This window comes from Staurois parvus, unplaced genomic scaffold (genome assembly GCF_062004578.1).
Source record: "Staurois parvus isolate SC_StPar_1 unplaced genomic scaffold, SC_StPar_1.0 ptg000362l, whole genome shotgun sequence".
Lineage (NCBI taxonomy): Eukaryota > Metazoa > Chordata > Amphibia > Anura > Ranidae > Staurois > Staurois parvus.
In genome coordinates this window covers 7069074-7131225 of record NW_028318158.1, presented here as the reverse complement: position 1 = coordinate 7131225, position 62152 = coordinate 7069074, and the positions used below count along the sequence as shown (strand labels likewise).

General features: G+C 42.8%; 1 protein-coding gene across 1 annotated transcript; it reads right to left on the bottom strand.

Moving 5' to 3' along the window:
• Positions 1 to 13843: 13843 nt before the first annotated feature.
• Positions 13844 to 42332, bottom strand: DEGS1 (delta 4-desaturase, sphingolipid 1). The gene is made up of 3 exons (XM_089685005.1): positions 42187 to 42332; positions 19919 to 20661; positions 13844 to 15537 (listed from the first exon to the last, which is right to left on the bottom strand). Exons 1-3 carry the CDS (start codon positions 42266 to 42268, stop codon positions 15391 to 15393), a joined length of 972 nt encoding a protein of 323 aa, XP_089541131.1. The 5' UTR covers positions 42269 to 42332; the 3' UTR covers positions 13844 to 15390.
• Positions 42333 to 62152: the final 19820 nt, after the last annotated feature.

Sequence of the window (62152 nt, the reverse complement as noted above, 5' to 3'; positions counted from 1 at the left end):
TACATCTGCAGGGTTCCTGACACATCTGCTGCTTATCCAATGTTCAATGAGCAACAAGGCAAAAACACTCACTGCCTTATCACTGAAGGTGACGTGTATATGAAAGTCAGGGGCTAATCAGACAACAAAGACATCAAAATGTGTATGGTCTACCAGTGATTGCCGAATTAAGAAAAAATTTAAAAAAAAGTATAGACAGAAAGTACTTTAGGACAGGAGATTTGTCTGCACTTCCTGTAAGCTCATTGGCACTGGAAGGGATGAGAATTCTTTCAAGGCGATGCCCAACGCATGGCCTATTATTGTTCAACTTGCTGCATTCCACACACCTTCGCTTCAGAGCAATTTAACCATGAACTGCAAGGGTTCAGCTTTATCTGCTTGTTTCTGGTTAAGGCAGCTTATGTGAACCTTTTTAACCCAGGAGAACCCCGAAAATTATTTTCAGGTCTTGCAGAACCCCTGTTAAAACCAATTTATTGGAAATTGGTAGGTAGCTAGTGGGAAGACAGCTAAAAGGGTGATTGTCCTCGGCACTATGCAAGTACCATCATATGGAAGGTCAATTAGCCACTGCTCAAGACACCCCAAGCAACCTCTGGAGGAATAGTGAATGTTTGAGTTTGTAAAGAATACAAACTTCTATTTTTTTGAACAGTCTAATATTCACTTTTTTTCAATTTGTTTTAGAAGAAAAACACAAATTTGATATATTTTTCTTCATGTTTTGATTTGGAATAGAATGTGTAGTGTTCCCAATTCATTTGTGTGTATGGAAATAAAAGCTATTAGAAGGATTTTGAGCTTTATTCACTTTTTTCAAAACACTATTATTTTGAACATAACTGTAATATATATATATATATATATATATATATATATATATAAATAAATAAAATGTCCGATATCCTGTGCTCTCTGCCCAGCACCATAGAGCTTGATTGGCATTTGCCACTGAACACCAGAATTGGCAGGTCCGCCACTGGCACGCCATGCTTTTCACAGATGACAGTAGGTTCACCCTGAGCACATGACAGATGGGAAAGGGTCTGGAGCAGCCGTGGAGAATGTTATGCTGCCTGTACCATCGTTCAGCATGACTGTTTTGGTGGTGGGTCAGTGATGGTCTGGGGAGGCATATCCATGGAGAGACGCACAGACCTCTGCAGGCTAGACAATGGCACCCTGACTGCCATTAGGTTTCGAGATGAAATCCTTGGACCCATTGTCAGACCCTACATTGGTGCAGTGGGTCCTGGGTTTCTCCTGGTGCACGACAATGCCCGACCTCATGTGGTGAGAGTATGCAGGCAGTTCCTGGAGGATGAAGGAATTGATACCCACACTCGCCTGACCTAAATCCAATAGAACACCTCTGCGATATCATGTTTCGGTCCATCCAGGGCCGCCAAGTTGCATCTCAGACTGTCCAGGAGCTCAGGGATGCCCTGGTCCAGATCTAGGAGGAAATACCCCAGGACACCATCCATCGTCTCATCAGGAGCATGCCCCAATGCTGTCAGGCACACATACAAGAACATGGGGGCCATACAAACTACTGAGTACCATTTTTAGCTGCTGCAATGAAATTTCAGCAAAATGGTCTAGCCTGCCAAATTATTTTTTCACTGATTTTCGGGGTGTCTTTGAATTCAGTCCTCTGTAGGTTAATCATTTTCATGAAACAATGGGGTATCCTTACATTCCCAACATATTACCCAGTATAGATATCCAGCATGATATTTTTCCTCATTGAGATCTGATGTGTTTTCAAAGTGTTAATTTAATTTTTTTGAGCAGTGTATAATCTCCCTTTTCAGATCCCCCTCCCCCACTTACCTGAGAGTCCACCCTTATCTGAGGACTAGGAGTCTGCAAAGCCCAGGAACTTGGCAGCACGGGGAAATCGAGCAGGTCCATATGAAGGAAGTGTCGTCCTCCCATGAGTGCTGGGGAAAGCACAGGACTGGTTGTTAAGACACTAGTGGTCCATGGGGGGGAATTGGGGAGGAAGAGATGTTCCAGTAAGAAAAAAACTAAAAATCTCAGAGAATCTTACTCTATCCACAGGTACACCTTAACCCACCGGTTGTACACATACATGCAGCTGCTGGACAATAATGATGAGCAAGTACGCTCACTGCACATTCCCAGCACAGTAACTAAAATGTCACAGGAAACTCCTGCTGCATACCTGTGATTGGAAGCTTCTAATTGTGTGACTGCTGTGATAGCCAATTACAGCGTTCAGAAAGCAGAATGCCCACCTCTGCCTCCTAGCATTTAGATTATCGTAAAGAGCCAGGGGGCAACGACAGGAAGGGGGTTATAGGAATCCTCTTACAAACTTAAAGTGTAGATAGTCACACAAAAACGTTAAGTATTTTAATGCCTACTTGACATTTTATTTCTCGTACATTTTTTAATCTTGTGCGTCTGAACTTGCTAGAAAATCTGACTCCAGAAGAGTGTTTCTTACCACAGCCCCCCCCCCCTTGCATATCCTAGTCCTCACTGTTTCTGGGCGTGTATAGTCTAGGCTGACCTAGCTCCTCCTCCCCTCTCTACACGACCATTTATGTGTAGCTGCCAGGGGAGGAGAGAATAGGAATACTATGGATTGTTTGAGTGACAGCTCTGAGGCGATCACAACCAAGATGGCAGTGCTCATTGGGAGGGCTTTTGGATGTCTACAAAAAGGAGACTATTGTTAAATTCTCCCATTATGCATAACATATATTAACTATATTAACTGCACTTATAATCTTAGGGGAACATTGTTGAACTGAATTGTCTGGCAACAGGGTCTCTTTAAACTGCCAAATAGCCAGTGTAATAATTCTATAGGACCAAGATGCTTCTGGATCCAAGGTTTAAACCATGGCATTCTTGTATACATTCAGATATTATACTGCACACAATATTAAGTACATTTTCTAGAACCTGTATCCAAAATATTTGATTGCCATCAGAGTGTCTTCCTTTTACTTACAACACAGGGGCAAGAGAGAGGGAACACAATATTGTAATATTAGCTGGCTGTACAGAATGTGGTCCTGTGATGTGAAAATCCCACATCTGTGTTATATTAACACTCCACCGGTAATAGGCTGAGCAGTCAGCCGTGTTCAACACTCTGTGGTCATCAAGGACTTGGTCTTGACTGCCGAGCAGCCAGCATGTCTTGAACACACAACTTGTGCACTTACATAGTTCAATTCTGTAAATTGATTTGCACACCCCATTACCAGAGCCGACAGCAATTTTAAAAGACAAATTTCCCTTCCGTAACATATTACACCCATATTCACGGTGTAAAGTCACTTTGCCCTTTCAGCTGATCGTCCACCTCCTCAGCAATGTAAGCTCACTGACCTACACGCTGGTGTCAGAGATTACCCAAGTGATTGGTGTAATTGCCATGCCCCACAGGACTGTGTTTGGGCCATGCGATTGGCTGCTCAGGCTTGAGCAATGGTCACATGCTCCCCATACGCAGAAGCCCTATACTGCTTGAGCAACAGAGGGATGGCTCTGAGGGAGCATAAATGGAAAAACTCAACTGGAGGGTTCTTTCTGAATGTGCAACGTGATAGCATCTCTATAAAGAGAAACTCCAGGCAAATTGCTAAATACCAAGTCAATTTCTTACATTTTGTAGGATTTAAATTTACAATTTTTTTTTCTTAAGGACTACATTCCTGCTTTCTTAGGCGTTTCTATATATGCCTGGCGGTCACCTTCAAAAGGACCTTCCCTCTCTGTTGAATAACATATGTTTAGCATACATTTTACAATATAATTGTGCAATATGCTTTAGAGTTACCAAACTATGTAATATGAGGACCTATATAAAACTACCCAATTAACCTATACCCAATCATGCAGACCCTTGCACTACATACAGCGTGGAAAAATAAGTATGGAACACGTCACCAATTCTCACCACCTGTCATTAACAACCCATGTAATCCATACATACAAGGAAACAAAAAGTACTGAACACGCTAATTTAGTACTTTATACAAAATCCTTTGTTGGTAATGACAGCTTCAAGACGCCTCCTGTATTGAGAAACTTGTCGCATGCATTGCTCAGGTGCGATTTTGGTCCATTGTTCCATACAAACTGTCTTAAATACCTGAAAGGTTCCATGGGCCCCTTTATGAACTCTGATCTTTAGTTCTTTCCATAGGTTTTCTATTGGATTCAAGTCAGGTGATTGGCTGGGCCATTCTAGCAGCTTTATTTTCTTTGAAACTAATTGATAAGTTTCCTTGGCTTTGTCTTGCTGAAATGTCCACCCTCATTTCATCTTCATCATCCTGGGAGATGGCAGCAGATATTTTATCGCATGTCTTGGTATATTCTTCCATTCATCCTTCCTTCAACGACATGAAGTTTGCCAGTACCATATGCTGAAAACCACCCCACAATTTTCCCACCTCCAAACATCACTGTTGATATGGTGTTTTTGAGGTGATGTGCAGGGCCATTTGACCTTCAAACATGGTGTGTATTATGACATCCAAGGAGTTCAATTTTGGTCTCATCTGACCAGACTATATTCTCCCAGCATTTCACAAGGTTGTCTAAAGGTTGTGCAGCGAACTTTAATACGAGCTTCAACATGCTTTTTCTTCAGCAGTGGAGTCTTGTGTGGTGAGCGTGCATACAGGCCATGGAGGTTCAGTGCATTATTTGTTTTCTTTGAAACAATTGTACCTGCTAATTCCAGGTCTTTCTGAAGCCAACCACAAATGGTACTTGGCTCTTGGACAACTCCTTAGAATTCTTTTTCCTAACACTGTCAGAAATCTTGCGATAAGCACCTGGGTCATGGACAGTTTATAGTGAAAGAAGTTAAAAAAAAAAAAAAAATCATTCTATAACCAATGCCAGCAGCAGATTTTGCAACACTAAGGTTGTGAAGGTCTTGAGAGAGCCGTTTGCTTTTACTAACAGAGATGTTTGTGTGACACCTTGGTAATAAGACACTTTCATCAGTTGAGACTGAACCAGCTGATAGAAAGCAATCCTGCCCCTTGTCAGTGCAAATTAAAAAGTACTGATAGATTTCAGGTGGTGTCTTGGCTTGCCATACCTTTTTACACCTTTCTTCATGTGTTCAATACTTTTTCCCTGTCATTCCATTTTATTACACATAACTTAAAATTTCTGCACTGGGGTTTTTTTTTTTTTTGATGTATGGATTGTCACCAACATGTGGTGAAATTTTCATGTCAATATTACCTTTAAATAGATTTACCTAGAACAATGGTGACGTGTTCAATACTTATTTTACCTGCTGTAGCTGTTGGTTGTCAGGCTTTGGCTTGTGTTGATGGCATCGAGTTTGAAATGCCTCTGTAATCATTCAGCATTCATTAAGAGGAGTATATAATCTGATTGTTATCTGCTCCTGACCTGTATCAAGCAGGTTTTGCATTACCAGACTCATATGCTTGTATGAGAATGCAAAACTAGTCTGAAGGGAACAAAAGCCCATCACCGCAGACCCTAAAGAAGGAGATCGTACTGATTTGTACTATGTGTGGTGGTATTACAGAGAAGGGGGGGGGGTCAATTATACATAAAGGTTTAACAAGCTCATTAAAAGAGAAAAAAAAAAACAAACAAAATGTACATATGTTTAATAATCTTTAATATGTCAACAAATAAACTTTAATACTGACAACGTTACAAAAAGCATCTTCGACAAGTGTGTCTTCGGTTTGGTTTAGATTGACAAGGAGTTGAAGACAGTAAAATGTATTAAAGCCGAGCAGTTTCAGGTGATGGGCTGCTAAAACAGAACACATCTGACCGGTCATATGCTCACCAATATACAGGTAGTTTGCTCTTACACAGACCACGAGCATTGAATATGACCTGAGACATTAAAGCGGAACTCTGGCTTGTATGGAATATATTTGTTTTTGTGCCCAATCTATTTTGTGACTTTACAAACCCAGATTTTCCCTTGTAAAAGCGGCTGTGACATCATCACTTTGCTGTAAATAGTCTGTGCAGAGAGCAGAGCTGCATCAGATTTTGCACTCAGCCCCCAGGTATCAGAGCTTACAAAGAGTGATGGCCTAACAACTGCCCCCTAGGCCCAAGCCCTGCATCCTTGAACAGGAAATCTTGCAGCAGCCACAATGGAAGCAGCAGTGCAGGGAGTGCTGTAAAGGTAATTGCAGCCAGCAGATGAGCTTTAGGCTCCGTTCACACCAACGTGTTTAGTACATTTCTGCAAAAAGCACTACAGTCCATGTAACATGGTTTCCCATGGAACATGGTTTCCTATGGAACATGGTCAAATCTATGCTTTTTTTTGAGCTGCTGTGTTTTTGGAAAGGGTCAGGGACTTTGCTGCTTTTTGCTGTAAAAAAAAAAAAAAAAAAAAAAAAAAAAAAAACCATTTTTGCTACAATAAAGGGAGAAGCTTCTGAAATGCATGGTAGTGTGGTTTTGCTGCATTTTGCATTTTTTTCTGCTCAGAAAAAAAAAATTCCACTAAGAGAAAAAAAAAAAAAAAGAAAAAAAAAAAAAGGGAGTTGAACAAAACATGGTAAAAAACGCATCAAAAATGTGTAGGAAAAAAAAAACAATTACACACTGCAAAAAGCACTGGAGAGAGCAAACGCAAAATGTATATATGTGAACCAAGTCTTAAAAAGACCCGGTCACTTTGCTCTGCATGGACAAAGGTGATAGGGTCTCTGAGAAGAGAGAGATGCAAGTATATCCTAACATGGACACCAAAGACAGGTTTGTCCATATGCAGGGATTAGGGTGGTGCAACTCTGGACTCCAAGCTCCATGTGGATTCCAACCATATGGGAATACTTTTATTATGGCTGCTCTAGAAGAACAAATAAAAAGAAAAATGGGTAGAGCACCAAAATTAAAAAAAAAACCAAAACACTGATTTTTTTTACATGTCACAAAAGAGCGATCATACTATGCCAATGCAGGAAAACTCAATGTATTAGTCCAAAATGGTGCCATTTATTTGAATGGTACCCCAACACACCTTGCCAGCAAGACATGCACCAGAATGCACTTCCCTCATAAAGGTGTGTTGAAGTGCCATTCAATTTTTTGGTACTGCATTAGATCCATCCATGTAACATGCATTGCACCAAAATGCACATTAATACAAATGGTCCCCAAAAGAATCGAGGCATTTTGGGGTATATGCAAAGGTGCCCGTTGTCACCAGGGCTTAGGTCTATAGTGCTGGAAAAGTCAGATCAATGTTGTTTCAGGTCACTATAGTCACTGGTACAACACCCACCTGGTAACATGCTAGCTGTTATAAAGACTTCTATTGTGACAAATTATACGTGGACCAACATTTTCACACCATTGTGTTCTCTTCCTTTTTATAGATACAAATTTCTAAGCTGCTGTTAAAGCCAATAATATATTGCAACATTCAAAGAATATGTAAACCCAACATTTCCTATTCCCGATATGTGCCCTTTTGTACATGTACTTGGATGAAAAAAATATCCTGTTCTTTGTATTGCTTCCTTTGTGTGAAACCCCTGATGTTCCTGCCAGTCCCTCTGCTTTCCTATTAAAAACTGACCACACTAGGCATGAGAGCACAGTGTGGTCAGTTCTCCAGCTATGCTGAGAACTGATCCTGTTCTCCAGCTATGCTGAGAACTGATCCTGTTCTCCAGCTATGCTGAGAACTGATCCTGTTCTCCAGCTATGCTGAGAACTGATCCTGTTCTCCAGCTATGCTGAGAACTGATCCTGTTCTCCAATGATCAGGCTTCTGCTGACAACCCCCCCCCCTTCCCCTCCCACACACAGGGAAGATCAGTGTACTGCTGTTTCTCTTCCCTGAGTTCCTTAGGTAGCTGAGAACAGAGGGTATGTGGTCACTTTAAAGAGAAAAAGAAACCCACATACACAATATAAAACACCTTTTTTTTTCACAGGTTTGTAAACATGTACTTCCTCATTTCTATTCTAAACTGAATGTTTTGGGGTTTTTTTTTTACAAGGTGGGGGTTTACAATTGAGTGGGCGTGAAGTTCAACAAGATGACGGCTTACATATACATTAATGGAATATTTTAGAGGTTTCAAAATTACTAAAGCTCTCATTAATAAACAAGCACATTGTTTAAATAAAAGAATACACACTGGCCCGTGACATGGAACAAAATATCCTCAGATCAGAACTGCACAGATTTTTGGGAGTTCAGCACCCAAGGGAGCAGAACTAGAGTTGCACAAGACCCCAGAGAGGACCAGACCAGAAAAATGCAGAGGAGAGAGGAGCATGAAAGTGTTGAAAAAATTAGATGAATGCAGACGGCTGAGCATTGCCATCGTGGGTACAAGAAGGCTTTGTGTGACCAGGGAGGAGGACCGAGCAGGGTGGAATGATCCCAGTAAAAAACACAAAGATGAGCCGTGCGATGGCAATGCAGGTCGCGGTAATTGAGCACGACGCAAAAAATGGCTAGGTTTTAAAACAGACATTAACAGGAAAAAAAAAAAAAGAAAAAAAAATTCTAAACCAGCTGAAAGTGGAGGCAAAAAAAAAAAAAAAAAAAAAAAAAAACCCTCAACCAAAATATAAACAAACAATTATAGCCATTTTCTTTTTTCTAACAGCTTGTCAACTAATATACAAATCAGAGCCGGATACCCTCACAAATTGGCGTGACAGCAGGAGGTCAACCTCTTCACTCCTTTCACAAACTGATAAATTATAGGGAAACCAAACTCTTAATGGTTTTCTTGAAAGATATATATGAATAGATTATATACAATCACCAGCCACTTTATTACGGTCAATTGCGTGGTAACACAAATTGCTAATTAGCCAATCACATGGCACAACTTGCTGAAGTTCAAGCTGAGCACCAGAATGGGGAAGAAAGGGGATTTAAGCAACTTTGAACATGGCATGGTTGTTGGTGCCAGACAGGCTGGTTTAAGTATTTGAAAAACTGCTGACCTACTGGGATTGTCACACACAACCATCTCTAGGGTTCACAAAGAAGAGAAAATATCCAGTAAGCAGCAGTTGTGTGGACAAAAATGCCTTGTTGATGTCAGAGGAGAATGGGCAGATGGGTTCAGGATGATAGAAAAGCACCAGTAACTCAAATAAACACTCGTTACAACCAAGGTAGGTAGAATGCCATCTCTGAACGCACAACACGTCAAACCTTGAAGCAGATGGGCTACAGCAGCAGAAGACCACACCGGGTGCCACTCCTATCAGCGAACAGGAAATGGAGGCTACAATTCACACAGGCTCCCAAAAAATTGGACAAAAGACTGAAAAACGTTGCCTGGTCTGAGGTGTCTCGATTTCCCTAGAGATGGTTGTGCGTGAAAATCCCAGTAGATCAGCAGTTTTTTTTTTTTAAAATACTAGGAGCAGCCAGTCTGGCACCAACAACCATGCCACGTTCAAAGTCACTTAAATCCCCTTTCTTTCCCATTCTGATGCCGTTTTAACCTCAAGTTGTCTTCACGTCTAGATGCCTAAATGCATCAAGTGATTGGCTGATTAGAAATTTGTGTTACCAAGCAATTGAAAGAGTGTACCTAATAAAGTGGCCGGTGAGCGGATATAGATTTCTTTAACACATTTTGCTGTGTATATCTTGTAACTAAATATGTACATGGAAGCCGTCATACTGGCTCATTACATATGCATGCGTACTGCAATGACTGTGCTTTATGCTCCTCTCTGTCTATGAGTTGGGTCTGACTGGTAGAGTAATGACTGCCATGTCTTGTATGGACAAAGCAAAAATGACATTTTCCTAGTACTTGTTCCTTTATATGTATTCCTGGTTTTCCATCCCATGCATGCGCAGACATGCCACAGCTCTCTGCCAGGTCTTTGGGATCTGGCACAGGTTTGCAGTACATCTGCACCAGGAATTCCACTCATGTGCAGACACAGCAGAATGTCTCTGCCAGGTCCTATAGACCTGCGGTGTGTATGTACATGCGTGCCATTATAATCACACAATACTTTGTCCCGCTGCTTCCTGGGATGTGCGATATGGACACGAGGGGTTATATACTAAAACTGAAGAGTGCACAATCTGGTGCAGCGCCACATAGAAACCAATCAGCTTCCAGGTTTTATTGTCAAAGCTTAATTGAATAAGGTAAAGTAAGAAGCTGATTGGCTACCATGCACAGCTGCACCAGTCTTAGTACATCTCCCCTCCCCCAAGTGGCAGCAGGTGGGCGATCCACATTATCCATACGTGGATCATGGTGACCGGTCCAGGACTGTCACATTGAGTGTTTAGCTGCTGGAAGTATGGATGGGGCATGTGGCTCAAACCTAGAGCAAAGGGGACACGAGTATGTGCAGCTGAGCCCTGCATAGACAAAGCATACATTTGCTTTAATCACTTCCTGTAAGTACATTCGTTTCCATTTACAGGTGTGAAAAATAGGAAGTTGTTAAGTGGTTAACCTCATACTAGTTACAGCAGTAGTAAACCCAAATCATTAGATGTGTGGCTGCATTAGTTTTCTATCTTTAGGCTCCCCCCCCCCCCCCCCCCCCCCCCCGTTTTCACCTGATCTGGCCAGTAACACCTCTTGTATTAGGGTGCTCCCACAGGATGAAAGAGCACAGGAGACACAGCAGTCAGCAGCACTGTCAAGTCTTGGGGGAGGGGAGTGTTAGATGTACCAGTATATTTAGGTACACTGACAATTGAAGCCAAACTGCAGTTCACACTTTGAAAGTAGGTACAGCAAACAGCGTTTTACCTTTTTGGATTAAGGTTTTACAAGCGGATTATAAGCACCCCTGTCCGTGGTAAATGGTTTGTCTCATGCCTGTATCTGCTTCATCTGCAGGACAGCTTATTTTGTTGAGAAAAGAAAAAAAAACCCCCACACAAAAACAGACTTACTGGGCAGATCACCAATGAAGCCTAAAAAAAGAAAACGGATGCAGCCGTCTAAAAACTGGTGATCTGCATTATAATAAATGCTTCCTTTTGGGTTTAACATCACGTTAAAACAGAAACCTTGTGTAATTGAGTCCAACAGAGTCTGCCCACAGCTCAGAGAGGGAACAGTACAGCTGATGGCGGAAGGCGCTCTATACCATGGCAGCCAATATATTTTCATCCTACAGGGACATGCTGAAGGGAAATTGTGGACACACACAGAAGCAAAAATGTAAAGGTCTACACAGTTCTTTGGAAACTAAAAAGGCATAAATAGGTTTTCACAGATAAATATTTTTTTCTGAAATGACAATGGGCTCTTAATACCATTTTGTTCATACAGACGTACAGCTCAATTCATTATGCTATAGGAATTATTTGCCATTAAAGAGCAACAAGGGAAAAAAAAAAACAAAAAAAAAAACCCACAATCATATAGCGGAAAATAATCTTTACGGCAATTAAAGTGTTACAGCTTAGTGAATTTATCCTAAAGATGAAGTTTGCTTTTAAAGCTCACAAGAAAAGAAAAAAAAAGTTTCCAAAATCATCTGAAAAAGAGAGAGGCCACATATGACCAGTAAATTTAGGGGGGAAACCCAATGCACCTCTTTGGATCAGTGAGGAATAAATACAGCCCCACCATCATATCACAGTGGACTTTTGTTCATTTGCCGCATGTTTAATTAGCAGGGCTAATCTCTCTGCAATGGCCGCAGCATCTTAACAACAAGATGAAGAATGAAACGTTCCATTGTTGGATCGGGAAGGGGTGAGGCGGGGGGTGGTAATACGCCTTGTAGACAAAGTCACAAGTCAGTCACCACATAGCTCAAAAGGAAAACTGCAAAGAGTTTTTTCTTTTCCGAAGCCTTTCTCCAGCCTACATCTAGGCTGAGAGATGGTAAAAGTATACAAAATAATCCTTTATGACACCAATCCAGCTTGTGAACGGAGTAGGTGCTGGGGCTAGCAGACATGTTATAAGATGTGGTCCATTATCAGCAGGACAACAAGTTGGAGGCACCTGGTCTAGACTATGGTACCAACTCTGCCTTGTGTAGCTTTAAAGGTTGCTCACACAAACAATAGTCCATGATAGGACAGATCAGAATGTTATGCCATCTCCAGGTTTATACCATGGAAAAGTTTCCATGGTTAAACTCTTCAGTTTAAAGACAGCAAGAACAAAAAGCTGGAAATTTAAAAAAAAAAAAAAAAAAAAGGAACTGTCCCTTTCATCTTAAATACCTGCTGTATAGTAATGTTGATCACATGACCAGATGCCAAGGTGCCAAGGTGCCGTCACATGGTCTGTGGCCACAGAGGAATGGTGGATGGATGTTTAGAGACAGCCAATCAGCTCTAAATATAGGATCCCCCCCTTCAAAAACAGACCCATGCAATGCTCCTGTTTTTGATAATGAAGGTTTCAAGAAAAGGCACGTGTATAGAGTCACCTTCAGTGACCGTTGCTCTGTCACTGAAGGAGACACTGTGCATTACAGATTACAGGAACATGTAATTCGGCAAGGGTCCAAGAGTTGATAAAAAAAAAAAAGTTAAAGTAGGAGTCTACACACAACTTTTTGGTGTTCGATAGAGCTGAAAAAAAAAAACCTATGGCAGGTTTTTCTTGTGACCTATGTCCCCAATGGGCAGAATTATCCTCACTTCCTAGTTTGGTGACTGCGGTCACATGGAGCAGGACATTAAAAGGGAAATACAGACACCAATAACTATAATACACTAGAATAGGAAGGGTTAGACTGTCGGGTTTACTTTCTTTTTTGTGTTCTAGGGAGACTTCTTTAAGAGAAGTACCATCTAAAATCACAGCAAACTGACCACTCTGGGTGCACCTGAATTCTTTGACAGAACGCAGCCTTGCAATTCAAAAAACCAAATAAGGTTCGCAATGACCATCAGAACTTCCAAAATAGAGACTTTGAGGCTACTGGCGTCTGATCATTTGTATAAAATGTGCAGCCACAATCCATATCGTCAAACCCAGACGTAGATCCAAGTACTGTCAAAAATAAAAAAATGGAGTCTCAATCTTTCCTGTGTGGTTTTTTACATAACAATGCAGCAAGACGAGAGAGATGAAGGCAGTCCCAATTAAAAAGCTGCAAAGTTAAGGATCCCACCACAGCCTGAATATTTGGTGGACCAATCCTTGCAAAATACCTTCGGCAAGAGCCTTTGGAAGACATCCACCCTTCATAGTAACCTACAACTGCTTACTAGAAAAAAGACCTACCAAAACAAAAAGACCTACCAAAACAAAAAGACCTACCAAAACAAAAAGACCTACCAAAACAAAAAGACCTACCAAAACAAAAAGACCTACCAAAACAAAAAGACCTAACCAAAACAAAAAGACCTACCAAAACAAAAAGACCTACCAAAACAAAAAGACCTACCAAAACAAAAAGACCTACCAAAACAAAAAGACCTACCAAAACAAAAAGACCTACCAAAACAAAAAGACCTACCAAAACAAAAAGACCTACCAAAACAAAAAGACCTACCAAAACAATCTACCAAACCATTCTGCTGCAACATCAATCTTAAAGGGAGTTTGAGGAGCAAAGTCCAAAACAGTTCTTGATGTCCCAACAAACCAGGTGAAGGTTTTCCTTTGACTTTCACTTTGCTGTAACCATCATCTCCATTCCAAAGTGCCTTAAGAAGATAAGACCAGTTAAGGAACAAGTTATTGGAGGTTTTGTTATTCCATGATTGAGCGTTCATGAGGAAATCCATTGCATGTAAAGAAGGTTGTAAAGCCATAGACATTGCAGAGTGCAGGGAGGTCGATAGGAACACAGCTGATAAGATTACGGAGCTCCATTGAATAAAGTGACACAGTTCACGCCACGTGGCGACTTTATGAGTATAGACACAGATAACGCAGAACAAAACAGATTTTTTTCTACTCTAACCCTTTGATAACTTTGAGAGGTTTTCACATGTTGAGAAATATTGTTTGTTGCGGCAGATCACGCAGGTCTTCCATGTACGGAAACTGTGCATATAATAGGAGCAATTCAAAAGGAATACATGATGGTTGCTTAGTAGGTGCCAGTAGAGTTACATAAATAACGTCCTTTGTTGAAGCATGTCTGGACCATTGTCTCATACATGGGCAGTTACTTAAAAATGAACTTCGGGAATGAAGATCAATCTACTGTTGCAGTGGTCACCCTGCACTTCAACAGCTAATTGCTTGTTTATAGGCTACGGATACAGAGATAAAAAGGTGTATTACCTACCCTCTAGCCTCTGTGCTCTTCAAGTGCTGTGTTTTTGGCAATCATTCAACCTCCCCACAAAGTGCAGAGCTTATAAACTGAGCATTTGCCTGCGGCAGAGAGCACCTTAAAGTGGAATTTCACTCTCTCAATCAGCATTGACTATTAACAGCCTTAGTAAATAGATAGGAAAGTAGATCATTTTCTTGTTTTAAACTTTTTTTTACATTTTTTCAGTTACTTCCTGGTTTCCATGCCTAGGCAAATGATGTCATACATCCCAGGAGTCTTTAGGGGGGAAGGGAGGGTTCTTAGCCCAGCCAATGACTGAGCTGAAGGCAGATGGATTCCGGGAGGTAAACGCTACATGAATCATCTGCCCTTACTCAAAATGGCCACTGCCAGAAATGCCAGGGGGTGTTTTTCAAAATGATTTCTCAGCAAAATAAAGCATGGAGACATGGATGGATGGGGGAGTTTGCTTTGAATATTAATGAATGAAATAGTATTTTTAGTTTGTGGTGCTCAAATGCGGAGCAGTTCCAATTTAAAGAGGCGGCAACACTGGACAGGTCACATGAATGGAGAAAGCCTGCTGGAGCTAGGAGTGAGGCAAGTATTAGACCTTATCCCTGCAACCTGACTAAACAAGCACGGTTCTTGGTGTGCGGGAAGGTCCCACTGCATGCGTATATTTTGTTCAATTCCCCAGCTTTAAAAGGAGGCCCATCATGATAGAAACATGAAGGCTGCCATCATGCTGAAAAAGTTAGCTGTTTGCCACATGTGCCCAATGGCAATACGCAAATCACTCAACTGGAATAGGCATACGAATAACAAATTCAGACTTCTCTCCACGCTTGTTCTGGGTCTGTAACTTTAGTGAAGCCAATCGTGGCCCAACTAGCATTTTCAGGACGACAGAAAAGGCAGCCTACACATTTTCCTCCTTACCCACGTACTCTTAAAAGGTATACCTGCTCTCAGAAAAAAGGACAAGAATTTTGTATTGCTAGTTTATGAAAAGAAGAGAAGCATTCGGAGTGTAAAAACCTAAGCCCAGAATCTCCAGATGTCAGGCTTGCACAGGAAGCCCATATTCCTGCAGCTAAGACACATAGAAGCCCCCTGAGCAAGGGCTTAAGAGTCCAATCAGTCCACACATTAATCCTGCTTGACCTCTCCCTTCAATTCCCTCTTTACACGGGAGTATGGGCTGAGTGTATCGTCCATTATGAAGTCATAGAGAACTTTTACCCAGGAGGTGTACTGTGGGAGGGGGTCGTAATATTCTGACGCTATCTTCCGCACCTACAGAGAGGAGAAAAAAAAAAGGACAAGGTGACATTGTAAGAACAAACATGTACTAAAGTGGCTATAAAGATCACAGCAATACAAACAGGACACATACTCTGTGTGCTCCCAGCTGCACAATACAAAGACTTGGACTGAACAAGAAAGAGCTGCAATTGTCAGCAGAATAAACACTTTTATACACCAGCTTAGTTGAGAATGCTTGTTGGGTTCCACTTGCTGTGTGTCCAAGCTGGGGAGATTCACTCCATTTATTCTGGTGACCACTGCTACTGAGAAATAGAAGTGAGTGAAACTCCTTAAGTTTCTAGTCATCACCAGAACAGGACAAAAAAGCATAAAATCTTCCAATGTGGACACCTGTTCTGGTGAGAACAGTCTAAGAAAGGAGTTTGTGGACAGATTCCCTCTCACTTCCTGCTGTATCTACCTTCCCATTGGACATGGATGGAGAAAAATTATACAAGTTATATAGTGTACTAGAAGCCTGGTGGACCAAGCAAGAAATTAAAATCTACCTGTCCCCTTACTTCAAGGCCTTGTGTGAGGGCGAAAAACCCTCCCCAGATGCGTTCCAAGCACATCTCTCTATGATCGGGAAATCTGTGTCTGACGCCCATGACCCCCAGGCCTTCCATCCAATTTCTGTTGGAGGACATGATGCGAGTGTTCAGGATTTTGCCCAGAAGTTTCAACAGGTATTTACACCAACTGATGAATCAATGTACCATACCCGGGTTCCTCCTCGCCGGACATCTTCAAGGTGTTAGACACCCTCTCTTGGGGCTACCTTAGATATGTGTTACATCGGTGGGGCTTTGGGGACTCTTTGACCTGGCTATCGGCTCTGTATTCCACCCCGGGTCCACAGTACGTTACACAGGTTTCTCAGCTGCCCCTTCCTCCATTGCCCGTGGAACCAGTCAGGGGTGCCCTCTCTCCCCAGCCCTTTTCATCTTAGCCCTGGAACCCTTGGTGGTAGCCCTTCACGCTGACCCCAACATCACAGGGAATCCCTATGCTGGGGTATCCTACAAACTGAATCTGTTTGCAGACGATGACCTCCTGACCCTGTCCAACCCTATCACCATGCTTCCTAATCTACACACCTTACTCTCCACTTTCACAGCCATCTGCTGCCTCCAAATCAACCCCCAGAAAATAGCCTTGAACGTCTCCCTTCCCAATTCCATGGTTTCCCCTTATCACTGGGCAACCATATCCCCAAACTACCTTGGCATTCGCCTAACCCCTTCCTACTTCTCCCTCTTTGCGGCCAACTATTACCCCCTTCTGCGCACTCTCTCCTCCCTCTTGACATTCCCCCTCTGTTGTGGATAGGGCGGACCAATGCGATCAAGATAACGGTGCTCCCTAAACTCCTCTACTTCTTTCGGACTCTTCCAATTACAGTCCCAGCCTTCTTGCGTTCCCTCCAGAATAAGATCCTGGTCTTTATTTGGGCCCACAAACGACCCGGAGTGGCCCGCACCACTCTTCATACTCACAGATTAGGAGGGGGTCCTGGGGTTCCAAATGTGGCTTAATGCCATCTGGTGGCCCAAATCTCGCAACTTGCAATGTTGCACACTACCTTAGACATTCCCCCTGTGGGTGCTTCTGGAAATCCCCACTTGTGCCCATCCCGGTTTCTGCCCTCCTCTGGCTTCCTCCGCCTCCCATCCTCCCCCCCCCCCCCCCCCCCCTTATGGCTTACAGCCTACGCCTTTGGGATTTGGTACGTTACTCAGCTAAATTTGATGTCCCCCTTTCTCCTGCTACCCCCCTTCTAAACAATCCTCTGTTCCCCCTGGATTAGATCAACCCCACGCCTTTGCCTGGTAGCCAGCCCACGGATATGCTCAAGTACGACACTTCCTAAATTCCCGCTCCTTTCCTTCTTGGGCCTCCATCTGGAGACCCATGAGGCCCCTCCAGTTGAATTGTACAGATATCTTCAGCTCCCTCAATGGATCTCCTCTCTCCGCCACAACTCTTTCCCATTTCAGAAAACGGCCTTTGAGCACATCTTTCTGCACTCTCCCGGTGCCCGAGGCACAATTTCCTCTATTTATGCCTCCCTATCTGCGGCAAATTCACACTGTCCTCACCCATACATCTCCAAATGGGAACATGATCTCACAACCTTTATAGAGCTAGAAGATTGGAACAAAGTCTGGTCTGCTGTAGCCAAATGCTCGTTTATCACAGCCACTATGCAGACGGCTCACAAAGTTCTCCTCTGCTGGTATTGGGTCCCGGCTTGCATTGCTCACTCACTCATGTGGCAATAGATGTTTTAGGGGCTGTGGCCTACGTGGGGATGAGATCCATATATGGTGGTCCTGCCCCTACCTGGTGGGTTTCTAGTCCCAAGTCTTTGGCCTCCTCTCAAACCTATGTCACACTTCCTTCCGCAGAGACCATCAACATGCACTACTCCACGGCCCACTACTCTGCCTTTTGTCCCATCAGCAAAAACTGACCACATACCTCTTCATAGCCCCCCTCTTAGCAGCAGTGAGATTCTGAATCTCAACCAACACTACCCCCACCACACACACATCGAACATATGTTGCTAGCCACTGACATGGAAGAAGCATGCACTGAGCACAGTCTGCAAAAGGTTCCATGCATCTTCCAACATAATAACTCATCAGGATGTATTTCTGCAAACTACCTTTAAATACTAGACTACAATACAATGGCGGCTCCTATTTTTGCCATCGTATGATCCCTTTAACCCATTCACTGCCACTAGCCGACCAACTGACCTGCATTCCTCCTCTGCTATAAGCTCACGGTCATTTCAGTGACCATGAACTTAAAGCACAATTGTTCAGCAGACTCTGCTGAACAGTTAGCTCCAGTTAGCAGTTAACAAGTCGCTGATCAGAGATATGCAGCTAAAATGTGACCCCCCCGCTGATTACCAAGCGGCTTCTCTCATCTCCAGCCTTGATCACCCTTACACCTCCACCGATTCGACCAGATCTCCTTTGGCTACCCTGCAGCCACCGGCTTTAACAAAACCCTGAAAGCTGTAAAATGTAACAATAACCTCAGATTTTTTTTGAGTAAATTGTGCTTAGTTACAGTTTTCCGCACCTACAGTTTATCATTTCACAAAAAAAAGCAATTCAAAATTTACAAATATTTGTTATGTACTAACTCAATACAGTTTAACATTTATATCTAGTAGGAATTATGCTAATTTTTACATTATGTATCCACTAATAGTATATTTATAGTGAAAATAGCACTTTGATGAACATTTGGGCAACTATTTGTAGGGCTTAAAAAAAAAAAAAAAAAAAACACAGTAGCACATTTTATTTTATAGGTCTTTTGCTTTCAGAAAATATGGTTTGGGGGGTCTTTTACAAACTGAAAACTGTAAGGGAAAAATAAAGCAACGGAAAAATTGCAAAAATGGCCTGATCAACAGAGTTTAAAAGTGGAGAGCAGGGCCTGGCAGCAAATGGGTTAAGCTAGAAGTCCAGACTTTCACATGTGGCAGAACAGTGATGTGGACCTCTGCATAGCCATTCATTTGCAGGGAAAAAAAAAAAAAAAAAAAAAAAAACCCACACGACATGAAAATCTTTGGGGCCTTTCCCCACATAAATGCGATGTGCCTCTAGTCTTCCTGCAAATGCATTTTGCACAACATGTTAAAATGGTGAGTCCAACCAAATCTGAAGTTTCATTATAAGTGGTAGCTGGTAAGCTGAATATAACAGGTCACCTTTTATGTCTTGTGGACTCAGCACGGATCTTCCTCACCATGGTTTCTCCCTGACCTGGGAGCTTTGGGCTTGCCACCTTAAAGTATATCAAAAGCCACATTTTCTCTTCAATTTTGGCTAGAGGAAGATATTGTGTGTTTTCTGCCATCTATGTCTCATTAGGGATATTTTTTCAACAAGAACTGGGATATATCTTTCTAATGTGAGGGAAATTCCCTCAGGCAGTTGTTAGAGGAACAAGTGTCCTCATTGGAAGAGGTCACCTCTATTCCAGTTTTGGTGACAACTCAATATTTTAGATTTCCCCTCATTTTCAGCAACATTGGTGATCAGGAAAGTTAGAGTGAATCTCTATCAGTGGCAAGAACTATAAAAAAACCTGATAGGAGATATAGATTTTTTTCTGCCTTAGGGCCCATTAGGTGCAAACCAAGTAAAATTCTGGCTTATTTCTGTGTCGGGAAATCTCAGGAACTAAAGGTCCTTCATTTTTTTTTTTTTTTTTTTTTGTATTTACAACAAAACAAAAACACCCTTTACTCAGGGGTGTTCAGAAAACACCCATCACACAGGGGCTACCACAACCACTTATCTCACGCAAAAAAAGGCAAAAAGGAAAAGAACTTACTAGTGGCAGGTTCCTTCCGGGAACACTGGGAAAGTCATGGTGCTCATTGTGGTAGCCAACATTAAAAGTTAGGTAGTTTAAAGGTCCATAGTAGGAGTAGGTCTCATGTCCCTTCAGAAACATGTAGTGCTCGGCAATAAAGTGTCCTGAAATTGGATGAAGTCCAAGACCAAGTATGGAGCCCACCAGCATGTACACCACTGATTTAATCCCAAAGTAGTAGTAAACTATAGCATCAAAAGAAAACTGAATCACCAAGTTGATTAATTCCAGGCGGGAGACAGGTTTGGGGTTGATACAGATGGGCCTAATGGTATAGAAAAGTGGTTGTAGGATGATCCACACAAGCTTTCGCAGAGAGGTACAGAAAAACCAGCCTTCAAAGTCAGTGGGAATGTCAACGTCAATGCCATCCCCTCCCAGGTAGCGATGATGATCCATATGGTACCTCTTGAAGGAGATAGAGTAAGGGAGGCCAAGAGGCAAATTAGCAAACATTCCGAAGCACCGGTTCCACATGGCTTTGCTGTTTCCGAAGGCACAATTGTGAGAAATCTCATGGATGGCCAAGGTCATGGAGTGGCTGATGCAGCTTCCTACCACGTATGTCCAGAACATAAGCCACTTCCATTCCAGGTCCTTCACCAGGTAAAAAGCTATAAACTGTGTGAGCACCATCAGTGACACAATCCATATCAGGTTGGAATCTGGTTTCATGAGCCTCTTTATTTCAGGATACTTTGCTAGAAGGGGAAAAAAAGAAAGTTAGGCTGTAGTGTTTTGTCAGTATATTTGTCTTGACACAAATATAAAACCCAAAAAAAAGGAAACTGTTAGTGAGGCTCTTCCTTTCTGAAAGTACAACTAAAAACAAGTAATCAGTATAATGAGGTCATTATAGGGGCTATTTTATATTTATTAGGCTTCATGTACACGAGCAGCTCCTAAACTCGAGTTTAGGATCTTTTGGCATTTTTTTGCCATCGCTCCTAAACCCAACTCCATAAAAACCTGTGTGTCCATGTACACATAGGCTTTTAACAGAGTTTAGGAGCTGCAGCGTTTAGGTGAGGTTAAATATCCCTCTCCTGAACACGGAGGAATCGTGTTCAGGATAGGAACGCTTTGACCACCGTCAGCAGGAAACCTTAACATCTGTCACGACTGCAGCAAAATTGCGGTAACGCAGTTCCCACGTTTTCCCGCAGCCGGCAGCCAGGGTGGGCTCATGTACATGGAGCCTTAGGAGGTATACCAACAAGTTTTGTATTTTTAGAGGATGGGGGTTCTTCCATAACCACTTCTATTCAGCATTTTTTTTTGTTTTTTTGTTTACAGCTATGAAAAGGCTCAGAACGTCTTAAAAACACAGCATTATTTTCTAAAAATACAGGCAGTCCCCAATTTACGAAGACAGGTTCTGCAGGTTTGTTAAGTTGAATTAGTATACAAGTTAGAACAGGAACATTTGCCAAAAATATATTTTTAAGTTTTGGGTAGCATAGGGAAGGGTTAACTGGCCATGCAGTGATGTGGGACTGCAGACAGGTCCACTGGATAGTAGGAGGCAGCATGTGGTGAACAGCAAGATGGCCACTCGGCGGTCTCTGGGACCAGCATGACATCACGCTGCCTTCATTTTTAAGTATGAGTTGGATGTCTAACTCCGGGACTGCCTGTAGGAAAAAAAACAAAACAAAACCTAATGATATAGTTAAGTCGCATAAGTCATCTTGCAAGATGCAAGTTAATAAACTATTTTTCCAATGTTATGTAACCGATTTCTAGGCTTGTAAAAATGCTATCCAGCTGTCAAATCAAGACTGACGCCTTAGGAAATGCCCGCCAGATTATCACATAAAAACAGACATTCCCTGTTAGATGTCACCTTTTGAAACTCCTATGCGCACACACACTTTTTGGTGAAAAAAGCAATCAATTATGTATAGCGTAAAAAGTGATCAAATTACAAATAACTATAGAGTTTTTTTAAAATGTACAAATTACATCCATTTCAGGTGAAAAACGTTGTAGAGGATGGCGTCTAAACTGTTCACCCAAAGAAAGTGATCTGTGCTTGCTATACTTCACAGTGTGGCTGCTATCGATTGCATATGCTGAGAACATGAACAAGCTCCTGTGCCGTTTGTGCATCCGATGGGGACAAGAAGCCGGCAGGACTTTAGAGCGGTGTCTTGTTTTCTTTCCTCTTTATGTAATAAATACGATGTTTGAAATGTTTTGCTAGGTTACAGTTTCAGAATATGAATAATTCAATTTCCCTCATTCTACATCCATTGTGTTTCAATTGTAAAAACAATTCCATGCTAATGGAAGGTGAGAGAGAAGAATGAGTCGACCGTTTAAAGATCTCATTTCTATGGCTCCAGTGCCTGACTCAAGAGGGACAATCCACAAGACATGTTCAACCTGCTATGGTCCCCTCGAGTAATAAGCAGTTCACCCCCCCCCCCCCCCCCAAGCAGGAACAAAAATATGCAGTTGTCACATTTCGTCACCGGATAGGCAGCAGTGGAGCTGGAGTGTGGTCAGGTTATGTAAGCACAGTGAAGAGTGAATACAGCCACATACATTCTGTGTGTCCCTTATCAGAAAAAACAGCAGAACCATCTCTGACAACATGAACAGACACGTACACACCGCACTGAGCAAGACGTACTGCATTGAGATGGAACTCGTACAAAATGACAGCATGGCCTGCCAAGTACAGCTTGGTTATGCTCTAGAGCAGTTCTCAACTTTTTTACCCCCCAGAGGAACCACGAAAAAAAAAAAAAAAAAAAAAGAAGTTCACATCTCGGGGAACCTGGTTTTGCCAACTAGCGTTGGCCCTGGAGATATGTAGGCACCATTAGTTGAGGTCTCCTAATTAATGGTTGTCATTGCACGAGGTATAGGGGGTCTATGGTCAATGACATCACAAAAAGGAGCAGCGCATAACATTCAGTGTATGTAGACAGAACAGTCAAGACTGCAGACATACTGGAGCACGGGTGTCAAACTGACGGCCCTCCAGCTGTTGCCAAACTACAAGTCCCATGACGCCTTGCAAGATTGACAATTACAAGCATGACTCCCAAAGGCATGATGGGACTTGTAGTTTCTCAATAGTTGGTGGGCCGCCAGTTTGATACCCTGTACTAGAGGAAACTAGAGGAAAGGATGGTCACAGAATAGAGTCCTGCAGCAAAAAATAGTGAGGTTGCATTAACACATCACTGTTTTGTGAATGCATTTATGAACCGAACAAAAACAGTGTCATGCTTGTGGTGCCATTCACTGTAACTGACACCCCAAACGAAACAAAGGCATGAACTAACTTGCTGTGTTTTATTGCGTTCATTGAAATAAACAGGCTGCTTTACGCTACGCAGAAAAAAAAACAAACAAAATAAGGGCATGTGTGCGATGCCTGTCATTGCGCATCATAGTGTGATGGGGCCTAAGACTGGGGACATGTTGCATGAAGCTAATAGAAATCACCACTATTACCCCATTCACAAATCAATGCTTCCACTACAGACTGCTGGGGTCCAAGGCACCAAAGGGCTATTGTGGCCCTCGGGCTGCAGATTGGGCACCAGGGTAAAGAATATAACAAACTGAGATAGAAGCCATTCTTTGCATTTCTCTAAATCACCTCTAATTCTCTAAACCAGTGGTCTCCAAAATGTGGCTTGAGGGTCAGATGTGGCCCTTTACTTGCCTTTATCTGGTCCTTGGAACACCCTTCCCCCACTGGTGCAAGAGACGTTTCCTCCCACTGACACCAAAAATGGTACACTATTCCTCCTAATATCAAAGATGTCGCTTGTAGGCCGTTGTTTACTCCCACTGACTAGAACAATTTCTACTCCCACTGGCCACAGTCTGGCCCCCCTAAAGTGTGAAGGACAGTAAACTGGCCCCCTCTTTAGAACGTTGGAGACCCCTCCTCTAAACCATCTATGTGTGTACAGACACCAGAGAACACCACAATGAATAGCTATACACAAAGACTAACATCGCTTGTGGGCCCTTGTTTAAACAGGCAGAAAATGTACACCCTCAATGCAAAGTGTCTGCAGGTAAGGTCAACACCATCTCCTCCCCCCACCATCCTAAGACGGGATATTGTACCACTAAAGGAGGCCAATCCAACTGGGTTGCATCCCACCTCTATGGGTACTGTGCCTTTTTTTAAAAAAAAAAAAAATTTTTATAATATATCTATTCAGTCTTTAAGTTATGTAAAATTCTGTTTATTTTTTAAAATGCATCCATTAGATTTGTCTACACTTGTTGAATCTTATAGTTTTGGTTTGCTCCCAGTGCTTCCTGTAATAAGGTGACAACAGCATCCACTGGCTCATGATGTCGTGGTAGCGTTGTCACCCTGCTGGGCATGTTCCAGCAATATGGGCAGCATAGGGGCTAAATGGTTAGCACTTTCACCTGGCAGTACTAGGGTCGTTGGTTTGAATCCCAACCACGGCACCACCTGCCTGGAGTTTGCATGTTCTCCCTGTGCAGGTTTCTTCTGGGAACTCTGGTTTCCTCCCACATTCCAAAGACATGCTGGTAGGTTAATTGGCTTCTCTCTAAATTGTCCCTAGCATAAGTATGAATGTGAGTTAGGCACCTTTAATTGTACACCCCTTGAGGGTTAGGGACTGATGTGAATGTACAATATATGTGTAAAGCGCTGTGTAAATTGATGGCGCTATAGAAGTACCTGAAATAAATAAAAAGGAGGACGACAGCAAACAGTCCCTTTATATGGAGCGCTTAACAAGGTCCTTCTCTGCCATTTACTGCTCTGTGTCACAGGCAGCCATACCTGCTGAGCATTCCAGAAGAGTGATTAGCAGAGTTGCAATCAAGAAGTCATGACAATACCAGCTCCTGTGTACTGCTGTGGCTTTGTCCTGCCCATAGCCCTGACCCTGCCAAGCGAAAAGCAGTAAATCATGTGACTGCTATCAAAGAAAACTGTTTTAATAGGAGGAAGTTAACATGCAATTTAATACAATCATTTTATTTTCTAAAATAGAATGGGAGGAGTTCAGATTTGTCAGACTTATTTCTGCATTTGACCATGAGATTTTCCCTCCCTTCCTGTCTGTGTCCCCCATATAAGAACAGGATAGGGGGTGCAGGTGTCACCAGGATGGAGAGGCTCAGACAGCAATAAAAACATTGCTAAAAGTTCCCTCGTCCCCCCCACTCTTAAAAGTTTTTTGCCCATTTCCCTGCTCTAGAGATGACCCATCACATTCTATCCTGACAGGAAGGGAGGTAAAACATCCTAAAAGTGACAGAGACCGCAACAAAAACCTGACAGAGGCTTGACCTTCTCCATTCTAACCAAAATATTTTATCTGGAGTTATCCTTTAATCACTTGGATTAGCAATTGAATTTAGTTGAACTTTTTACAAGAACATCCCAGCAACTTTAAGGCTGCTTTCAAACTGATCCGTCACAAAAAAAAAAAAAAAAAAAAAAAAAAAAAACACACACAAAAAAAAAAAACCACCACACGTGTTCTTGCCATGTCTTTACCACATTCGAGGGGTTTTTTTTTTTTTGGTTTTTTTTTTTTTTTTTTTACAAACACACACACACAGGACATGTGACTCAAAACCCACACCAAAAACACTATGCAGGTACAGCTTCCATTGATGTCAATGGGGTTGTGCGTTTTTTTTTTTTAAACACACCAAAAATGAAGCAAGCAGAATTTTAATAAATGTACCATACCCGCAATGGATCAGTGTAAAGAGTTCCATAGGAATACATGATCACACATTTTTCTTCCAGCAGAAGAAAAACAGATGAATGTGAAAGCTGCCTAAAAGGTCTACAGAACCTCTTCAAGCAGTGGCGATACTTGGGCTGCAACAGGAAGTGACGGACAGGATACAAAAATGCAGAGAGGATATTATGAGTCATTACAAAGGCCTTCCCAAACATCAGAATCCTCATTGCATTCTATAAGCATGACATCAAAACTGTAAAGCCGTTTAAAAGACAACTCCTCTTCACAGCAAAAGAATGCAAAACTCAGCTTTTTGACTTTGCCAATTAGAGGGATCCCTTTACCGTATGTATGCATGTACATACACACACATATATATATTTTACATACATACATATACACATACACACACTAATAGAACTCAACCTTAAGGAATAACACCATTGTTAAGGGGGAAAAAAAAAACAAAAAAAAAAAAAACACAAATACACCCACAACATTCCCCACTGGGTGATCAATGTGCATTTGCAAAACATCTAACAGACTTTGTGGCAAATGACTACCTTTTGTTGATCTGAAGAAAGTGTTTTTTCTGTGTCCATGTGCAAAGACTCTCTATGAGAGGGATTTTATACTTATCAATCAGCTGGGTTCTAATGAGGAAAATTGCAGGGTCTGCATCCCTTTTAGACAATTTTCTTTTGGGAGTATCTCACCAAAAATGAGATTTTTATTGCAGGAGATGCCAAAAATCTGACTCATAAGTGCAGACTTCTGGGAAAACCAGTGAACCAATCACACAAATGGGAAGTTACATTTCTGGGGGGTGTTCTGTACGCTATGTGCGTACAGAACACCTTCAGGTTGCCATATTGTATTTCACAGATAATTACAGGCTGCAGATTGAAAAGGAAAGCTATTTTTTTTAATAAGAATTACAATAGGACTTGTGTAACAATTGTTAATGAGAGAATATATATATATATATATATATATATATATTTTTTTTTTTTTACTATTTTTCCCATGAAAGTAGAGTTACCCTTTAAAGTAGACCTTCAGCCAATAAAATAACTTATTTATACCTGGTTCCTTTGTTTCTAAAAAGCATTCCTGACTTTAGTGATGCAGCACTGCACTCTCCAGTGCCTCTGACTGTTCATGCACACCACCAGATTATACAAATGTGCAGATGTGCAGCAGACTTCCAGGACTTGGCAGATACCTGTGGCACATCTGCGCATGCGTGAAGATGGTGCAGGTGAAAAATGAGACCATCAGGGAGTCACACTTACTACCCGGGGATTACAGTCACAAGAGATCCATTACCTAACATGAGTCAAACATTATTTGCCTCATTACATGAAGAATGAGACAGGGACTATGATCAGAGGTAGGCAACCTTGGCACTCCAGCTATTGCAGAACTGCAAGTCCCATCAGACACTTCAAAACTGACAGCCACAGGCATAATGGAATAGGTTCATTATAGCTGGAGTTCCAAGGCTGCCTACCCCTGGACTGGGTAAATCAATGTACAAGTGCCGATTATTGAGAAGGCAAAAAGATGAGACTGCAACAGTATCAAAAAGGATAAATATAGGGCAGAATACAATGTAGCATAAAGAATTTAAAGCGGAGCTCCACCTAAAAGGAGAAGTTCCGCTTTAAGCCTTTGTCCCCCGCTCCCAGTTAAGGACTGGCACCTTTGGGGAGCGGGTACCTGAATTTAGCAGGTACCCGCTCCCAATTCTGCTAAGGTGATCGGAAGCGGAAGTTGTCCTCCCCGTAGTATTCTGGGACACGTGACAAGTCCCAAAACCCAAAGCGGAACTTCACCTGGTTTTGACAAGTACCCACACCCGGTCAGATCTCCGCAGCGATCTGTGGGGAAGTTCAGCCCCTTCTTCCCTCTGCAGCCAGAAGACTGCAGGACCATTCACAAAGCACAGGGCAGCTTGATCATGCGCAGTAGGAAGCCAGCTGTAAAGCTGGATGGCTTAAATGCCGGTTTCCCTTACCCAAGATGCCAACGCCTGCACCCAAAGCAGATTGAAGAATTGGCTCAGGTGAGGACATCTCTGGACCCCTGGACAGGTAAGTGTCTACATTAAATATTATCCGCTACAGTATTTGTGACTGCTGACAATTTTTGGGGGAAGAGTGGAGCTCCTCTTTAAGTTGGCCATATGCTAGTGCAGAGGAAATTAAACTGCAGCTACATCCAAGGTTAGTGGCATATGCTTTTAGATTGTAAGCTCTAAGGAGCAGGGCCCTCTGATTCATCCTGTATTGAATTGTATTGTAACTGTACCATCTGCCCTCATGATATAAAGTGCTGAGCAAACTGTTGGTGCTATATATTTCCTGTATAGTAATATGCTCAATGTGTAATAATTGAGTATAAAGGTCGGCAGAGGCTTCCTATGGTCTCCATGGCTTCTGATGTAAGGGGGGAGCAGGGAATCCTGATGGGAATTTTTTTTTTTTGGCCCATGATAATTTTTTTAAAATACACAATTTGGCTCTTGTGCCAAAAAGTTTGCAGACCCCTGCACTTAGATTCTCAAATGAACATCCATATGAAAATTTCCATCAGTACATTCAATGACTTGACAAATGTCTATTGAAAGTACTTAAAAGCTTCATTTGCTTTTACCATTCAGTTATGGAATGAATGCAATTTCCCTAATGAAAACCACATTCTCTGTTAAACTCATTTGTTGGAGAGGTTCTCTGCCATGGTTGGTATATAGTTAGCTGCAGTAATTGCACAGCATCCGTCAGGCCTCCTTCACATGGGCAGTGTATTTCAGGCTGCGGATGCTCGATCAGCAGCGGCCGCTCAGCCCATTTAGACCAATGTCAAGCTGACTGCAGCCGCTGCTGATTGCATGTAGCCAGACATACAGAGACTAGCTGCTGTTTGGAACAGATGTCCAGGCCTGGAGGCAATCAGTGACCACTGCTGATTGCATAATCAGCAAGAAACTCCAGATTCTTGCCGCAGGAATCTGGCAGCTGCAACAAACGCCCGTGTGAAGGTGGCCTTAGGCTGCTCAGAGCAGTGTTTGGTATGTAGGTGGTCAGTGCACACCTCATTAATGTGTGTTTATCCATTTGATCACTACTATTCATTTTATATACATTTGTGTGAAATATAGAACCTAGGTTTTCCCCAGATAGGTGCCCTAACAGAGCAATTTTGAGGTTTAAATAGTGCAATCAGTTTATAGTGTTATTACAGCTGTGACAAAATATTTGTTGGTTTATACACCAATGTCAACTGGTACTTAAAGTGACCCTAACTTTGTTTTTTTACTAAACTATTCAAGTATATACAACTCCGAAAACTCCCTTCTATTGCTCTCAGCATCCTCCAAATTCCTTTGTTTTTACTGCTGTGATCTGACTTCCTGTCAAAAGAGTGGCTACGTTCATTCCCCATGGTCCACTATATGTAGGAACGTAGCCACCCTCTCAGGTTTGCTCCATAGATGGACTATGGGATGTGTAGTGTGCATAGAGCAACAAACATGACAGCAACTAACGTGCACAGCTTGTGTCAAGCAGATAGCAGTGAGGGAGGAAATGAGATGTTTGGGAGGTCCTGGGGGACATTACGAGAAGGCAGAAAAACACAAGAAATTACTTCATGAAGAATAAGGAAATTGAGTGTCACCAATTATTTTAAGGCGTTCTAGGAATATATAGATATAGGGGTCCCTCAAGGTTCTGTCCTTGGACCCCTACTCTTCTCCATCTACACCGCCTCCCTTGGTCACTTGATAAACTCCCATGGCTTTAAGTACCATCTCTATGCTGATGACACATAAAATCCATCTTTCTACCTCTCACCTCACCCCTTCAGTCTCCTCTCGCATCACTAACCTACTAAGTGACATATCGGCATGGATGTCACTCCACTTCCTCAAACTCAATCTTTCCAAAACTGAGCTCTTAGTATTCCCCCAGCCCGTGCCCCCTCCCCTGACTTCTCCATCAAGATCAATAACACAATCATCAGTCCCTCCCCCCATGCCAGGGTACTAGGTGTAATCCTAGACTCCCATCTGTCCTTTCAGTCCCAAATCCAATCACTGTCCAAATCTTGTACCCTTCACCTCCGCAACATCTCCAAGATACGGCCGTTCCTAACCTCGGAAACCACTAAGCAACTTATTCACTCCCTTGTTATCTCTCGCGTTGACTATTGCAACTCCCTCCTCATTGGCCTACCTCATCGCAGGCTATCCCCTCTTCAGTCTATCATGAATGCTGCTGCCAGACTCATCCACCTTACTAACCGTTGTGTCTGCCACCCCTCTCTGCCAATCCCTCCACTGGCTTCCCATTGCCAAACGGATAAAATTCAAAACATTAACAATAACATATAAAGCCATTTATAACTCTGCCCCAAATTACATCACCGACCTTGTCTCCAAATATCACCTAAACCGTACTCTGCGCTCCTCCTGCTCTCTAGCTCCCTTGTCTCCTCCTCCCATGCTAGTCTACAGAGCTTCCCCCATCCTCTGGAACTCTCTACCCCAATTTATCAGACTATCGCCTACTCTGCTCACTTTTAGTCAATCTCTGAAAACCTCTCTTCAGGGAAGCCTATCCTGCCCTCAGCTAATAATGGAACCTTCTACTCTTCCAACCAGTCCATCCCCCACAGTTACTACCCTTTTGTACCACTAGCCCATCCCTCCTAGATTGTAAGCTCCAAGGAGCAGGGCCCTCCTATCCCTCTTGTATTGAACTGTATTGTTGATGTATTGTCTCCCTTTATATTGTAAAGCGCTGAGCAAACTGTTCGCGTTATATAAATCCTGTATAATAAAATATACACACACACATTGTCGTGTTCACACCATGTCCAGTGTACTGCACCAGATAAGTGTAGGATCCTGCAGGAAAGGGAGCCGAGATACACTGACATTTTTATATAAAAACACAAACCTGCATGCACTTAGATATAACCACGCTCCAAATGCAACAAAAAACAAACACAGAAAAGCAGCTTGCACACAAGGCTATATTACAAAAATGAACAAAAGAAATGCAGCGCTAATTATATTGCATAGAGATGTCAAAAGTAAAAATCCATCCTAGATTGTAAGCTCCAAGGAGCAGGGCCCTCGAACCCCTTGTGTATTGTACTGTCTCATGTACGGTCTCCCACTATAATGTACAGCGCTGAGCAAACTTTTTGGCGCTATATAAATACTGTATAATAATAATATTAATAAATAATACTACAAGTCCCCAGGTGAATAGAACAAGTTGCTGGAGAAGATTCTGCTGTCATAGGCTGTCACCATACATCCAAAAAAAAAAAAAAAAAAAAAATGAGCCCCTTACCGGACACCAAGACCATATAACACGGGTCAATATGCGCAGTGTGACAAGGAATCAGTATGGATTTCTATTGAAGACTACCTGCCATACCGATTCCTTGTCACACTGCGCATATTGACCGGTGTTATACGGTCTAAGTGTCCGGTAAGGGGCTCATTTTTTTCGGATGTATGGTGACAGCTTAGGACATCAGAATCTTCTCCTGCAACTTGTTATATTCACTAGAGCACTTATATGGGTTTTTACTTCTGACAGGTCTATGCAATTAGCATTTCTCTCGTTCACTCTGACATCTTTGCCTCGGGTTCTAGAGGACCTGGTCACAGCACTGCCTGCGCCCCGGGTTTGGGGAATAGATATGGCACCTGGAAGGGCTCACGTTTCCCTGCAAGTCAAGATTACAGAAAACAATGTCCAGAGAACATATACATTCTTCAGATCTGTGTGTGGAGAAGACTTCTATTTATTTAAGAGCATTCCAGAGCCTTACCTCTCAGTGTGCAGTATTTACTCTGCTATAGCTGGGATCAGGCCACTTCACCTGGTGTAGATAACACAATCTGCTAATAGGTAATAAAAGTAGCCACTGTTTACAGCAATATATGAAAAGCTTTCCATAGGCAGTAAAGCCAGCAATACATGGATTGAAACTCAGCTGGCCAGATTTTGACCTGTGTATGGGCACCCTGGTTGTACACAAGTCAAAAATAAAAACAAAAAGCGTTCAAGTGTACAACCAGCCAGTCAGCTTTTTCTGCCAAATGATCAGTGCTGCCAGCTATATCCAGCAACACTGATCATTGTATTCTGACAGCAAGGAAGGCTCCCCGCTGTCAGAATACAATACCACAGCATCAAATGTGTGGATGGGGGAATCAGCTCGTTTGTTTTCCTCTCTCCATTCAACTCACTAGTTGAACAAAAAAAGAATGAATCAAGAAAGCCTTGATCTATGAACACACAGAAGTCTGAAGGGAGACAGCCAACATTTACAAAACCTGGCACAGGGCTGGAGCAGCTTGTGGATTGGCTGCAGAAGAAAGCTCCATTGAAAGCAATAGGAGGCTGTCGACTTCCACAGGTAATCGCAGCCACTTGCATGTAATTGCTCATGCGGCGATCACATGCAAGTCACAGGCAGTCTGCGTCCAGGACTGATCACTTGTTTGCGATCTCTGCATGAGCAATCACATGTAAGTGGCCGCGAGTAGTGGTGGGACTTGGCAGCCTCCCATTGCTTTCATAGCTAATCGACAGGAACCCCCGACGGGGTTCTCACATGTAGTCTGTGTCGGGTACATTCGCAGGTGAAAATGCCCCCCAACACTGAACTCCAGGCAAACAGCAATACACACATCTGACATACAAACATACTGTAGCTGTTGTATCTACAAATAGATCAGGCCACCCAGTCATACAATTTACACAGCTCTGCTGCACAGCACATCCAGTGAATTTCTCTATAGCTAAGTGCCCCCCCCCCCCCCCAGCTCAGAAATGGACAAAGTAGGAGAGTCATGGGCTCATCTGTCTATTCCTCACTTCAGTCAATCACTCCCCATCAGCACATGTGCATGTAGAAGAGTCAGGGGTATGGAAAGGTTTTGAAAAAACTACTTGTCCAGGGACTAAATAGGTGTCCCTCATTACAATCTACTGGTCCTGAAAAAAAAAAAAAAAATCTATTTTAAACCAAAACTGTATTTAAATCTGAGGTGCTGTTAGGAATGTCTGGGACTTTTAAAAACAAAAAAACTTTATGGTGACTTAACGTTTAATTGTTTTAACATTGCGCTGTTTATCTCCTCCTCCCCTCCCTGCAGCACCGCACCCTGTGGCTAGCATGGATGGGAGAGACCTTGCAGTGTAATGAGCACTGATTGGGTGCTCATCAGGAAAGGGGAGTGTTCGGCTTACCTTTTATCCCTTTCACTGCCAGAGCCGTTTTTGCACGTTTAAAAAAAAAAAAAAATTTTAGGCTTGAAGATTACACAAAACCCCCAAACATTTTCTGAAAGCAGAGACCCTAGAGCACGGGTGTCAAACTGGTAGCCCTCCAGCTGTTGCCAAACTACATGTCCCATGAGGCTCAGCAAGATTGACAGTTACAAGCATGACTCTCAAAGGCAGAGGCATGATGGGACTTGTAGTTTTGCAACAGCTGGAGGGCTGCCAGTTTGACACCCCTGGGCTAGAGAATAAAAATTGCTGTATTTCCAATTTTTTATGTCGCATGACATAACCGTGGGCTGTGTGGAAGCAATCGGGCGGCAGCGCTGTCACCTGAATGCTTTCACCTGACAGGTGAGCCCTGCCGCTTGGCTGCAGCAGGGCTAAAGGATGAATAAAGCTACCTGCCCGACGCCCAGAACTACATTTCCCGGGCATCAGGTGATACAAATTCAACATCCCTGTCAGAGTATGACTTCTAGTGCTGCCCCTTCATATTTCAGTCTGATCCATTTCATCAGATGCTGAATATACGTCTAGTGAGCTAGCACTTATCTGATCTTTCACAATACTAGATGATGAACAGATTGATCCTTTATACATTTCCTGCAGAACATAGACTTGCTAAATCCACACTGGTTAACAGTGGTTCCTGTGAAGCTCGACGTTCGCAGAGACACCCACTCAGTGCCATCACAAATCCTTTGTACTTTTGTTTTAAAGGAGGTCACCTTTTCACCAAAAATAATAAATGCACTTTTTTGCAGGTAAAAATGTGCATTTATTATTTTTGTTTGCAAGAGCCTGTAAAGCATTGTACTAGCGATCAGTAGATCACTGATGCCATGCAGATCTGTCGGTAGATCTGCTTGCCGTATGGGATGTATGGCCAAGCAGATATAATGACAGGAATAACCAATGACCTACAAGGCGCTCCACAGCATCGTGATAGTTCATCGAGAGCTACAAGTCGACAGCCACAGGACACAGTGAATGAATGATGCGGCTGGGTGGGCAGAGCCCTGCATGGCCATGCTCTGTTCAAAAAGTGACAGCTTGTACAGGCATCTTCGCCCCATACTGCTGTCTCAGGGAGGAATACAACACAAAACACAGCGGCAGCAGCTGCAGCTTTGGGAACATGTTACACCCCAAAAACGGGTGGAACATGTAATATGTTCCCAAAGGTGAACTTATCCTTTAACTACTGACAAAAATCATCTGCATTTTAATCTACAAATTAGTGATTAAAACGGTTTTGGATCATGCAACCAGGGTGTTTGCCCAGCTCTTAGAAAAAAAAGTGCCTAAAGCCGTGTTTTGCAAACACATTTAAGTGCTTCAAGCAGGTAATCAGCACAATGACCAATTCAACCCTTTAATGTGATAGGATGATAGTGCAAGTTTAGGCAAATCTTTTCTGTTTTCTCTCATCCTGCCACAGGCCAAACTGTTGATTCATTTAAATGAGCTGCTGTGCCAACATTTCACACAGGAAAAAAAAAAAAAGGACCCTGCAACATTTTAAAACGCAGCAGCAGGGAAATTGCATGGCACTTTTGCACCATGTACCTTCCCTGCGATTCCTGCACCCGCAAACAAGCTGCATTTTTAGATGTGTGGGGGTGTAATTAAGAATAAATGGCAGCCCAGCGCATTTTGACTATAGGCGGCTGCAGGAATCACCAAGTTTCCCACACCCGCAATCGTGTGAACAAGGTCTTACTGGCAAACCTGCCATAAGCTTACATATGGCTGAGCCATCTCTCCTGCCCCATGTGACAGTGCTGAGTGCCAGGACATCATTCTGACAGTTCATTAGATAGGAAGGAAGAGGAACTGCAATGCACATAACGGAAATGCAAAGTCAACTGCACCAATGAAACTCTCCTGCACATTTAAAAAAATTTCCAGCAGTACTTATTGTAGCAATCATGCACACAGAGATGGATGCGGTCATCCATTTTGCTCCAAACCCCTCCATTTTGGATCTCTCTCCCCCAAATCAGATTCCTCCGATACCCCACCTCCTCTGTTGAGTGACATGTGGTCTGGATGATGACAGATCACAGGCAGCAAACTCATTGGGAGGGCGTCATGGCTATAAATCTTACTAGCTGGTGCCCTATGTCTGCGAGACTCTTGATGGAGAAGAGATCGTAAAACCATAAACCAGCCCTCACGGAGCTTCAAAGACATTCAAGGTAGTCGTAAAAACAGACTTGCATTTAAAAACTCACTTTTCCATATAATTTTATATCTTCAAATAGGACATAATGACATAAACAGGGAGCACATATTTGGACGGCTCACTTTAAGACAAGTCGCCTGGTATTACACCCCCTAGCTGGCATATACAGGAGAGCAGAGAATTATATCTCCTTAACCACCCAAGCAGGTATCTCATAATTCATATGTAGACGTTCAGCAGAAGATTCTGCGTATTAATCTACTCGTGGATAGAATGTTCTATGTATCCAGGGTAAAGTTATGAACCATAATATAAGCCAAGAGGGATTTTTGGTCATAGTTTGGGTCTCCACCTGCCACACCCGCCCAAATGAAGCGATTGGTTCTCTGCTTCAGGGAGACACCCTGCTGAGTTCCTAGATAAAAGCTGTGATGCTTGAAGTTAAGCTGAGTAGAAGTTGAAGATTCTCCCTTTTAATATCGGAACTAACTTTGGGAGATAAGGCATCCTTTTGGCTCTGAAACCTGATCTGCTTAACCCAAGGCTGACGGCAAGTACTTTATCCCTCTAAACTTCTGCTATCTCTTTGCTGTGCTATAATCTATATATATATTGGCTACATCTTTTTCTGTAAATATTTTTATTGCACCCTTTTGACCTTTTTGTAATAAATCTTACTTTCTGAAAGTGTTGAACTGTTTCTAAAGCTCTTTAATGCAAACTAAGGATCCCTGCCTCTGAAGAGCGCTACTGTGTGTTTTAAACTTCGGTATATATCTGCCTGCGGTGACAGTGGTATACCGACTCTTATGCAAACATCGTAGTTATTGCTGATATTGCCGAGTTTCCCCTCTCTGTACAAAAAGGAGGTGGTGGCAGTGTGAAGGGTTATTGCGTAATTAACCTGACCCAGTAACAATCACTCTCAGGCTGCAGGTACATTGATTGCGGTCCATTAGCTGGAAAATCTTTGTGCAGAGTGCAGCTGGGCGTGGCATTGTTACGCACGTGACAGCGGGGTTTTAGATTCGCTAGTCCTTCGGTTATGAGTTTGGGGAGAAGGGCTGGGGTCTGACGCCGTGATCGTCACACTTATCACTACCAGTTATGTCAATGTCCACATTTATTTTCTTTTGGTGAGGTGGGGGCAGGGGGGGTGGGGTGGAGGGAGTAAATAATTAGTATTGAAAAAATAAAAAGAAAGTGCTGCAACGCCGACCGGCTTACAGTAAAGTGTGAGTTACAGCAATGCAATATTCATTCATTTATGCGATTTAACTCACAGATGTCACACTGACCGGTGATGGGGGAATCAAGTATTTGGAAGGAAAGAAAATTGCATAATCTATGGGCTGCTTAAAGTGTCACTAAACCCAAGATGCAGCACTCACTATATCTGATCTTCCACAGAACATGGAAATGTAATTATTTTTGGTAAATATAAACTGCTAAATACCTTTTCTCGTCAGCAGTTATAGCAGTCTTGTGACTTCTATCAGTGTCCAGCAGAGCACAAGTTAAAGCTTGTAGGAGGAGTTTTCATTTTGCTTTAGAAGGATGCAGAACCCCCATCTGGACAGTGCTAATTGGCCCTGTGCTGATAACATGCACACTCCCAAGAAAAAAAAAAAAACCTAGCAATACACACTAAACTGAGCATGTTCAGAGCGACTCCACACATCTTATCAGGAGAAAAGAGGGAGGCACTGAAAGAAGGGGAGGATCAAAAGTTAGGATCAAACATCCTTTTTATACAATAAAAAGGATTAACCCCTTATGTTCCACAGTGAGTATAACAAGCATGCTTTACTGCATATACAGACTGATTTACTGTTGTAGGTTTAGTAACACTTTAGGTTTACTTAATGTCTTCTCTACCCTGTAAATTGTCACAATCACTGGGTTTCTGGCAGCTTTAGGTGGAACAATGAGTCAGATCTGACGGTACACAGAGCAGGCAACATGTAGAGAGTTGCACATCTACAACAAATATACAAGTTGATCTCATGCCAGGAAGCAATTCTTCCCAGATTGTACATACGCTTCCCCAGGGCAAGATTTTCTGATCCAAAGCCAGTTTCCACAATCAGACGATGCCACTGCCAAGGTGAAGTACAGCAAAAGGGAGAAGATACCATGATGAGGATAATGACATTGATCACCAGAAGGATGCATCTCACATGATGAAGTCCCAACGGAAAGGTAAAGAGGATAACTTCCACTAACAAATGAATGGGACACAGCCTGACATCTAAGGCCTCCCAGCCAGAATCCAACACCCTGCAGACCTCCATTCGGGTTTATTGGGATTTTTTTTTCTCAATCCATTTAGATCTCCCTGTTTCAAGCTCTAAAGCCTCCAGAAAAGTCCAGAGCATTTGACACTTCTAGAATGCCAGAATTCCCCTCCCCTCTTCACAACATATGGAACATGGCAGTGACATAGGGACCAGTGGAAGGAACCATACAGTGCATTGGAGGACCAATCACCCAACACACCCAGAAGTGTGTTGAAGTGAATATTCTGGAGGCCTTAGCTTTTGAGCACCGGGAAGTTTGGACTTGACGCCCAAGAAAGTAGTAAATGGTCAGTGGCTTCTACTGAAGAACGCCACAGAGTTGCTTAAGTTGCCCCCCTTATCCATCCTTGTCCTTCAAGATCAGTGTTGTACATCCCATGAACAGCCCGTAAACCAATCTCACATTTTACCATGCAAGGAGAATGATATTTCTTCCAACAGAGCAGCCATCCACAATGGGAGTCAATACAGAAGACCTTGGGATGGGATATTCTCTGCATGTGGCAGCTGTTCAGTTTCTGTGGATCTCCCTGGAGGGCATGAAAGATTATGGGGTGCTGGTGGTAAAGGATAACCACGCAAATTATAGTTAGCCTCTAGAAACACTATACATACATTGATGCAATGTAAAAGTTAAAGGTTTTCTGCTCTTTCAACATGATTCTACATGCTGAGGAGAACCACTCAAGTGACCAAACCCAGAGGAAACTTTCGCATGAATGCAACATATAAGGAAAAAAAATATAAAAATTGAGAGGTGGAAAATTAAAAAAAACAAAAAAACACAAAAAAGGGATAGATAGATCACACACACACAGACACACACACACACACTCAATATACAAGACAGAATGGGTGTGTGGACACTACATCCTCTTTCATGTCTCCTTTATACATCTACAGACGAACATTCCCTGCCAAATATCTGCTGAATGGCAGCAAGCACATCCTGGTTGACTCAGGATCCGAGAGACACTCATTACTCTCCAGATAAAATGCCAAAAGGAACAGGTCAGCATGAACAACTGACCTCAAAACCAATGTATCCAGATGTAGAGAGCACCCCTCCCCCCAATGTAAAAACACTAAGGCTTGAACCGCTAAAATGAAAACACGCCATTTCTAGGACAGCTAAGAACATCGCAGTAAGCAGCTGCTTCGGCTGGCCTGAAGGATCCGTATGTCCCATCCAACGATCTCACACAGAATTTCCAGAGTATCTACAATCACAAACCCCTGACATCCTCAAAAAGCCCCCGAAGATAAAAACTAAGGATGCAGAGCTCACATGTGATTTTCTAAAGTAGAATGAACATTCTTGACATGCGAGTCACCATCCACAGGGGAAGAGCGAGGGGACAAACTTCAGCAATTGTACCATTATACAGAGATAATATTTGTGTGCTTCACCTCAGAGAATGCCAAGAACACAATGTTATGTCTGTATGAATGTAACTTATATAGAGACACCCCTTGTGTACAGCTTTCATCTCAAGGATCACCAAGAACACAACACAATACAATGTATCCATTCTCTATACTGATGGATGATCAGGTGTGCTGTATGTTTCCCTCTGTTCTAGATCAGCCTTTCCCAACCTTTTAAACCCTTGATAATTCTCATGTCTCCGGGAACCCCTGCTAAAATCAATTGATTGGGATCTCTGGGAAAAATTCCCTAATACATTTTTAGTCAATGGGAAGAATCCCCCCCCCCCCCTCTACAGCAGTGGTCAGAATGCGCACCCCTGGGTGTCATGATGCTCGCTCCGACAAGTGGTATTGGCCCCGGCACTATGTAGGTATCATCAGATGGAGGTCAGTCAGCCACAACTCAAAAAAAAAACAAAAAAAAAAAAAACAGTGAATTAGAGAAGAGAATGGGTTCAAGTGGAACCCAGAGGGAAGTGGGCACTCTCACCCCATCAACTGCAGGCACACACCTGCACATACACATATGCCCCACAGCTGCACATATTTATTACAGGTACTTATATAGTGCCGTCAATTTTACGCAGCGCTTTACATACATATATTATACATTCACATCAGTCCCTAACCCTCAAGGGGCGTACAATCTAAGGTCCCTAACTCACATTCATACATACACATATTAGGGCCAATTCACCTACCAGCATGTCTTTGGAGTGTGGGAGGAAACCAGAGTACCCGGAGGAAACCCACGCAGGCACAGGGAGAACATGCAAACTCCAGGCAGGTGGTGCCATGGTTGGGATTTGAACCAACGACCCTAGTACTGCCAGGCGGAAGTGCTAGCCATTTAGCCCCTGTTCTGCCCGCATATACAAAGGGGCAGAAATCCTTTTAGGTTGTGACATCATTGACCTTTGCTTCGGACCGAACCTGGAAAGAAGCAGTCACTCCCACCCAATCAACTGTGGCTAAGGCATTCCCCCACAGCTGCAGGTACACAAAGGGGTGATTATTATACAGGATTTATATAGCACCAACAGTTTGCTCAGCACTTTACAATATAATGGGAGACAACACAGCAACAATACAGTTCAGTACAAGAGGGATAGGAGGGCCTGATCCTGGGAGCTTACAATCTAGGAGATTATGACAATATTGTTCACATGGCCATAGTAGGTCAACGAGGTCACAAGCATCCCCACCCATTTATGAACATGCAACAGATGGGCAAGGAATGCCCTGGATTTGAAGTTAATGGGTTTGGAAGGAAGAGGTCACTTCCACCAAAAATTTGGACCATTCTGTGCTCAACCTTACTAGCACCTCCAGAGGAAGCTTGGTGTTCCATGTAACCCTGATCAAAAATGGCTGTTCTAGATCAGATCCGAGCACGCCTGAGCTCATCCCTGCTCCAGAGTTTGATGGAGGTTCCTTGTGCTGTGGATGAAATCCATCTGATGGTGCCTGCATAATTGTGGGCCAACACCAGAGCCAGCATTATGACAACAATCATCATTTCAACTGTAGCTGGGCATTCTTCTACTGACCATCGATGTAAGGACCATTTTCCCATTGACCCCAATGAATTGGATTTAGTAAGGTTTTACAGAAACCTGAAAATTAATTTAAGGGTTCCTAAGGGGGGGGGGAAAGGTTGAAAAAGGCTGATCTAGACTGTCATCTTCTACAAGCTCCCTTACCCATCATATCTTGTGCATGCAGGACGTGACTAATATACTGTACATATGGGTCAATGGAAATGTCTCATGTATTCATATTGTCTGCAAATATAAACCCGTGTGTGTGTCACATCAGCCCACAACAGACAATCACACGACTTTACACGCCTATAGAAATGCCGTCCTCAGACTTCCCTCTTACTGGAAGAATCTAACAGCACACTGGAGTGGATTTACTGAAGGCAAATAGACTGTGCACTTTGTACGGGCAGCTGCGCACCTTTTCCCCAGAGCTTAGTGAATGTGGTGAAGCTCTGCCGATTTCCATCAACCAATCATCCGCAAGAAAAAAATATTTTTTCTTTTTCCTTGAAACAAATTGGGTATTCCTTACACAGTGAAGCTCCACCACATTTACTAAGCTTTGAGGAAAATGAGTGCAACTGGTCTTGCAAAGTGCACAGTCTACTTGCCTTTAGTAAACTGACTCCATGGGGTTTATTTACTAAACCTAGTTGACTCAGAATCTTGTCCACTTCTGCATAAAAACCAATCAGCTTCCAGGTTTTATTGCTGAAGCTTAACTGAACATGCTAAGGTTAGAAGCTGACTGGTTTTTATGCACAGGTGCCCAAGATTCTGAGTCAACCAGGTTGAGTAAATAAACCCCCATGTGTCCCAACATGACTTGTAGAATTGGGGAAAAAAAAAATTATATATATTTTATTTATTTATTTTTTTATTCCCCCACATTTGTTTTTGTCCTATAAGGCATGCTATGACATGTAGTTTATATATTTTTTACATAAAATAGCAAAAGTATATTAATATTCTATATATACACACACACACTACACATATATATATACACATACATACATACATACACACACACACACAATATATATATATATACACACACACACACACACACACACACACACACATATATATACACACCCCCACACACACACCCCCACACATACATACACCCCCACACACACAAAAAATGTAATTTTACATAATCACTTTATATATAATAACTTTTTTTATGAATATTCATGTATTAATTTTTTGGGCAAGTCACAATATTGATATTTCATTTATGATGAAGTATTCTTAGTAATTTCAATTACTTTATGGAGCGCGACACAATTGCACTTTAATTTTTTGGTAAAATTTGACATACTTTTCCATTTTCCTTTTATGTCACAGGCATGCATGCTGTGACATGTAGTTTTATATATACACATACATCTTAAGGTCACAGCATGCCTTGTAGAATAATATATATATATATATATATAAAAAACAAACACTACTTCTCGTACATATAACATGATCTACATGTCTGTAGATTAGGAGGCAGAATATTAACCATTAATCCGCCTACATGACTGCCTGCTCACAAGAACTACATACCCCAGCATGCCCTGTAGGAATCTATAGCACACACAAGTCTGGAGCCCGTGTCTGTACTGCCTATGATAGAACAGCCATGTATGATCTATGATGACATACGGGGCTCCCAACTGCTATGGTGGCTGAGCCCCCAGCACACGCAGCCTCCCGAGCCCTAGGTGGTGACTCACCCAGAATCTCCTTCCTGCGGTCGGCATGCGGCTGGTCGGTGTATACCCACTCGAAGTCCTCCCGGGCTACCGTGTTCCCCATGCTGTCTATAATGTCAACACCGGAGTGAGCCCCCGCACAGTGCGCGCTCCCGCTATACCGAGCCGGAAACCACTAGCCGCCGACACGCCCACACTAAACAGGGGGGCCGGCACCGCCTCGTCACACCCGCAATGACTGGCTTGGAAGCGCCATGCCCTATGGCCCGCCCAATGATAATCAAAGCGACACGCCCCGTTGAGCCCCAGCCACACCTATACACCGCAATAGATAGAAGTAGGTTGGGCTTCGTTTATCATGCCTTGTCGTGATTGGTGAATCCTGAGCTGTCGTAAAACAATTAGCCAATCAACAGCCTAATAAGATGCACGTGAGGAGAAGCCGGATTTAGTACCGCCTCCTCAGTTAAAGATGATACGCCCCTTTTCGTATTAAAGGATGGCTGTAATTAAAAAAGGGCGTGTAGTAACGGGCTGGGGGTTTGTGAGGATGAAGCGGTAACGCCCACTATGTGACGTGTGGGGTGGGCCAATGAAAAGCCGGGTCTGTGATGGAAGAGGACCTGTCATGGTTCATTTCTGGATGAAGTTATATGTTCCATGTTACTTATGGAGACAATGCCCGACTTCCCAGACTTCTGGCCCTGCCCAGTAGTCACACTTATTAAAATTAGAGCAACTGTGGCTGGCAGCCAATCAGTTTCTAGACTCTAGACATTCAGTAAGGCCTTGTGCACATGGGCAGCCAATGGGGTGGTAGAAGCGGGCGGCTGAGCCGCAGTGGGTCGCTCCACTAACAAAGGATTTCCTGGACTATGCACATGCTCACGGGCGGACTGACCTTTTGGAAACTCAGGCACTGCCCGAGGGCCCGGGGTCAGTAGGGGGCCCCATGAGATGCCCCTTGTACCTTCTTCATAGGCTTTTTTGAGTTTGGGCAAGGTCACAGGGGCCCCATGATCCCCTATTGCCCAGGGCCCCATGAGTTGTCAGTCCGCCCCTGCACATGCTGCAGCAAAACATAAAGCTGAGCTCCACCCAAGAGGGGAAGTTTCACTTTAAAGCTTTGTCTCCCACTCCCCATTTAGGATTGGCACCTTTGGGGAGCGGGGGAGGAGGGTGTACCCGAATTTGACAGTTTCCCACTTCCACTGCAATTGCCTAGACCAGTGGTGGGCAACCTTTTTTTTCAACTAAGCCAAATCTCGCCAAAACCACGATTGAAATTTATTTTGAGAGCCACATTTTTAAAACTGAAAATACATAGGATGGTACACTGTTTTTAGTTTCAATAAGTTTTTATAGTAATTCATCCCCCATACAGTAATTCATCCCCCATATAGTAATTCATCCCCCATAGTAATTCATCCCCCATATAGTAATTCATCCCCCATAGTAATTCATCCCCCATATAGTAATTCATCCCCCATATAGTAATTCATCCCCCATATAGTAATTCATCCCCCATAGTAATTCCTCCCCCATATAGTAACTCATCCCCCATATTAATTCATCCCTCATATAGTAGTAAGTAAGTAGCAAGTAGTAAGCCAAGTCCCCCCTGTGTCAATTCACTTACCTTTGCTCCGCGCGTTCCTCTCGCCGTGTTCCCGCGCCGTTCCGGTCTTCAGGGCGGACTGTGAGAGGAGCCTAGCTCCTCTCACGTTCGTCACGCTGCCCCGCCTACACACATCCTGACAGCCAATCACTGGCTATCAGGATGTGAGTGGCAGCGAGACTGGCCAATCATTGCATTTGAGCGCGCTGCTGTTTTTTTTTTGGATCACGCTGCAGAGTCCCTGCCGCCCGAGAGGAGGGAGGGGAGCGCGCGCCTGGCACACAAGAGCCGCATTAAAGTGTGTAAAGAGCCGCATGTGGCTCGCGAGCCGCGGCTTGCCGACCACTGGCCTAGACGATCGGAAGCAGAAGTTGTCCTCCCTCCCCATAGTCTTCTGGGACATGTGACAGGTCCCAGAAGACTATGGAGCCATTCACAAAGCGCAGCTCTTCTCCTGCATGTGCAGTCGGCACTCGGCTGTGAAGCCGCAAGCTGTCACAGCCGGATGCCCTCACTAAAGATGGCAGCACCAGGGAGAGAAGACGGTGAGGACACCGCTGGACCGAGGGACAGGCGAGTGTCTGTATTATAAAAGTCAGCAGCTACAGTTTTTGTAGCTGCTGACTTTTATTTTTTTTTTCAGGTGGAGCTCCGCTTTAAACCTTTTGTCACGTTTGGTGGGAAGTACTGCTGCCAATCACAAACCATGTCCTGTAAGTGGATGGGACGGTGCGGCCGCTGCATGCTTGTGTTGTGGTGGTTCGACCTTTGTAGGGTAAAACAGGCAGTCAAGAAGTGACATATTGCCTCCCATCTGCCTTTGAACTGCCCTTTAAACAGCAATCAGTTGCAGATTGCCTTTCTAAGGCGTGGCATGGGCTGTTGCTGAGGTGAACGAGGTCTTACAGTAGAACTAAATCCATCAATTTACCTGTTTTCTTTCTAAAACAATTACATTCAAAACATGCTGTAAACTCTATCACAGTTGCTCGTGCTCTCAACCAAACTGTCAAGCCATCAAATGGATGGTGTCCTAGCTGGTCACATGGTCAGCACCATGGCAACTGCAGGTGAAACAGAGGCTAAGATGGCCGTTTCCTTGGCTGTAAAGTAGTTTCACTTTAAAGACACAGTTCACCTTTATCAGAAAAACATCCTATATAGGTAAGGGGTGTCTGTAGATAAAAAGAAACGGTTGCAGTTGTGATTAAGGTTGAATCATGCCCTTGCTATAGATGTAGGCCATTTACATACCTCCTAAAGCCTGGCTGAAAAACTCCCAGAGATGGCATCATCCCATCCTGCCTTGTTGCTAGGACGTTGCTAAGAATCTCCCAGCTGTTACTGTTCACCTCCACCATCACAGGAGCTGATGCAAACCCCCCACATGCTTTCTCCCCCTGATGCAGTATCCCTGAACTCAGTATTTGAGAGCTCACTCCTGTCATGGAGGAGGTGAACAGGAATGGCTGCGAGTATCTTATCAAGGTCCTAATGACAAGGCAGGACAGGATGACACCATCTCTGGGAGATTTTCAGTCAGGCTGTATGAGGTACATAAATGGCATACACCTATGGCAGGGGCAGCATTCAACTTTGGTCAAAGCTGCACAGTTTGCTTTTATCTACAGACGCCCCTTATCTGCACTGGTAAAGGTGAACTAACCCTTTAGCCACTTGCCTACCGGACACTTTCACCACTTTCCTGCCCAGGCCAATTTTCAGCTTTCTGCAGTGTCACACTTTGAATGACTATTGTGCAGTCATGCAACACTGCACCCATATGACATTTTAAAAACATTTTTGAGACATATAGAGTTTTCTTTTGGTGGTATTTCATCACCACTGGGGTTTTTTTACTTATTGCTACAGAAACGAAAAAAAAGATCAAAAGTGTTGAAAAAAAAAATTTGTTTTTCTTAGTTTCTGTTATAAAATTTTGCAAAGAGGCAATTTTTCACCTTCAGTGATGAGCACTGATAGTCTGCACTGATGAAGATGTACTGATGAGGCTGCACTGATGAGCACTGATAGTCTGCCCTGATGAAGAGGTACTGATGCGGCTGCACTGATGAGCACTGGTAGTCTGCACTGATGAAGAGGTACTGATGAGGCTGCACTGATGAGCACTGGTAGTCTGCACTGATGAAGAGGTACTGATGAGACTGCACTGATGAGCACTGATAGTCTGTACTGATGGGCACTGGTGAAGAGGTACTGATGAGGCTGCACTGATGAAGAGGTACTGATGAGCACTGATAGTCTGTACTAATGGGCACTGATGAATAGGTACTGATGAGGCTGCATTGATGAGCACTGATAGTCTGCACTGATGGGCACTGATGAAGAGGTACTGATGAGGCTGCACTGACGAGCACTGATAGTCTGCACCGATAGGTGGCACTGATGGACACTGTTGGGGCTGCCTCTGATTTTTAAATACATTTGCCGATTACTGGCTCTTCTCTCTTCTCATGCTCTGACAGTGTAAGGAAAGTGTAGCCAATAACTGGCAATCGTATTTACATTGTGATCAGCTGTCTCATTGGACAGAGCTTATCACGTGGTAAAAGAGCGCTGTGATTGGCCCTTTACCATGTCAGTGATCACAAAAAAAAGTTGCTGCAATTTCTTAAAGTGTTAGTTCACCTTTAGTTGGCCTACCAATGGACCTCACTGTACTTACTTGCAGCGATTCTGAGCTGTCAGGGATCCTGCAGCTGCTTCACTGGTCCAGGGATTTGGAATCCTGTTGCTCTTTCTCTTCTCCCTCCTATGCTCTCAGGACAGACCAGGTGGATTCTTATTGGTCACCACCAAACCATTGCTCTTTATCTTAAATTATAATGATATTAAAGGCCGACATTGAACTCACACCCCCCAGCCCCTGCTGTATTTTTTGCTTTTTTTGTTTTTAAATACCTAACCTTTTCAGATTTCTATAGGCTAGTCACATGACTTCAGGGGTCAGTTCTATGCCTCCCTGCACTCACAGTATTTCCTTGGCTTGACCCAGATTGAGGACAGCTATTGGTGAAAAGCAATTACTGCAGGGTACAGCACTAGAATTAAGGCGAGTAATAAAGTCACAAAAGGGGACTTAAAGAAAAAAAAAACTAGACTGTAGTTATGCTTTTATTAGTTATGATTTAAGTAACTGGGGCAGAGCAGGGGGTGTGGCCTTTGTCTACATACCTTGTACTAAAAAGGTGTCCGTATTAGCATTCTCAAGGGAGAAATGGGAGGTATGTACAAAGCTGGCACTGGGCAAAATCGTAAAAATGATTTCTGAAATTACATTAAAGCTGACCTCTGGACACAAAAACTTTCATCTGAAAATATTCCTCAGCAGCAACAAAAACCTTTGCAAACCCAGATATTTCCTTGTAAAAGTAGCAGGGCTATCATCACTGTGCTGTACATAGCCTGTGCAGAGAGCAGAGCTGTGGGAGGGGCCCAACAGACCACACCCACTACATGATGCCTGCAGAAAACTACAGGAGGGGCGGAGACAGGGCCAATTCCCCTACACAAGAGGAGAGAGAAGCAGTGACAGGTCTTTATTACAAAAAGTTCCTACACAGAGGCAACGTTTCACACTGGATGACTGCACAGATCTGGAAGAAATACACAAATCACAAGTATGTAAGTATAAGAATCAGGGGCGGACTGACCATTTGGAAACTCGGGCACTGCCTGTGGGCCCGGAGTCAGTAGGGGGCCCCATGAGATGCCCCTAGTACCCTTTTCATAGGCTTTTTTGCGTTTGGGCAAGGACACAGGGGCCCCATGATCCCCTATTGCCCGGGGGCCCCTGATAAGAATACATAAATCTTGCATTTAGACAATGTTTATATGGTTTGAACATGTTACAGCTTATATGAGAGTTTAGCATTTAAAAACACACAATGTTGCAGAGAGATGAATGCCACAAAGTAGCAGTGGCGTCCCGAGGCAGGTGCGGTGGGTGCACGCTGCACGGGGTGACACCAGACCCACTCCACAAAAGGTAAGTTGTAAAGCAAGCCAATGCTCCTTGCAGGATCGATCGGATCTGCAAATTGGGGAGCCTAATGGATCGGAGTCCGATCCATTATGCTCCCCAATCCGCAGACCCGATCCATCCTGCAAGAATCGTCGGCTTGCTTTACAATTTACCTTTTTGTGGAGCAGGTCCGGTGTCACCCCGTATAGTTGCATGCCGATGATCGGAACCATCCTGCGGAGATCGTCGGCATGCAACCTATACGGGGTGACACCGGACCCGCTCCACGAAAAGGTAAATTGTAAAGAAAGCCGACGATCCCCGCAGAATGGATCCGATCTGCGGATTGGGGAACATAATGGATCGGAGTCCGATCCATTATGCTCCATCTGCAGATCTGATCCATTCTGCGAGGATCGTCGGAGGGGGTGTCACCAAGTGTTATCGCACCAAGTGACACCAACCCTAGGAAAGCCCCTCCAAAGTAGTGATGGTATCACAAAATCTTCTTTCCAGGCATCATGTTTAAAACAAGGGCGGACTGACCATTTGGAAACTCGGGCACTGCCCGAGGGCCCGGGGTCAGTAGGGGGCCCCATGAGATGCCCCTGGTACCTTTTTCATAGGCTTTGAGTTTGGGCAAGGACACAGGGGCCCCATGATCCCCTATTGCCCGGGGGCCCCATGAGTTGTCAGTCCGCCCCTGGTTTAAAAAATAAAAAAAAGAGAACAATAATGAAAATACTTTTATAAATAAAACAAAGATGTTTAAGAATAGCTCCAGTAAGATCTGCACTGCACAAGTGACACCGAGTCGGCTTTGTAAATTTCCCCTGCATGCTTATTACATTCCTATTCACCAAATATAAATACCCCCCCTCGTGGGTTTCTTTTAAGAAATAAGCGGCGCACTTCCTTCTTCCCCAGGAAAAATGTCGCAGGATTTCATACAATGGACTTGTATATAGATTCCAACAGCGTATCTCAGTTCCTGCTGATACACAAATAAATAACACAACCTAGACCAAAAAAAGGAACCTGGTCAATCTGATACACATAGTAACAATAACTAGCAGATGTCAAACTTTAGATCCTTATAAACTTCATACTTTTTTTATAGCTGTATCAGCGAGATTTGGGGCTCCTTTCTAAAACTGGAATAAAGAATGGTTTCAATGTTTCATACAGGCTATGTTTATACACATGGAGAGATTGCTACGCCTCTGAAAAGCAATCTACTAGCAGAGGCATTTAACAGGCATTGAGGAGGCAATATGTTGCTTCCTCACCACCTGTTTGAACCACATAAATGCTGACCAACCGCCCTGCTAGCTGCAAGAATGGGTTGCATTTTGCAGCATTGCTGCTCAGTGAATGTGACAGAAGGGTGTATTTAGTCATGGCTGAGAAGCTAAGCGTCACATACAGCCATGGCATGTGAACACCCCATCCACCGCATTTGATGAGACAGCAGAGTGATGACAGATGAGCTCATCACTGTGCTGCTTCTCCTTTAACCACTTGCCTACCGGGCACTTTCACCCCCTTCCTGCCCATGCCAATTTTCAGCTTTCAGCGCTGTCGCACTTTGAATGAAAATTACGCGGTCATGCAACACTGTACCGATACAAAATTTTTATCATTTTCTTCACACATAGAGCTTTCTTTTGGGGATATTTAATCACCACTGGGTGTTTTATTTTTTGCACTATAAACAAAAAAAGAGTGAACATTTTGAAAAAAAAAAAGTTTTCTTTGTTTCTATTATAAAATTTTGCAAACAGGTAATTTTTCTCCTTCATTGATGTGTGTTCATGAGGCTGAACTGATAGGCAGCACTGATGAGACGGTACTGGTGGGCATTGATGAGGAGGCACTGATGATGCTGCACTGAAGGGCACTAATAGGTAGTACTGAAGGGCACTGACTGGAGGCACTGACGGACACAGATTGGCAGCACTGTTGGGCACTGATGGGGCTGCACTGATAATCAGGGCACTGATAATCAGTGCAGATGTCTGCTTTGATAGTTGTCAGTTTCTGGCAGTACTTTCCTCACACTGTGACAACGTGAGGAAAGTACTGCCGATAACCGGCAAGTGTATTTACATAGTGGTCAGCTGTGATTGGACACAGCTGATCATGTGGCAAAAGGCCGCTGTGATTGGCAGTTTAACATGTCATGAGATCATCTGTATCCAAAAGGACACAGCAATCACAGACAGCGCCAGGTGCGTGCTGCTGGGGGTGTGTTCTGGGAGAAAAGTCATATGACGCCCTCCCAGAACTGGACTACCGCACTGTAGACTTCATCCGGCTATAGCACGGTAGTAAAGTGGTTAACTCTCCAGTATGACCTGGACACACAGAAAGTGGGTTGACTGATACTGGGCATCACACTGAACATCTAGTAGCAGATAAAAAAGTACTACAGGGGAAATCTCTGGATTGAAGGTGAATAGTGCATCAAAAGCTGCTTCTGTTATTTTTTTTCTATCTTTCTGTGGCCTATTAATTTTTGCTCTTGTTATTTTTGGCTGGAGTTTTGCTTTAAAACACTTGATTTTTCTGTGCTTTTACCTATTTTTTTTTTTTAAGATTTAATCTAGCTCCAATGGCACACAGTACTTCAAAAACTAAATGTCATCCAGTTAGAGTTTACTTGTACTTTAAGCTTCCTTAAACAAGTTTGAATTTATTTAGTGTTTTCAGTGTAAATCTGGAGGCTGATATAACAAGAGAGGACTGGTTTTAAATCATTATTTTCACCTGTTTAATTGTTAAGATGCAGTAAACATGGCTGAGGTGAAGTCCTATGGAGCGTTTCAGTTTTGTACCGGTTTACTGCCCTTAGGGGATGTTGTGGTAGTGACATTGAGAAAAGTCCTTACACCACATCTCCTCCTTCCATATAAAAATGATTCAGTCTGCCCCAATGGTCGGTTTCCCTGTACGCTGGCTATACACTATACGGCAGGTTCAGTGACCTAGCTGAAATTTGCCTAGTGAGTGGCCCAGGTGGCCCCCTTCCACTTAACATCCTTTTATTAAAAATCAAAGTTGCTGGAAGATTGTCGGCCACACAGTATCCAGTCAGATGCAGCCACTGTGTAGGAGTAGGCCTCTTTTTGGGGGGTATGAGATATGACCCCAAACAGGATATTGTGCTAAACCTGTAGGTAAATAAGAGAGACAGAACCTTCGCTAAGTGGAAGAGTGGATTTGATAAAAAAGTTGGCAGTGTCTCTGCCCAGGGCGTGGCCTCTGAACAAAAGGGATTCTCTTCCTGGGAAATTCATTAGTAATCTAATCAGTCATTGGGAGCAAAAGCACAGATATAATTTATCTGTAACCAGGGGCGGACTGACAATTTGGAAACTCGGGCGCTGCCTGAGGGCCCGGGGTCAGCAGGGGGCCCCATGAGATGCCCCTGGTACCTTTTTCATAGGCTTTTTTGAGTTTGGGCAAGGACACAGGGCCCCATGAGTTGTTAGTCCACCCCTGTCCGTAACTATATACAGTTGTGTTCAAAATAATAGCAGTCAGACATCACTAACCTGATCAATCACTGTTTTTGGTAGAAATGATATTGCTACATGGCAAATAATTTACTAGCAGGTGTAGTAGAGTAATAGAAATCCAATAGACCCAACAGTCATGACATGCATGCTGCTGATTCTGTGTAATTGAATCACTAATTGAAAGGGGCATGTTCAAAATAATAGCAGTGTGGAGTTCTATTAGTGAGGTCATTCATTCTTTGAAAAACAGGTGGCAATTATTGCCCTTATTTAAGGAAGGAAAGCAGCAAATGTTGTACATGCTGGTTTTGTATTTCTCTCTGAAATTCTGAGGAAAATGGGTCGCTCCAGACATTGTTCAGAAGAACAGCGTACCTTGATTAAAAAGTTGATTGGAGAGAGGAAAACATATAAAGAAGTGCAGAAAATGATAGGCTGCTCAGCTAAAATGATCGCAAATGCTTTAAAATGGCAACCAAAACCTGAAAGACGTGGAAGAAAGCGAAAAACTACCATTTGAATGCATAGAAGAATAGCCAAAATGGCAAGGACTCAGCCAACAATCAGCTCCAGGAAGATCAAAGAAGGTCTAAAGTTACCTGTGAGTACTGTTACAATTAGAACACGCCTATGTGAAGCCAAGCTATCTGCAAGAAGCCCCCGCAAAGTCCCACTGTTGAAAAAAAGACATGTGCTGAAGAGGTTACAATTTGCCAAAGAGCACATTGACTGGCCTAAAGAGAAATGGCGCAACATTTTGTGGACTGATGAAAGTAAGATTGTTCTTTTTGGGTCTAGTGGCCAGAGACAGTTTGTCAGACGACCCCCAAACACTGAATTCAAGCCACAGTACACTGCGAAGACAGTGAAGCATGGTTGTGCAAGCATCATGATATGGGGATGTTTCTCATACTACGGTGTTGGGCCTATTTATCGCATACCAGGGATCATGGATCAGTTTGAATACATCAGAATACTTGAAGAGGTCATGCTGCCTTATGCTGAAGAGGAAATGCCCTTGAAATGGGTGTTCCAACAAGACAACGACCCCAAACACACCAGTAAACGTGCAACATCTTGGTTCCAGACCAACAAGATTGACGTTATGGAGTGGCCAGCCCAATCCCCAGATCTTAATTCAATAGAAAACTTGTGGGGTGACATCAAAAATGCTGTTTCTGAGGCAAAACCAAGAAATAGAGAAGAACTGTGGAATGTAGTCCAATCATCCTGGCCTGGAATACCTGTTCACAGGTGCCAGAAGTTGGTTGACTCCATGCAACACAGATGTACAGCAGTTCTCAGAAACAGTGCTTATACAACTAAATATTAACTAAGTGATTCAAAGGAAAGCAAAATCTTCAAACATTTTTTAGTTTATATAGTGAATGTTTGAGTTTGTAAAGAAGAATACAAACACTGCTATTTTTTTGAACAGTCTAATATTCACTTTTCTTAAAAAATTTTTTAGAGGAAGAACACAAATTTGATATATTTTTCTTCATGTTTTGATTTGGAATAGAATGTGTAGTGTTCCCAATGCATTTGTGTTTATGGAAATAAAAGCTATTAGAAGGATTTTGAGCTTTATTCACTTTTTTCAACACACTGCTATTATTTTGAACACAACTGTAGATGCACACTAGTATGGATAGAATACAAACTTTATATAAGAAAAGATTAATAATAGTACATACATTTAATGTACAAACAGGTATTATCAGCATAGGGCCTGATAGGAGTCCTGGTGGAACTGTGCACATGTACCCGGGTATACAGTATATAGTTAATAGAGATATCTAAAGATGAATGTTGCAGCAATGTCCAGTTGCAGGGGCCCCTGAGGATAATCGAAATGTGGAGACCTGTTTGTTGGGGACCTGAAGACAAGATCAACAGTGATTGGGGAGATCCTTCATCTGTTGTCCAACCAGCCTGGAGGGTAGATTCTCACCAGCTGAAACTGTGATGTGGCACTGGAACGCAGAGTCAGCCTATCTACTCTGTGTCTTAGTCCCTAGTAGTCTCTAATCCTGCAACTAGACTTCTAAGTACTTGTGGGCCATCAGATGCCTAACCTGACTCTAGCCAATGAGTGTTAAATCAGCCTTAAGCTATAAACTAGTTATAGAAATCAAGAACAGAAGGGACAGGGTTAACCAAAATACCAGGAGCTGTATAAAAAAATCTATTGCAATAAAACAGGTTCAACTATATATACACAGCAAGGTTACCACTATACATGGTCACTATATCACAGACTTAATTATCTGACAAGATAACAGCAAGGAGACGGATAGATAGATATACATACACTGTGCATATCTATCTATCCCCAGAAGCCATGGACACACATCAGCAAACTATTAAACATAGGAACACTTGCCTATTAATCTCTACTGGCCTGGATTTAGCAGCAGCAGCTTCTTCATGGATAGGACATGTGGTCTCAGACTCTCTCTCCACTTGCTCCTTCTGGGGTTTTCAACCCAACAACCCAGGAACAGTAAGTGCATATATAATATATCAGCAGCCCAGGCATTACAAATACAGACATGAGAGGGCAGCAGATCTCTAAATTTTGACAGATATAACAGTGGTAGTGGGAGATTCATCCTACCGTGCTGTGGGTGGAGGAATGTCCCCTATAGAAAAAGGAATAATAACTGTAAAGGTTTCAGCAGTTTTTCTGCTTCGAGCCTGAATCAACAAATTCCTATTGATTTTAAAGGGTAAGTTCACCTTTTAACGAAAAATGAAAAGGTTAACCAATTCCAAATTTCCAGGCCAGACCCCCAGACCCTGCTGTGATGCCCTTTGCTGCCAGCGTAGTGGTCCATGCATTGTGCACCCACATACACAGCCCTGTTGTGATTACTGTAATAATGCTCACAATGGCAAGCGCTAGTCAGCATGACCATGTGACCGCATTGACCAAAGAGAAGCATTTCTTTTTTTGCAACACCTTACTGGAAGGGGAAGCCTCAGATGCACTTCTCGCTGGCCATTGACATTTGTGTATGGTCAGAACTCCACAGGAATATTGACCGTAGAGACATGCTGTCTCTGTCCAGAGTCAGTGGGGGCTCTATGTACTGATGAGCAGTCACTGCCAGCCATTGATTCGTACAGATCCGACAGCTGCTGCTTGCAGACAATGTGCACAGGCAGCATTTAGGATGCATTCATCTTCCATATCATCGGATCATACAGCTGCACCTCCAGTAATGTTGTGTACCTCATCCAGTGCAAAAAAAAAAAAAAAAAAATGACATTGGTGAAACAGGACAGAAGTTGCAAACACGGATGAATTTGCACAGACATACCATAAAGGAACATAAAGAAGATGACCTCTGCACACCTGTGGGACACCAATTCTCACAACAGGACCACACTATGGAAGACCTCAATATCTTATGCTGGCCATAAATGGGTCGAATTCAAAACGATTTTTCATCTGAAAATCGTCGTTCACTCAGTAATCCAATGGTGCCATCAATGATTTTGAATATCAGCCGAACAAGTCATAAAGTTCACCCCATATAACAGACGAAACTTCTGTTCCTTGCAGGTCACGGCTCATGCGCATATTCTTTTTGGAAAAATGATCATACGATTTGACCATCATTGGGTCGAAAATCAGTCGTTTTTTTCATGAATTTTTCAACATACCTGATCACCGAAAAGGGGCGGGACCACGAAAATCGTCTGGTGCCATTGACCCAGAGCGAAAATTGGCCAATTATTCTTAAGTCCGATTTTCGCACAAAAAAAATCAGTCAAATTTTGACTCATGTATGGCCGGCCTTAGGGCTCATTCCCACTTGATTGTTTTTCCAACTCTTGCCAAACACCCCTATAGTGTTTGACAAGCATTGGTACAGAATTTGCAGAGGGTTTTTAATGCTCTGCAAATGCCGCATGCGTGGTTCAGCGGTGGTTGCTAGGCGTTTGCCAAGTGTTAAAAACGCCCCACAAACGCCTATAATGAAGTTTGAATGGTGTTACTGCTCCGCAAACACCTCGCAACCGCACACGCTGGCTGGGTGTTTGCGGAGGGGCACCATAAACTTGAATAAGAGGCTTCAACTCCTCCTGACTCGACCAGAGGCATCCGTTTTGCCGCGACGCTAACGCTCCCGTTTGAACAGCACTATGTGCTGCAATGTGCAGAATTTTCCCAGGCGTTTGGGAAACAGTAAAAACACTTCCCAAACGCCTGTCTGCCGCTTGCTAACAAGGCTAGTGTGAACGTAGCCCGCCCAAGCTCTTAAAAGGGAATTTCAAAACTACTTAGGAAAGGAAGAGACTTTTGAACTAAGAATAACGGCCTTAATTTAGACATGGGATTCCTCACTCATTATCCAACAGTTTTACGAACCCCTCTGACTGTCATCCCAACACCCCCCCCCCCCCCCCCCCTTAGTCTAATCCTAGTTTTTTAATCATTGCTGTGTACATTTGTGTGTTTTTTTTTTCCTTTCACAAGTTGTTTCTTTTAATATCCTGCTAAAACTTGTGAAGTAGTTCTGCTTGGACCATGAAGAAGAAGACATACCTCAAAAGATTGTCCTGAAAACTGTGTTCGTGCAATAAAAAAAAGAAAAGAAGTATCACGGACAGTTCAATTGTTTCAGGCTGCATTCACACACTTAAATGTAAAAAAAAAAATCAATTGTTCACTAGGGTGCCTGTTGACACTTGATCGCGTGAACAGACACCATAGAGACCAATTTATTTTTTTTAAGTTTGAGTGTTTTTGGAGCTTCAAGCTACAATTCGCTCAAGCGTGAGTGCAGCCTTTTTCCAGTCCCTTCTTGAGTTCTCACACACGGGGTGTTTTGATGACACTGGTAACATTAGCTGTGTAAAGTCATGTTAAAAATGTGAGTTTTTCAGCTTCTTTTTAGCACTTTTGCATTAGCGTTTAGCTGCGTTTTTAGCTTTTTTTAACCCAAAAAAATTGGTGTGGGGGGGGGGGAAGAAAAAACGTCCAAAAACACTGGTTTGTGGCATTTTACTGCGTTTTTAGGCATTAGAGCATTTTTACAGCTAAAAAACTCCTCTAAAAACCCACTAGTCCCGGGTTTTTTTTCCAGCCAAAAAAAAAAAAACATTGATTACAGTCTATGTGTGCATGGACACATAGGATAAAATGCTGGGGGGTTTACTAGCTGTAGAAAAAAACCCATCAAAAGCCAAAAACAGCCGCTGTAAAAATGTCCAGTTTTCATGAGGACTTGCAGGTGTGGACTTTGCTGAAATGGTTTGGTTATATGACAGGGTCTCTTTACTGGCACAGTGTTCTGTTTGACATGCTTTGCATTGGATTTCCCTGGGATAAAGCTGATTCTAATAAGGACATTTACATTGCAGGCAAAGCAGGCCAATGTAGTCTTTGGCTATAAATACATCCATTTGTGCCATGCTGAAAACTGACCCCAAAAGGGCAGAGTCTGATAACAACCCAGCTACAAAAATGAAGGTGGGCTTCTTTGCCAATACTCCCACAATTGGCAGCTTCCAGCCTTTGTTTGTTGTTACTCAACAGCCACTATAATAAAACTGTCTACATGTTTATTGTTAACATAGTTGAAAATAAAGGATGGAGAACAATCAAAAAAGCACAACATAACATTCTAGCTTAACCAGTTATCTCCCCCGCCCGCAGTATACTGCAGACTGACGGCCGCTGTAGGCAAAGCAACACACTCGTACATCACTGCCTACTTCCAGAATTAGAGTGCGCATGCGCGCCCCTGGTCATTACTCAATGTTATTTTACACAGCGAGACCCTGTTAGCAGGTCCCGGCCAATGATTCACGGCCAGGACCTGCTAGTCAGCTGTGTGCAAATACAACCCAGAGCTCCGTGTTGGTAAACAACACAGAGCTCTGAACAGAGGGAGCGATCTCTCAGCAAAGTAAGGATAAGAAACAGAGATATAGTAGTAAAAGCAGCACACTTTACACATAGTAAGGCACACATTTAACCCCCTAATTCCCTAGATGTTAACCCCTTTCTAGCCAGTGTCATTAATGCAGTGACAGTGTATAGTATGATCACTGATCTTTGCATTAATGTCACTGATGATGTCAGTGTCAGTTAGTGTCAAAATGTCCGCTGCACTATCGCAGTCTCATTATAAGTCGCTGATTGCACCCATTAGTAGTATATAAAAAAAGTAAAAATACAAATTCAAGTATATATACCCAGGGCTGAACACAGGGGGAACACAGTTCCGGCACTTCCAGCACTGACAGTAATGGCAAGAGGTTCTGGGGTGAGCTGGATGATCTGTTGTTGCTGGAGGATCTATTATCACTGAGGGTGTTCTATTTTTGTGTGGAGGTCTATTGTTGCTGGTGGGGGGATCTATTGTTGATGGGGTTCAGTTGTTGCTGGAAGGGATCTACCGTTGAGGGAGGGGTCTATTGTTGCTGGCTGCAGGAGAGTCTATTGATGCTGGCTGCTGGGAGATCTGTTGCAGCTTCTGGGGGTCTATTGATGCTAGAGTGGTATTTAGTTTTGGGGGTCCATGGTTGCTGGAGGAATCTATTGTTGCTTGGGGGGGTCTAATGCTGCTGGCTGCACGGGGGGAGGGGGGGTAATCTAGTTTTCTGTTTTTCTTGTTATTATTAATGAATGCCATACAAATTATTTAGCACCACAATATGATACTAAAAGGAGTTGTACTGGGAGGTGGGTAGGGGGTGTAACCAAGTGACTCCGAAAGGGAGAGTTCCTGCACCAATTTTTTTTTTAAAAAGCACTGTATATACTATATAACTTGTACACATTCAATCAATATACACTTATTGGAATTTTTTCTATCAAAAACATGTAGCAGAATACATTTTGGCCCAAATTTATGAATATAGTTTTTTTTTTTTAATTGGATAGATTTTACAGCAGGAAGTAAAAAATATATTTTTGCTTCAAAATTTTCAGTCTTTTTTCCCTTTATATAGCAAAAAATAAAAAACCCAGTGGTGATCAAATGCTACCAAAAGAAAGCACTTTGTGTGAAAAAAGATATAAATTTGGTTTAGGTACTGCGCTGCATGACCGCATAATTACCAGTTCAAGTAGCACAGTGCCGAATAGCAAAAAAATGTCCTGGTCATGAAGGAGCTGAAGTGGCTAAGAATATATCTGATTTAAATACCATATATATGTTCCAAGGAGAAGGGCACCTGACACCATTGACGGCCTAATAAATACTCAAAGCTTTTATTATTTCCAATATATTAATAAATACAAGCTAGGGTCATAACCAATGGAGGCGTGTCCTTTCACTTCTTAACGTGTTTCATGACATAACTCCACTTCCTCAGGACGGAATGGTATAAATTTGAACCGGTACCATGTAGTTTATCCGTGTATGTGTTATTTAACTGCTTCCCTACTGCCATACGAATATATACGGCCTGGTATGGAAGTGGTTATACATATAATTTTCTTTCCTGCCAGCGATTCTAGTTTGAGTAAAAGTAATCCAAGCTGCTAAACAGCCCCTGGACTAATTTTACAGGTAGCGGAAGGGGGGCCCAGTAAGAATGCGACCAGCGGCATCCGGCTTCTGGCACACAGTGAAAGGAGCTGATGTTGTTCCTCCCACTGTGTGGTGCCAGAAACCGGAAGCTACAACGATTTTTGTCACTTCCAGCTTCAGCTCTTTGTTTGCTGGCTGGTTACCTGCCAGTGAAGCAGCCGATCAGACTGATCTGTGTCCGATTGGCTACATTGAAGGCCAGAGGAGAGATCTGGGGTCTAATAGACCCCAGATCTCTCCATAAAGAGTACCTCTCACTGCCTAATGCTGTCGAAAGGAATATTTACATTCCTTGTGACAGCAAAAAAGTGAAGAAATAGTGTAAAAATACATTTTTTTTGTTAATTTAAAATTGCCCTGTCCTCCGTGCTCATGCGCAAAGGTGAACGCATGCGTCAGTCCCGCATACATATGTAAAAACAGTGATTACAGCACATGTGAGGTATAATTATGAACGTCAAAGCAAGAGCAATAATTCTAGCACCAGAACTCCTGTCACTCTAAACTGTTAACCTGTAAAGGATTTAAAAGTGTCAGCTATGGATAATTTAAAGTACTGTAGTTTTTCGCCATTCCACGAGCATGCGCAATTTTAAACATGACATGTTTGGTATCGATCTACTCTATGTAATATCTTCTATATTTTACACACACAAAAAATTGGTATTATATTATGTTTGTGTTCACTAAAAATAATTTAGTATATTTTGTACAAAAGAATTGCAAAAAAGAAAATTGAAAAACTGCTATGCAACTACCGTGTGAGATAAAAACATTGCAACTCCCATCATTTTATTCTCTAGGGCCTTTGCTTAAAAAATATATAATGTTTGAGGGTCCCAAGTAATATTCTAGCAAAAAAAATGATACTTTGTACATGTAAGGGAGAAAAGTCAAAATTGGCCTGGTAGGCAAGTGCTTAATAAAAAAAAAAAAGAAAAAAAAAAAAAAAGGTACATCTGCTCTCTGGGTGGACACAGGGGCAAGAGGACAGCAACGTGGGGGGGGGGGGGGAAATCAGGGGTCCACCCCTCCCTTCCCAATGGCATCCAAATCTAGTAATCAAAGTAATCATTCCCAGAATGTAGTTGAAATAACAGGTGAATAGCAACAGCTACCAAGAGTAAGTAAGATTTCAATGAAAATAAAATGTGTTCATGCAGGTCCTGGCAACAGATGACAATAGCAGCCAAGTAGTAAGATGGTAATTAGTAACTACCATAATAATTATGCAACGTACTTCAGAGGAAAGTCAGAAATAAAACACCCTAATGATGGTCTCTGTATCATTGCTGCATCATTAAACCAAAGCTGTTCACTATTGACCATGAAAATTATATTTAGAAAATGTCCCAAAATATGGGGCAGCACATACCTCAGCGGTAATACAGCAGCAGACATTGAATATCAATGTGATACCGTTCTGTCCCGAGGAAGTGTAGATATTCAGTGAAACGTGTCGGGAAGTGAAAGGACACACCTCCATTGTCCATTGGTTATGACCCCAGCTTGTAATCAATAATATACACAAAAGAACATAAGCTTTGAGCATGCATTAGGGAGTCAATGGTGTCAAGTGCCCTTCCCTCTTGAAATGGATATGTTTAAATCACATTCTTGTGCCAGCACACTGTGTGGCATTTTTAGGATCGTTCTCTATCCTTTATTTTTAACTATGTTAAGAGTAAATATATATATATATATATATATATATATATATATATATATATATAAAATTTTAAATTGTTGTCTCTAATGGTACTGAATAAGAGAAAGGAATTTTCTTGGTTCTAGGTGTTTATAAATAGTGATGGTACTAGGTCTAAATTTCAATATATAATCAAAACTAGTTTTGCTTTGGAAAAAAAAAAGTTAATTCAAAAAGGTATATGTAAATTTTGACTTTTCCTGTTACAGTCAAGTTTTCCCCCACCCACAAATTCGATCACCTTCCTATTGGTCATTAAGGAGACCAAGTCACCAGACCAATCATTTCAACAAAAATATTTCAATAAGATTATATGTGCACATAACATCTTTTATGCATGTCATTTACTTTTAAAAGCCCTGAGACTGCTGTTGGGTGCCGCCCTCTTAGATGTCTTGTGTTGGGTTGCTATTAAGAATAAATGGCCACAACATACAACAAACACCTCTCACATTGTGCTAACAAACATTTTCTCACAGCACAGAGCTGTGCACAGTGTGGTCAGTTCTATAGCTGTGCTGGGAACTCAGCCTCCTCTCCTCCACTGATCAGATTGTCCTGACACCGCCCCCCCCCCCCCCCAGGACAGCCATTCACTGTGAAGATCAGTGTACTGCTGTTTCTCTTCCCCCAGCTCTTATGCAGCTGAGGACAGAGTATGTGATCACTTATAAAACAAGTAGGGGGGAAAAAAAAGTATTTATAATGTTTTTTTTATCTATACACATTTCTATTTTAAAATGAATGGGTTGTTTTACAAGGTGAGGGTTTACAATCACTTTAACCCTTTGCCACTGCTTCCTATTGGCCCTTTAAGTGTGTATTCCCACTGGTAGGTGGAGGCAGTTTTCTGATTATGTGATCAGTGTGATTGGCTTTCGCAGCTGACATGATCAGGAGTACATCTAGTCTGAAACAGTGATCAGGAGCGTTCAGTGACAGCTCAGTCAGTGTGCTTGGAACATGCAGTGAGCACGCCTGCTGAATGTGGCATACCTTTTCAATTTTGCCTTTGCTGTGGCAAGGGTACAACTGTCCAGGGGCATTGCTGTGTTTAGATGACTGACTGGGGGTTCAGTAAAACCAGTGTTCAACCACTTGGTTTTACTGCCCCCTAGCCTCCCATGTGAATGAACCCCAGGTTTTTTGTAAGCCTAGTTGTGACAGTTCTCTAGAAAGAACATATCTCCCATTGTGGCAATGCATGCTGTGTATATCATATATGTTCTCTTTCTTTCATTATGAGATGTATTCCTTGTACAGAGTATTTTTGACACACAAATCAACACAGCAATTAGATGCTTTATGAGACGTGGAAATTTGGCTCTTGGGTCCAATTAAGCACTGTTTAAACAAGGGGCTATAGTTACATCCACACCATTATAATTACAACCAGGCAGGAGTGGAGCTCCCCCTACTGTGCCCATAGGTGTAACACAGGTTGGCTTTAACCTCCTTAGCGGTCTGATTATGTCCATATTTCTGTGCTCAAAGCGGTACATTTTTTTGCATGGAAATATGTATTTTTTTTATTGTAGGCCTGTAATTTTTAGGAATAACGCACTGAAATCTGTCCGAACAAGAGTCTAGTAAACATCC

Coding starts and splice junctions, on each gene's coding strand:
- DEGS1 (XM_089685005.1), bottom strand. CDS start 42,268: ATGGGGAACACGGTAGCCCGGGAGGACTTCGAGTGGGTATACACCGAC. Junction 20,662..42,186: donor CCGCAGGAAGGAGATTCTGG/GTGAGTCACCAC, acceptor TTCCCCTTCTAG/CAAAGTATCCTGAAATAAAG. Junction 15,538..19,918: donor CCGGAAGGAACCTGCCACTA/GTAAGTTCTTTT, acceptor TCCTCTCTGTAG/GTGCGGAAGATAGCGTCAGA.